The following is a 59,471-nucleotide window of genomic DNA, read 5'->3' on the forward strand; positions in this document are numbered from 1 at the left end:
ATGGCCTGGTCTTGTCCGCCGTCGGGTGTATCCCCGCCGCGTCCACGGCGAACCCCAGGAACTCCACTCGCGGGACACCTAACAAACATTTCTCCTTTTTGACTCTCAGCCCCGCCGCTTGGAACCGTCTGAGGACCTCGCGCAGGCGGCAGCAGAACTCTCCTTCATTGGGGGCGGCGATTAAAACGTCGTCAAAGAAGGGTTGAACTCCGGGGATCCCTTTAAGGAGAGAGTCCATTATGCTCTGGAATATCCCCGGAGCCACACTGACCCCGAACTGCAGCCGTTTAACCCTGAACGCGCCCCTGTGGGTCACAATCGTCTGCGCCTCCGCTGTCTTAGCGTCGACCGGCAGTTGCTGGTATGCTTGTGCTAAGTCCAGCTTCCCAAAAACCTTCGCCCCGGCTAGCGCTGCTAGGACGTGGCTGACCACCGGGACTGGGTAGGGGTTGTCTTGTAGCGCCTTATTGATCGTGCACTTGTAGTCAGCGCAGATCCTCACCTCCCCATTGGGTTTGACGGGCGTTACTATGGGGGTTTCCCATTCCGCGTATGTTACCGGTTCTAGGACGCCCTGGGCCGTTAGGCGGTCCAGTTCTGCCTCTATTTTCGGCTTAAGGGCGAACGGGACGCGCCTCGCTTTAAGCCTTATGGGCCTGACCATTGGGTCAATCGGTAGGGTGATGGGCGGACCCTTATAGCTCCCCAACGACCCGTCAAAGACCTCGGGGAACTCCCGGCAGACCCCGTCGAAATTGCTTGCCTGCAAGTGGTCCACCCCCACCAGCTGGATCCCCAGGGGATTGAACCAAGCCAACCCTAGAAGTGTGGTCAGTTGGCGCTTGACCACTAGGATGTCCAGGGGCCCCCTGAAACCCCTTCTTTCCACATGCACCCGGGCCCACCCCACGATGTGTACTGGGTTCTTCTGAAAGTCCCTCAGTACGAAGTCCGCTGGCCTCGTTTGAAGGCGGCGGCGGGGGCATAGTTTCTTGAGGGTTTCCTCCGAAATGATAGAGATGGAGGAACCCGAGTCCACTTCCATGGTGCAGGGGGCGCCCTCGATTAGGACCGACATTTTGACCTTGTCTGGGGCCGAGAGGGGCAAGTTCAATACCTGCAGAGTGGTGGATGCCGTCGTGTGGGTGTCCAGGGAGTCGTGATGCGCTGATGGTTGTCGGCGGCTGTTCTTGGCCCGGCAAGCCCGAGCGATGTGGCCCGTCTTTCCGCAGCTGCGGCAGTCCAGGTTGCGGTACGGGCAGTCCCGGCGCTCGTGGGGGTCGCCGCAGCTGGCGCACCTGGGACCGGTGGTGGCGGTGGCCCTCTCCGTCGCTCGCTGTCTAGCGGGGGCCCTTGTGTCCGTTCTTTGGGGCCGTCGGAGTTGGAACGCTTCTTCCTCTGTTCGGTCTTCTGGCTCCGTTTCTCCTTGGTGGACTGCTTCACCTCGTGGCTGGCCGAACGCCTTGGTGGCCCTCTCGAAGGCCGTCGCCTCGTTGAAGGCTTGTTGTAGCGTTAGCTCCTCCTTCGCGAAGAGTTTCTGCTGCAATCGCTCGTCGCGGAGGCCCCAGACGAAACGGTCCCGCAGGGCTTCGTCCCTTTTATCAAAGTTGCAATTTCCGGCGATCTGCCGAAGGGCCGCCAGGTAGACCGCCGCTGTCTCCCCCGACTTTTGGTCCCTCTTGTGGAAGAGGAATCGGCGGGCGACGATGGACGGTTGGGGTGAGAAGTGGCCCGTGAGGAGCCTCACGACTTCCCGGTAGGTCCTCTCCGTCAGCTTAGCTGGAGCGGAGAGACCTCGTGCGATCTCGAAGGTCTCTTCGCCACAGACGCTCAGCAGGACGTCTCTCTTTCTTTCGTCATCGTCGATCAGGTTCGCCCGCAGGTAGCACTCGACCCTTTCGGTGTAGGTCTCCCATCTCTCGGGGTGCTCCGGGTTGAATTCCGCAAGATGGCCCGTCGTTACACTCGAGTTCGCCATGGTGGCGGCGGGCTGCCCGATCCTGCGGTCTCTCGCCGTCCTCGTCTCCTGCCGGACCTATCTAGATCCCACCTTCGTCGCCAGTGTAATGTACTGGGAGACGAGACGTGGTTAAGGCATTGGTCTTTAATCGCTGGTACATTACAGAACTCGGGAACACGCGGCCGGGTCCGCTAATATATACATGCACCCCGGATCAACCCCCCTGCTGGCCAGCCCAATCCTGGCCAGTTAAACTTCCCGCGCTTGGTCCTGATTGGCGGTGACTATTCCCGCGCTGCGCCAGGTAACCCGAGGACGTCCCGGCTTGCGCGGCGCGGGTGCAGAGTCCGATACTCTACAAAAGGAAAGGAAAGGAAAGGAAAGGAAAGGAAAGGAAAGGAAAGGAAAGGAAAGGAAAGGAAAGGAAAGGAAAGGAAAGGAAAGGAAAGGAAAGGAAAGGAAAGGAAAGGAAAGGAAAGGAAAGGAAAGGAAAGGAAAGGAAAGGAAAGGAAAGGACTCCTGTGCAAGCACCAGTCATTTCCAACTCTGGGGTGACGTTGCTTTCACAACGTTTTCAGGGCAGACTTTTTACAGGGTGGTTTGCCATTGCCTTCCCCACTCCTCTACACTTTCTCCCCAGCAAGCTGTGTACTCATTTTACTGACCTTGGACGGATGGAAGGCTGAGTCAACCTCGAACCAGCTACCTGAAAACCCAGCTTCCACCAGGGATCGAACTCAGGTCGTGAGCAGAGATGAGGCAGGTTTGCCAAAGACTGGCCCAAAGTTACCTTGTGAACGTCATGCCTCAATATAGATTTGAGTTGAAACATCCTGATCCTAGTCCCACTCTGCTGCATTATCCCCCTGCCCTGATTCCAGACCTGAATTTCCATTTACAAAAATTTGAACCATGGAAGTTTTGGATTAGATCTCAAACTCCATATTAAGCCACACCCCTGATGCCAAGCCAGCCAGAACTGTGTTCCTGTGCATTCCTGCTAACCACCCCCCCCCCCCCTAATTAAGACCACCACAACCCACTTACTTCCAGGGGTTTTTTAAACCGTAGGTTATCCCTAGAATTGTATGTGTTTGTAACATTTAAATAGACTCAAGAAATCTGCTAAAATATATTAACAAAAACAAAGAGGAACAAAATTATACAGTCTCCAGCTCAAAACCACCCATATAGCCCTATTAGGGTTCTTTGACAGCCAGCCTGGTATAGAGTCAGGCTAGGATCTGGGAGTCCCTAGGTTCAATTCCCTGCTCTCCCATGGAAATTTGCAGGGTGACTTTGAGCCAGCCACATACTCTCAGCCTAACCTACCTCTCAGGGTTGTTGTGAGGATGAAATGAATGAGAGGAGAACAGGGTAAGCCACTCTGGGTCCCCATCGGGGAAAAAGAAGGAACATAAATGAAGTAAATAACTACAACCAGGGCTTTTTTAAAAAGCAGAAATGCAGTTCCAGCTGGCTTGGTGTCCGGGGGTGTGGCCTAATATGCAAATGAGTTTCTGCTGGGCTTTTTCTGCAAAAAGCCCTGTGCCCAACAAGGATGACATCAGGGGTGTGGCCTAATATGTAAATAAATTCCTACCAAAAAAGCCCTGACTACAACAATAATGAAAACGGCAATAATAAGTATAATGTCTAACGTACCTGCAACGTATGTAGCAGCTGCCCCAACTTTTCTCGGGCAATGCCATACTGCTCTGAGTGCACGGCTTGCAAGACCTCCTTGCGAGCTTGCAATAGCCAGGCATTTGCAGAGTGGATGAGCTCTGAATCGAAGTGCAGCACAGGGTCGTCCCGTGTAGTGTTCAGGAAGTCCATGGCGGCATTGGCATTGGCCACCTGAGCAATGGCCCCACGAAAACGCTTGGCTGATACCTTCGGACCAAAGAAAGCTGCAAAGATGTCATCAGCCAGGAGTGTTCTGTTCTAGGTGAGAGAGGGGAGGGGGCAAAAGGTAAGGAGAGCGCAGTGTTCTTAGGTATAGCGGTGGCTACAAACAACAGGCCCTGACCTGGATGGCTCAGGCTAATCTGATCCCATCAGAAATCAAAGCTAAGCAGGGTTGACCCCCAAGATTTTGACTGCCTAGGGGCCTCTACAGGGTTTTATCCGGCGCTACTTAGGAAGGGTTTCAAGATCAGCTCCAGCTTTGAGATTCCTTGGTCCTCTTAGTTTTGGGAATCCCTTCTCTGCCTAGGAAGTGGAAGCACAGGCAAAACCAGCGAAAGTGGAATGCTGTGGTCCCATATTAAGTTAAGGTTTGCCATAGAACCCCTCCGCAATGTTGGGGTGTGTGTATTTTTGTATTATTTGTGTGTGTGTGCACGCACATGCCTGTACCTAGAAGTCACATCCCCTTCCCCTCCAGGAACATCCACCAGTCCCCCCCCCGCCCCCGCCAGTGCAGAGGTAGGACCTGGAAAACCTGTCCTCTATCAACATTTCCCATTTTCCAGGATCCCATTCTTGATTACCTTTTAAGAAACCAAGACCCATTTCCTCTCACCTTGAAGTCTTCCTCTCGGATGTGCTTCCCCTTGGGATGAGGCATCTCCATGAAAAGCCGCAAGGTGACGCTGAGAATGGCATCTTCAGTCATGTCTTGGTGTGTAATGGAGCCCCACGCAAAAGCCATGGCCCGAGACCAGAAGTTGGGGAAGAATCCATGAACTCTTTGCAGCGGCAAATGCAACAGCATCAGAGTCCAAAAGAGGCCCCAGAAGCTGCCCAGGGTATGGTCCATACTGGATACATTTATCTGCACAGAGACAAAGTAGGAATTGGAACTGGCAGCCACTGACTGTTCCGCAGTGCTTTAGCACAGACCTCTGTCAAAGACCAGTTGGCTCCACTCCAAGGTCTTCTGGCACAGGTCTACCTTATCCATGCCCATCAGGCACAACAAACATCCAAGCACAGAAAGAACAGTATGATCAGTGGTATATTCTTGCATTGACCTCATTTAATGCCTATCCCAGCACTGGGGGAAAGAACAAACTACTGGGATACAAACACGGCTTTTTTTTTTTTTGTAGAAAAAGCCCTCCATTAAATCATTTGCATATTAGGCCACACCCCCTGATGTCACCATTTTTCACACAGGGCTTTTTCATAGAAAAAGTCCAGCAGGCCATTGTTCCCTCTAAGCTGAGTTAGCATGAGCTAGCTCACAGATTTTTAGCCTCCAGCTCATACATTTTTGTCTTACCTCAGGGAAAATGGCCCCAAAGCAAATTAATTTATGTGGTAGCTCACAACTTTAATGCCAACAGCTCACAACTTTAATGCCAGTAGCTCACATTGTAGAATTTTTGCTCACAAGACTCTGCAGCTTAGAGGGAACACAGGCAGGAACTCATTTGCATATTAGGCCACACACCCTGACACCAAACCAGCCGGAACTGTGTTCCTGCTAAAAAGAAAAGCCCTGGATGCAAGAGGAACATGGTAACCATCTCTTTCTAATATCTGATGACATTGCCTCCCCCATGTGAAAAAGACAAGTGACTTGGGGGAAAAAATGTTCTCTTGAGACAAGGGTTGTAGTGTCTGTCATGGATCTTTTCACACAAGATCTCCTTTTCAGTGTCAGATGAGGCAGGCTAGCTACTGAACAGCTGAGGATTCATGCAGCCCCTCATAATAACACTGGGCTTGCCTATCTCTTTCACTGGGTGGTCTCTTTCCTTTCCCTCCTCACAAACCCTGCACGTTGACAGTTGAGCTCTGCCCTTGGCAGTTTCTTAGAACTTGGCTGATGAAGCAGGCAGCTTGGCCAGAAAGATAACAGCTCCAACATAAACAGACGCCAAACTGAAAAACTGAACAGATAATGTGTATTGAGGAAAGCGTGTGGATTGGCCCTTGCACTGTTTCCCTGAGAATATGCTCCAGAATGCCCTGAAACTGTGCATTTCAAGTGGCATCAAGTTGCAGTCTACTAATGGCAACCTTTCACTCTTGTTTTCAAGGCAAGAGACTAACAGAAGTGGTTTGCCATTGCTTGCTTCTGCATAGTGACCCTGGAATTCCTTGGTGGTCTCTCATCCAAATACTTACCAGGTCTGGCCCTGCTTAGCTTCCAAGGTCTGACAAGACTGAGCTGGCCTGGGCCATCCAGGACAGGGCCCTGCAACTCTAGGGGGGTGTTGAGGTACGCTTTCCCTTCATGCCAGCAAGCAGCGGCAGGTGGAGTCTGAATTCTTGCTGTCCTTCAGGCATGACAGACAAGCTTTGAAATGTGCCTCAAAGACTGCTGTCCAGCTACAGTCAAGCCAGCATGCTCAGTTTTCATTAACACTTCTGAACACGTAGTCAGGAGAACATAAGAACTGGCTCCCTGGGTAAGATCCAAGCCTGTTTTCTCTACCACTCGGTTTCCAACGGCAACCAAAGCAAAGCCGCGAAGGACTCCCAAGCTCAGAATGATGCTGACGGCTTTCCTCTGTTGGTCTCCATTATGTTCGGACTAAGGGGCCCCCTTCCCTTCAGCTTCCAAATCCCATCAATTAGCCCCTCAGAGAAACCGCCAAATTGGAAACTGGCTCAGCTGACAACTGTTTCCTCAAGGAACCTCTTTGTATTGAACTTTTAAAAAAAAAATCTAGTCCCAAATGGCAAGGTTCCCATGAGTCAGTTGGGGAGTCACATTTTTGGCTGAAAAAGACAATAAAATGACAGATTTCTTGTGCAGGGATATACTGCCTTTGTACACGGAGGTTCCATTCAGCGAAGTTTTAAGAGACTGTCTAAACCTTTTTTGTAGTCTTTTAAACTAACAGCTATCTTCAGATCACACAATAAGACATTCTTTAATTAGGTACTGTGGGAAGAAGTGTTCCTATGCATGACAGGTGTGTCACTAGCTGGTCCCCTCCTTTCTGAACTTCAGTTTCATCAATATCACCAGGTAACCCCAAAGTTCTAGTACTACAACTGCAAGAGAAAAGCTTCTCTCCATAGAATCGCAACACTTTTCTTCATCCTTTCCTTCATCCAGGAAGGTGCTGTGATACAAAACTAGGGAACCATACGAATATACGACGGTGAGAGAAAAGCTTCTTTCCACAGAATTTCAGCACTCCTCTTATCCACGCTCTAATACAAGACATGGGGACAATAATATAAAGGGGCGAGAGGGCTACTGTCCTCTGGTTCTGTACTAGAACTCCTTCCCATTAGGAAAGGCTAAACTAGAGGTTAAAAAAACCCAATTGTATAACAACAGAAAAAGCTACACTGTTTGCTCTTGAAGCAGGGAAACGGTGTCAATCTTATCTAGAAACCTACACAGTAAATTGCTGTAGTGATAAAAAGTTCAATAGCTATATTGTATTTGTTTCTTTTTCTACTGGTGCTTTACTATGAGCAATGTGTTGGTCTAGCCATTTATTTACTCTGCACCTGAAACTCTATGTTAGGACCAAGACAAAATATTCACTTAAGATTAAAGAGGCACACACTGTGTATGTTTGGTGCAAGCTACACACATGGACAAAGTTACAGGAACAAGGACATTCTTATATACCTTATGCCATACAAGAGTCACTTATTTAGTTACATTATTTATAGTCAACTTTTCTCACAGGGACTCAAGACGGATCAGCAAAATAAGTGCATTAGGATTGTAGAAGTCTGGAAACACCAGAAAGAATAGATGCATAGCATAAATTCTGACATAATACATTAAGTGGTGCAAAAATTATATAACACGAACCTGCTTACAATAAGCTATAATTATTTGTCCAAGTAAGCTTGAGTACCACAGTCTCTATTTATCCAAGTAAATTTGAGTACCATTTTGTACAGAGTAACCCGATTACCTGCACAAAAGAGCCCATTACTCCTCATAGCTTTCAATAGTCACACGGAAACAGTAATGCATATATTTTGGTTACATTATTTCAAACACACACACACACATTGACTAACCATACAGTCCAGAAAATTGTGTTTCTATTTAGGGCATTGTTCTAAATGTCTAGATGGACTATATGGAGAGAGTGCCTGGAACTGTGCACTAAAAGCTTTTTTCTAACCACTGTACGCCTCGACATCTTTTAGGAAATCAAGCTATGTTATGCCACAGCACAATCTGTGTGAACACTAATCCTACATAGAGCCTCACAAGATGCAAGTTTACTTCGGAGCAAGTCCTATAATCATTCAATGGGGCTTATTCCTTTATTATTTATTTATTCATAAATATGTGTGCAGTGAAAACATCATCAGCCTCACAGGAGTATACAGAATTGTATGCACATGATCACACCAGCTTAATTAATGGGGCTGTCAGTGCTGCCTCATGTTTTATGATTAATCAGTGAAGAGGTTTAAAAGAACCCTCATTTCAGGGCCAGCTAACTGTGCTTTTCTGATTAAATATGTCTGTCAACCACTAGACCTATTTTATTCAGGTAGCTGTGTTTGTCTGAAGCAACAGAACGAAGTTTGAGTCCAGTACCACTTTTAAGACCAACAAAGTTTAATTAGAAACTTTTGTGTGCATCCAAGGAAGTGTGCATGCACATGAAAGCTTATACCCAGAATCAAACTCTGTTGGTCTTAAAGGTGCCACTGGACTAAACTGTACTCTAGACCTAGTCGGATTAACATAAGACCTATTTTATGTTAATCCGACTTCACTTATCAGTCAGCAGTTGAAATAAGTCCTCACTCACTCCCAGTGGATTGGTTATTCTTTTGATTCAGCATTATTTAAAAGCAGCCTCTTTTTTGTAACATTCTCACCCCTCCTGAGCTTGGCAGCTTTGAATATCAATACAACTCTGAGCCACTGCACACAAAGCTGAGGGGCACAGAAAAAGTATATCATGACTAAAATGACTGCTGAGTTATTGTTATTCTTGTTATTTATGTATTTACCTTTTGACCAAAATAACTACTATGAAAATATGTATTTCTTTACTTTTAATAACATAATTTTATATTCTTGCCTGGGGCACATAAGACTCTGCTGAGAGGCATCTAGAAAGTAACCAAACACAACATCTTACTGCATGTCTCCTGACAGCAGCTTGCAGACTCGAATCTGTGCTTCACACTTTATTTCCACCCCCCCCCCACACACACTCAAAACCCCAACCAGAATGCCAGCTCTCCTCTGCCCACTCTTGACGCTCCCATGAGAGCTGCAATTACGTCTCCAAAAAGGGGACCAGGGGCTGAAATATTTGTCAAAGCCTGTGAGTTGTGTCATCCTGAAGAGACAATAGATAATCTGGAGCACAGGCATGGAAAACTCCATGCAAGCTGGACAGGTGCAAGAGCAGGCAGTGGCTTTCTGCAACAGTAGGGGATTTCAACAGGTGCCACTTTCTGGCTCCCCTAAGGTGAATGCTGCACCTGCTACGATTTCCTCCTTCCTCCCTACAACTCTCCACGTGTGGTTTTCCTTTCCGTCTTAGCCTCCAAGCCCACCAAGACTTCATGCCCTCAGCTAACAAATGAGAATCCACCTTCCTGAAAACACTGACAAATCCAGGGGTGGGGGCCGCTCAAGGGAAACTGGATGGCAAATGCACCAACGAATTCTCCATATGGTTGCACCTCCGGCTTATGTTATAAAATAAAGGAGGAGGGGAAAAGACAAGCAGAAAGGACACACGCACCATATCCAAAATTCCAAGGGGGTGGTGGCGGGTTAGAGTCAAGCTTAGACCCCAAGAGCAAAACAAGGTTCAAGCCTCGCTGCTGTGCAGGTGCAGTTCGCCCGCTTTAAGAAACACAGCTGGACGCCGCTCTGTATCCTTACCCCCCTCCCCCGCGCCCTAAAAGATGTCCCCTCGCTGGCACCTACCGGGCAGCAGAGATCAGCGATCCTTCTTCACCTTGAGCGGCGGCGGTGGCACCCCCCAGAGCCCTTGGCCAGGGGCCCGCCCCCAACCTATTTACTGGCCCCCGAGGCCCCGCCCCTCCGCCCGGGCCCACGCAGCGCCCCTGTTGCCAGCCCCTATTAATAACAGGCTACTAGCGGGTGACGGTCCAAGAGCCATCCGGGGCCACCGCTGCAGTCACGGCGATAATTATAGCCGCACGTGAAGGGAGGCGCGGCGGGCGGATGAGCTGCTGCTGGAGCAGGGAAAGGGAGGGCGGGGCAGCCGCCCCTGTTGCCAACCGGGCCCTCCGAGTGGCTGCTGCCGAGACTGCAGTTCAAGCGGCCGGGGTGATGGTGGCCAGTGTTCCCTCTAAGCTGACTTAGTGGGAGCTAGCTCACAGATTTCTAGCCTCCGACTCACACATTTTTGTCTTAGCTCAGGAGAAATGGCCTCAGAGCACAATAATTTATGCAGTAGCTCACAACTTTAATGCCACTAGCTCACAAAGTAGTAGATTTTTGCTTGCAAGACTCTGCAGCTTAGAGGTGGTGGTGGTGGGTGTTGTTGCTGACCTCCGGCCCTCAGCAGCGACCTGCCCTAGCCTGTGGCACAAAAATCCCCATCACCGTGGTTTCCTGCCAAGGAAAAAAAAGATGATGATGATGATGATGATGATGATGATGATGATGATGATGATGATGATGATGATGATGATGATATTGGATTTATATCCCGCCCTCCACTCCGAAGAGTCTCAGAGCGGCTCACAATCTCCTTTACCTTCCTCCCCCACAACAGACACCCTGTGAGGTGGGTGGGGCTGAGAGGGCTCTCACAGTAGCTGCCCTTTCAAGGACAACTTCTGCCAGATATATGGCTGACCCAAGGCCATTCCAGCAGGTGCAAGTGGAGGAGTGGGGAATCAAACCCGGTTCTCCCAGATAAGAGTCCGCACACTTAACCACTACACCAAACTGGCTACACCTGCTGTGATTCTGTTAAGATAGGCTGCCCTATCAGCACAGAAACAAGGCCAATTCAAAAAGAAATAGAAGCTGGCAGTGACAACCTTCCCCAGGGAGTCCCCATCACTTAGGGATGCCAGCTTCCAGGTGGGACCTGGAGATCCTCTGGAATTATAGCTCATCTCCAGATTACAGAGATCAGTTCCTCTGGAAAAAATGGATGCTTTGGAGGGTGGACTCTCTGGCATTATACCCCACTGAGGCCCTGTCCTTCCCAGCCTCCATCCCCAAATCTCCAAGAGTTCCTAACCCAAATTTTGAATTGGAGACAAAATCTTAGATTTTCTCACCCTACAAGATTTATTTGATTCTAGATTTGTGACAGGCTGGTTTCCAGTTACAGAATATTTAGTGTCAAAAGAATATAGAGAATATAGTAATATGTTGGAAGTTATTAACAGGCTTTAAGAGGCAATATTTGTTTTAAGTTTTTAAAAAAGAAAATACAGACCAACTCATTTAGGTTGGTAATGCATGTGTGTGTATTTTCCTAAATGTAATTTGTTTCCTAATTTTTTCTTTCTACTGACTTACTATTGGATACTTATTAATATTTAATTATACACACACACACACTTTTTTTAAAAAAGAGTTTCCTAACCTGGATCTGACAACCTTACACCCTCATCCTCCATCAGCACCGGGGGGGGGGGGGGATACCTGGCAACGCTCACTCTATCCCATCCTCTGCTCTCCATCCTATGGATAATGGAGTGGGCCTGCTCTCTTCCTGAGGAGTTCAGGGCCCTTTTTCATACACACACACCTCAAGAACACATTTTGAGAGGGGGGGGGGGGGGTTGGGGGAAAGGGAGGGATTTCAGTCCAATATATTGCCATGGAGTCCACCTTCCAAAGAGAGCCAGTTTGGTGTAGTGGTTAAGTGCATGGACTCTTATCTGAAAGAACTGAGTTTGAAGAAGAAGAAGATATTGGATTTATATCCCGCCCTCCACTCTGAAGAGTCTCAGAGCGACTCACAATTTCCTTTACTTTCCTCCCCCACAACAGACACCCTGTGAGGTGAGTGGGGTGGAGAGGGCTCTCATAGCAGCTACCCTTTCAAGGACAACCTCTGCCAGAGCTATGGCTGACCCAAGGCCATTCTAGCAGGTGCAAGTGGAGGAGTGGGGAATCAAACCCGGTTCTCCCGGATAAGAATCCGCACACTTAACCACTAGACCAAACTGGCTCTCCAGTTTGATTTCCCAGTCCTCCACTTGTAGCTGCTGGAATGGCCTTGGGTCAGCCATAGCTCTCGCAAGAGTTGTCCTTGTAAGTACAGCTTCTGTGAGAGCTCCCTCAGCCCCACCCACCTCACAGGATGTCTGTTGTGGGGGGAGAAGATATAGGAGATTGTAAGCCGCTCTAAGGCTCTGATTCAGAGAAAAGGGTGGGGTATAAATCTATGATTGTCTTCTTCAATTTCCTCCAGATGAACTAATCTCTGTTGCTTGGAGATCAGTTGTAATAGGAGATCTCCAGCCATCACCTGGAGGTTGGCCAATCATAGACAGGCAAGCCTTGTATGTTCTTAGATCCTTTGGATAAGGATATTAAAATGTTTCCATCAACTTGACTATGAGACATGGGATAGAGTCTCACACTCACCGCAAGGTTGGGAGCCATGTTTCAACTGCAGAGCTTCTGCTTTGCACGCAGAAGGTCCCAAGATCAGCCCCAGTTAAAAGGACAAGACAGGAGGTGATGTGAAAGACCTCAGCCTGAGATCTCAGCCAGCCTCTGCCAATCTGAGTAGACAATACTGACCTTGACAGACCAAAGATCCAATTCCATATAAGGCAAATTCATGTGTCATGCCACAGAAAAGGGAAATATTTCCCAGAAGCAGCGCATGTGCTTTGCATATTCTGTGTCTCCAACCACATTTAACATCCAAGACAGTGCAGTAGCCAGAATTCTGGTCAAGGTAGAACTGGGGTTCACCCTTCCCCGACAATCACGAAATGCACTTGGGTGACCTTAAGCCAGTCATTTGCTCTCAGTTGGCCCTACCTCCCAAGCATTTTTACAGAGCAAGGGGGTGGGGTGGGGTGCAATACACTATCTTTTTAAATGATAAAAATGTAATAGATTGATCTCAGGTACCAGCTCTTCCAACCAAAAGTTAGAAAAAAAATTTCAGATTCCCAGCAAGGAAAAACGTTGCTTTCATTGACTATCTCAAAACAGCTGCTAAATGGTGGGGACCCTAGCTCAGTGGTAGACCATCAGAAGGGGCTGCAGCTGTGAACGGGCACCCATTTGGCACGCAGAGGGTCCCAGGTTCAATCCCTGGCATCTTCAGTTACAAGGATCCGGTAGTAGGTGATGTGAAAGACCTCTCCACCTGAGGCCCTGGAGAGCTGCTGCCTGTCTGTGTAGACCACACTTCAATGGTCCCATGGTCTGTTTCAGTAGAAGGCAGTTTCATGTGTTCAAGACAACAGGAGCAAAGCAGCAATAGGCTGAAGTTACGCTCTCTGGAGACAGAATATGATCGCATCTAGAAAGGCACAAATGGAAATGGAAATGCTCCCGCATTATCTCAGCTATTCATCTGCAGTGCGACTCAATCCACAGGAGAAAAACAGTAGTCCTTTGGGGGGGGGGGAGAGATTCTTCCATATTAAGCTAAGTGGATTCTTGGCACAGAAAGCAGTCCTGAGTCATGGCAGGAGATTGCTGAATACCTTGATTGAGTTATAGAGGTGGGTGGGTAGCTAGGATTCCTGGGTTCTTTTTGGGTGGGAAGAGAACAGAAGATCTAGCAGCAAGGACTTCCAGGCTCCCCAGCAAAACAGCTTTAAATTTAGCAGTGAGCTAGAAAACTGGGTGGGGGTGGGGTAGGCAAGACCTCTGTCTATCTGCCAGCGATGATTCAGACTTCTAACTCAGCCATCCCTTTAATAGCAGATGGATCCACAGCAATCAGCAAGAGATAATGTTTATCTCCGTAGTGCTGCAGAATTCCTGCCTAACGCAGCTACTATTAAAGGCGCAACTACAGAGGAAGGCTGAAAAGTTGGCAGCCTTCGAGAGGCTGCAGGGTGCAGTGGTCGGAGTGTCAAGACAGAACTGGGAAACTCTGTGGAGGCCTCAGATAGTCATTCTCTCTCAGCCTAAAAGCCCTGTAAGCTCTCGGAGAATTGGCTACAACAGGAGGGTGTGGCCTAATATGCAAAGAAGTTCCTGCTAGGGGAGGGATGGTGGCTCAGTGGTAGAGCATCTGCTTGGTAAGCAGAAGGTCCCAGGTTCAATCTCTGGCATCTCCAAAGAAGGGTCCAGGCAAATAGGTGTGAAAAACCTCAGCTTGAGACCCTGGAGAGCCGCTGCCAGTCTGAGTAGACAATACTGACTTTGATGGACCAAGGGTCTGATTCAGAATAAGGCAGCTTCATATGTCCATATGTCATATGTCCAAAAAAGCCCTGTCTACCTCACAAGGCTGTTCCTGGGAGGATAAAATGGAACCCCTCCGAGTCCATTTCTGAGGACCAGCCAGAAATGGACACCAAACAGCAACCACAAAAGAATCCAGAGCCTTGGTTGAAGTTACTGGGGGAGGGGGATGTATTAAAAAGGCTTTCAGCTATTTAGAGTGCTGTAGTTGACACAGCAACAAGAGAGGTGATTAACTACCAAGATTTTTGAGGACTAGGAATTCCAAGGTGGATAAGCTGATCACGTCTCCAGTACAGGATGGGGACAGGAGCCAACTTTTGGTCAGAATTCAGGAACACCATACAGTGTTAGGACATATATAGAGCTTTTCATCTTCCTATGGTTGCTTAGTCCACCTTGGGGAAGTGAGGGTTGGGGAGCCATGTTTTAAAGATTTCACCATTGATTCCAAACCCAGAGAAAGTGTCCTGTCACACCAATCATTAGCACAAGCACTACATGGGGAGGGAAGAAGTTCTACAAGTGAACATGCTCCTAGGTCCTAGATTGTCTCCTGAGACCTCAACTAGACCAATATAAATAAAGCTTAGGGCGGTGAGTATATTGTAATTCTGCAAGAGAGGAAGAAAATCACAGAAGTCAGATCCTTGAGAATCTTAATTTTCATTGAAAGAAAAAAAAATTCTAGTCCTTATGACTGAATTCAACAACAACAACAACAAAATTTTATTTGTATCCCGCCCTCCCCGCCGGAGCAGGCTCAGGGCGGCTAACAGCATCATTCAGGTTTCAGTTATACAAAGGTGAATAAAATTACATTTAAACATTATAAACATTTCAGTTAAAATTCTGGTTAAGTTTAAAAATTAAGTTAAAATTAAATTGATAAAGTGCTAATGCTATGTTGGTTTTATGTTTTTTATGATGGCGGTTTTCATTAGCAGTTTCCTTTTTCATCAGCAAAAGCCAGTCGGAAGAGGAAGGTCTTGCAGGCCCTGCGGAATTGTTCTAGATCCCGCAGGGCCCGCATTTCCTCTGGAAGTTGGTTCCATAGGCTCGGGGCTATAGAGGAGAAGGCCCAGTTACGGGTGCTTTGCAGCTTCACCTCTCTCGGTCCAGTGGTAGTCAACAAGTTTTTTCCGGCTGACCTCAGTGCTCTCTGGGGCTCATATGGGGAGAGACGGTCCCTAAGGTAGACAGGTCCTCGACCATATAGGGCTTTAAAGGTAATGACCAGCACTTTGTAACGGACCCGGTATATAACTGGCAGCCAGTGCAGTTCGCTGTATGTGCTCCCATTTAGGAAGCCCCAACAACAGTCTAGCCGCTGCATTCTGCACCAGCTGCAGTTTCCGGGTTCGATACAGAGGCAGCCACATGTAGAGGGCATTACAGTAATTCAGTCTCGAGGTGACCGTTGCGTGAAGCACCGTTGCCAGATCTTGGCGCTCTAGGAAGGGAGCCAACTGCTTTGCCTGCCGTAGATGGAAAAAGGCTGACTTGGCAGTGGCTGCAATCTGGGCCTCCATTGATAATGAAGGCTCCAGTAGAACTCCCAGGCTCCTAACCCGGTGCGCCGCTTTCAGTGGCGCCCCGTCGAAGACCGGGAGAGGTATTTCCCCTTCCCGAGCGCCCCGACCTAGACAAAGGACTTCTGTCTTCGCTGGATTCAATTTCAGCCCGCTCCTCCTCAACCAAGTTGCCATATCCGGTCTAAGTTCTCTGGGACGCAGTCAGGCCAGCCGTCCATCAGCAGATAGAGTTGGGTGTCATCTGCATATTGATGGCACCCAAGTCCATGTCTCCTGGCAATCTGGGCAAGGGGGCGCATATAGATATTGAATAGCATCGGTGAGAGAACTGCCCCCTGAGGCACTCCACAATCCAGTGTGCGCCTCTGGGACCGCTCGCCCCCAATTGCCACCCTTTGTCCCCGATCTTCAAGGAGAAGAGCCATTGTAGGGCAGACCCCCTCACCCCTACATCGGCGAGGCGGCGCGTCAGTAGCCGATGGTCGACCGTGTCGAACGCAGCTGACAGGTCCAACAACATCAGCACCGCCACACCGCCCCGATCCAGATGCCGTTGGAGATCGTCCACCAGGGCGACCAGTACTGTCTCCGTCCCATAACCCGGGCGAAAGCCGGACTGGCAAGGGTCTAGGATGGAAGCATCATCCAGAAAGCTCTGCAACTGTGACGCCACTGCCCTCTCTATTATTTTACCTAAAAACGGTAAATTAGAGACTGGTCGGTAATTAGCCAATTCGGCCAGGTCTGCTGTACTTTTTTTCAAGAGGGGACGGACCAAAGCCTTTTTTAGAGATGATGGAAAGCGCATCTCCAAGAGGGATCTGTTTATGATGTCCCGTAGAGGACATTCAAGCTCCCTCAGGCAGGATTTAATTAGCCAGGAGGGGCATGGGTCCAAATCACAAGTTGTAGGGCGTGCAGAGGAGAGGATTCTATCAACTTCCTCCAGGGTGAGCGGGTCGAAATGATCCAGAATCAAATCGGAAGACAGGCATGGGGCCTTGGGCTCATGTACTGTGTCCAAGGTGATGGGCAGATCCTGGCGGAGAGACGTGATTTTGTCTGCAAAAAATTTCGCGAAAGCCTCACAGCCTATGTCTAATTCTCTAACATTTGGTCTGCCCTGGGGCAGTGTAGTTAAATGTCCAATTATTTTAAACAATTGTGCCGGGCGCGAATTTGCAGATGCAATCTTGGCCGCGAAGTACTTCTTCTTCGCGGCCTTGACTGCCATCTCATACGACCTCATAAACGTTCTGTAGGATGTTCTTGCTGCTTCGCCACGAGTGCACCGCCACTGCCTCTCTAGTCGTCGGAGTCCTTGTTTCAACCGGCGTAGCTCCAAGGTGTACCAAGGAGCCAGCTTTGAACGAGGACGCAGAGGACGTCGGGGTGCGATCTCGTTGATTGCCCCGGATAGCCGATCTTGCCAAGCATCAACCAGGGCATCAAGGGAATCGCAAGGGGGCCAAGGATCCCGGAGAGCCGTTTGAAACCGTTCCGGGTCCATCAGGCTCCGCGGGCGAGCCAGAATAGGCTCTCCGCTCTTACAGGGTTGTGGTAGCGTCTCCATACGGGCCTTGAGGGCCAAGTGATCCGACCATGGTATCGCTTCCGTTGCGATTTCGTTCACTTGAATCCCGGCTGCAAAGATCAGATCTAGTGTGTGCCCAGCCTGATGCGTGGGGGTCGTAACAAATTGGGAGAGTCCCAGTGTCGCCATGGAAGACACTAGGTCCATCGCCTGAGTGGAAGCTGCGTCATAGGCGTGGACATTCAGATGTTTGCTCCATGCTTCTTCCCATGTCTAGCAGTGGAAGAATGTGATTTTAAACAAAGCAAAACAGCTCTTTTGAGAGCCAGTTTGGTGTAGTGGTTAAGTGCATGGATTCTAATCGGGGAGAACCAGGTTTGATTCCCCACTCCTCCGCATGCAGCTTGGGTCAGTCACAAGTTTCCTCAGAGCTGTTCTCTCAAGAGCAGTTCTTGTAGCACTCTCTCAGCCCCACCTACCTCACAGGGTGTCTATTGTGTGGAGGGGAAGGGAAGGAGATTGTAAACCACTCCGAGTGAACGGTGGGGTATAAATCCAATCTCTTATTTTCGATTCAAGTCCAGGAGCACCTCAGAGACCAACAAGATTTCTGAGGTATAAGCTTTTGAGAATCAAGGCTTCCTCTGTCAGGTATCTGATGATGGGGAGCTTTGACTCGGGAAAGCTCACACCTCAGAAATCTGATTGGTCTCTGAGGGGCTCCTCAAACTGAGCTGTTCTACTGCAGACTGGCATGGCTGCCCTCTGAAATGAAACAGCAAAATAACGGCAGAACTATGGAAGGAGAAGCTATTCAAATTTACTTAGTTTATAACAGTGCAGAAGCACTTTTTTTCTCCCCTCAGTGCAGAATTTGGAACATCCGAGTGGAGTTTCCCTCCTTCCACTCAATGCAGACTCAAAGCAGCTTACAAGACAGAAAAAGGACAACAGAAAGGCATCAGTTCTACAAAAAAAAAATTACATTCAAATGACTAAACAAAAAAATACCTGCCATTAATCAACCAATCCACCAGGTGGGAAAGGACAGCAGACCCCTTGATGAAAGCAGCGTCTCCCCAAATGAGGCATGCAAGCCACCATTCCCTTCCTTCCTCTTTTATCTTTCCAGCGGCTTTGAGGAAAGGGCAGAGCAGGCTCAAATCCTCACTCAGATGTGTAATCTGTTGGGTAAACTTGGACCAGTCGCTTTCTCTGTGCCTAACCTACCTTGCAAGGTAGTTGTGAGGGCAAAATGGAGGAGGGGAGAACCATGTGCGTTCCCCTTTCCAAGTCCTTTAGAGGAAGGATGTGATATATAGGTAAGTACCTTGCTTGATTTCATTACTCAAGCCTGAGTTGCCCCTGAATATGTGGAGCTGACTCCACTGAAAAGCACTTCTTTGAAGATGAGCTGCAGTCTTGTATATACATGAGTCCCCTGTGATGAGGTACGCCAAGACAATGAATATGGACCCAAAGGATTATGCATTCCCCACTGTCCACCTCCCCTCATCCACACAATAATGAGACTTCAGAGTTCTAACTGAGCAAAATATTTTAATGTCTCTGCAGAAAATAGAATAAATCAAGAAATACCTCAACTAAAGAAACAGGCTTTCTCTTTGGTTCCCTCCCCCCTCCCCCCACCCTCAGGGTGCTCAACAACCTAGTAGATCCTTCCTTTGGTTTTTCAGATCATCTTCTTGAAATTCTCAATGGCTTCTTCTGCCTTCTGCAGTTCAGTCTCACTTTGTTTCAACTGGGAAAAGAATAAGATTTGGGTTGGTAAGCAGAGCTTCTGTACTGACTGTAAGTCCCTAAGTGTGGGCCATGAGAAGCCTGATACCAGGCCTGTCAAACATCCATTACCTGGCCCTTGTGACATGGAAGTGATTTTGAGTTTTAACAGTGGTGACTGTTACCTTAGCAGCATCTGCCTCCTGGACTTTGGGGGGCACCTTAGCAGCGTAGCCTGGGCTGTCCATGCGCTCCCGTAACCGAAGAATTTGCTTCTGCAACTCGTCTTTCTTGCCTGCCAGTTTGGAGACTTCCTTCTCAGCATCAATCAAGCCCTAATGAGGGAGGGTGTGTGGAAAGATCACAGCACATTAATGGATCTACGCTTTTTTCATGGATCTATTTTTTTACACAAAATTCCAGTCCCAAAGGCTCTTAGCATTCACATCCCTCTCTCATGTTTAAATACCTGCATTAAGCCTTTGGGACTGGAATTTTGTGTAAAATTAAGTGTAGATCCACATAAAATTATTCTTGCGGGTATGATTTTTATGTACATTCTGAAGAGTTTAGATTATTTTGCAGCACGTTTATACTTTCTCGTTTCATACCAGCTGCAAATAAAATTTTTGCAATAAGCAAAACGTTGAGGATCGAAACCGCTTGTCTACAACCAGGAGGCATGTCCATCTGCTTGACTGAAGTATACTGCTGTTTTCATTTGTACTTGTGAAATGACTAACCTGTTAATGAATGTTATCGGTACCTATAGGACTGTCTAGTGCTTAAGGACCTTTAAACCGTGGAAACAACAGAAGCGTTCCAGCAGTTTAGTTTCAACACGGTGAAGTCAACGGGGTTTGTCATTCAGTTTCAGTATCTCCACGAGGAGGAAGAAGATATGTACAGTATATGGGACTGCTCTTATAATTTCATACTGATGTTATAATAAATAATCATACTTAAGAAGTGAATAAGGTTTGCCTTATATGAATAGGGTAGTTCAGTGGTTTTCCTTTGTAGTTTCAGTTACAAGACCAGCTTGAGGAAGACAATGTGGTGACAGAGAAAGGAAAACAGCATGGCTGTGCTACAACCCCAGCTTGGAAGGAAAGCCAGTCTCCTCCCATGATTAGTAGATCTTACTGGTTCCTAACTACTGGCATGTCACTGAATATGTGCTTTTAGTCACCTTGAGCAGAAGGTGGACTGTGCATTTGTCTGATGCGATGGCTACTGCACAGCCAGGAGGAGGTGCATGCCCAGGGTCAAGAACCAGCACTTGATTGGAAGAGGAGAGGATGCGGATGTAATCGGAGCAGCAAGCGACAGTCTCAGCGGTGTCCGAGTCCAGGCACTGCAAGTAACCTACAGAGTGGAAGAAAAGAGGAACTTTAATCCTGTGAATTTAGGGGGAGGTATTTGTGAGTTTCCTGCATTGTGCAGGGGGTTGGACTAGATGACCCTGGAGGTCCCAACCCTATGATTCTATGAATTTACTTCAGGTGGGCTGAGTTCAGGACCATTCAGGCCTATCAAAATACCATCTTGAATCATTCGATTTCAGTGTCACTTTGAGATGGCAAAGCTAAAATAATCCTCAGTGACCAGTCAGCTGCTACAGACTTCCCTGCCTCTGAAGACCTGCCAAAGCTGGAGACAAATTGTTTCAAGGTATCCTGCGGTGGAAAGTGCCATCTAGTCATAGCTGATCATGGGGTTTCAAGGAAAAAGACGTTCAGAGGTGGTTTGCCATTGCCTGCCTCCACGTCATGATCCTAGTATTCCTTGGAGGTCTCCCATCTAAATATTAGCCAAGACTGACTCTGCTTAGCTTCCAAGAGATGACAAGATCAAGCTAGCCTAGTTTACCAGAACAATGTATTTCTCCCCACTGCCCCCGTGACAACAAAATTCTACTTGGTTGCCCGCTTCTTGGTTTCTCTCTCAAGTTTAAGTTTCTTGTTTTAGCACACAAAATGTGTAAACTGGAATTGGGGACATAATTTAGAAAGCAAGCTTCTAGACATGGAGATTATGCAGATGGCCCCAAAAGTATGCAGGACTGAATGGGATTTCAAGTGTTTGAAGGTCAAAAATTACCTCTGTTCTATTACTTAATAGTTCAGTATATTTTATCACCACCACCCCACACACACACAAAGAAGCCAAAAAGGTATATTTGATCCTCCCCATTTATCAGGAGCTGGTATAACAAAAAGAATGAGGAATTCTAAAAAAACCTTACTAGGTGACTGTAGGCAAGTCTCAGGCTCCATCTGGGATAGGGGGATAATAATACTGGCCTACTGTACAGGGTTGTTTTAAGGGCTAAGCACCACATCAGTTCCCTTTAGAATCCTACATAGTTCTTTGTCCATTCCCCAAACTAGCTGCAGCGAAATTAAGTCTTGCACAAACAATACACCCTCTAAGCTCCAGAGTCTTGTGAGCAAAAATTCTACTTCGTGAGCTACTTCCATTAAAGTTGTGAGCTACTCTGGGGCCATTCTTCCTGACCTAAGACAAAACTGTGTGAGCTGGAGGCTAAAAAACTGAGCTAGCTCACACACTGTGCACAACAACACCTGCACATATATTATGGAGTTCACCAAATTCAGTTTATCACAGCTTACTCAGTTCCACATTTGTATTTCTATTTTGCTATGTGTAGATGTTCAGACTAAGTTTTACTGACGGGTTGTAACTTTATTATGCTGTTCAATGTTCCAGTTCTGTATACTTAGACAAATGTATTTGTTTCTATTGAAAAACTGTAATACTATTTAATTAAATAATTAGCACGAAATACCAGGTATCTAGAGAGTCAAGCAAAAAGACCAACTTAAACAAATAAACATATGTGTGTGTGGCAGGGAAGACTATTACGGAGTTAACTTTGCATGTTTAAAAAAATCACATTTTTGCCCCAAATGAATCTTTATATTACAAGATTGGCAATGCAGTCTGATTTGGCATCTCTGGGGGGGAAACAGATGTTTTATATTGCATATTGCACGTACAATTTTTTAAAAATTTAAAAAATGATTGACAGCTCATTCAAAATCAGATTCTGAAATAAAAAATGTTAATTTGTTGTTTTAAAGCAGCTCCCTTCCCCCTAATTTCATCATTTCTGCTCTACCCATTAAGGAAAAAAAATACCTGTTCCTGGAGGGCCAGCTGCAATAGTCTGCTGCAGCAAAATAAAACAGGTTATCTTGCAAACTACAAAATGCTTATGCTAAAATAAAAACCCATTAGTCTTTAAGGTGCCCCAGGGATGCAGTTTAAGAAAAATCACAGAGCAGCACGGGTGAGAGAAGAGTGACTCTTGAATCAAGGAAGTTCACTCCACATCCCACCCTCCACCATGAAGCTCAACAGAGTGAGACCTTGAGCAAGGCATTCTCTACCAAGATCTTTTCAAAAAGAGGTTTTCTCAAGATTTGGGTGCTGAACAGCAGCAGTTTCTCTGTTTCCCATTTGATATCTTTCCGTGACTACTTCATCATTCGGCCACACTTGCTCAATTTGTATCAAATGCGGTGTGAGAAAGCACACAAACGAGGAGGAAAACACAGGAAAGCAACAAATAGAGAACAAGGATGTGAGGAAGTTCAGCAGCCAAACCATGAGAAAACCTCCCACAACATAAAAATTAACTGAAAAAAATTCAGCTGACACCAACAAATTACTTTGTTCAAGGGCTGACCAGTGTTTCAGATTGAGATGGTTAGATAGCTACATTTCTGTTATCTACAAAGATCAATGTTCTCTCTCTCCCATTCTTCTCACACTTTGTACTCACAGTCTGCTTTGGTCTTGGTGAGGTTATAATCTGCTCTGAGGGAACGCACAGCCCTCACAATGCTCAGCATAAAGTCAACGATGCGCTCCAAGCCCTCGTTCCTCCAGCGATACTAAGAAAGGACAGGAAAAGGATTTGTGATGGCTTGGTTTAACGATATTCTGGGTACAACAATTCACAGATGAAGTCAACACATTGTATGAGTACCCTGAACAGTGATATTCTTCCCCTGACAATAAATCTGTGGACATGTTCTCCAAATATCAGGTGGGCACATAATTTAAATTGAGTCATCAATGTTAGTAACATAAAATGTAATGAATGTTAGTAAAATACACTAATAAACTTCTAGAACTTAAAAAATTGCTGTTTGTGTTCACACTGACTTAAAACAGACCTCCCAGAGTCTGCCTTCATAGGGCTCCCCCTGCCCCGCCCCTGCCTCACAATGACATTTCTGGCTACAAGCCTGGGAGTTTCTTTGCTGATACCTGCTTTGTGGTAGGGTAAGGGGTGACACAGAGACTGGGGGGGTCGGAGGCAGGACATCGTCGAGGCAACCGCTGGAACAGCTCCTCCGTGACAAAAGGCATGAAGGGGCTGAGGAGACGTAGACCAGCATCCAAGCAGGTGTAAAGAACATTCCGGGCTGTCTTGATTTCAGCTTCATCCTGACCAGCGAAGACAGGCTTCAGGCACTCCTAGGTGAGAAATTAAACATGGTATAAGGAAATCAAGTGCCTTCTTTTGAACGCCTTAATGCAGGGTTTCGCACTCATTTGTTATGAGGGCTGGATCTGACATGAGACCATGTGTGTCATAAATGCCAGGTAGCAGAGATATAAACTTTATAAAGGACACAGACAAACACAATTAAGGATTTAAAAAAAAGACTTTTAAAAAACATGTTTAAAGTATTAGCACTCTTGCAATATTGTGGTCAGCATCAAAGCAAGTTCTCCCTCTCCTCCCCCACCTTCCTCCCCAATAGAGGAGCCTCAGGCAATAGGGAAAATAGAGGCTTTGCTCTGTAGCTTCTGTGCAATTGAGAAATCCTGGCAAAGCAAGCTGTGATACAGGGAAGAAGAAGGAAGCAGACTTGCTCGCGGGCCTGATAGGACCCCTCTGGGGGCCTGACCCAGCCCACTGGCTGCATGTTTGATACCTCTGCCTTAAACGAATGCCTAGGTCCACTTAAAAGGCCTCTTACATGTTATCTTCTTATATTTGCAGCTCTGTTTTTCTCCAGGAAGGGTTTTAACCATAAAATTCCACATGACTTATGTCAAGGTGTGAGAACACAACCTGTCAATGGCTACCTAGAGAGCTCCACAACTGAACAGGAACCCTGAGTGTAGGTTGCTGCATCAAAAACAAAACACCAGCCAGCTTTACTTAACCAGCATTGTGTAGTGGTTAAGAATCTCTGGCTTGCTTCTGGAAGATTTGATGCTCTAACCTTTAATAGGAAGTTGCTGGGTTGCGTTGGGCCAGTCACACCCTCTCAGCAAAATCTGTGACCACAGGGTCATTGTGAAAATAAAAAGGAGAACAATGTAAGCTGCTTTGGATCCCCATTGGGGGAAAAAGTTGTATATATGTATCGCAGGGGTGGAATTCTAGCAGGAGCTCCTTTGCCTATTACACACCCCTGTTGTAGCCAATCCTTCAAGAGCTAACAAAAATGAGTCTTGTAAGCTCTTGGAGGATTGGCTACATCAGGGGTGTGTGGCCTAATATACAAAGGAGCTTCTGCTAGAATTCCAACCGTTATGTATGTGAATAAAAGTGCATCACTGTGATTAGGGAGGGGGCCGTGGTTCATTGGAGAAAGCATCGGCTTGGCATGCAGAGGATCCCAAGTTCAACCCCTGGCATCTCCAATTGAAAGGGGGAGGTATCAGATGACATGAACGACCTTGGCCTGAGACCCTGCTGCAAGTCTGAGTAGACAGTACTGACCTTGATGGGTGATTGGTCTGATTGAGCATAATCTGCTCTTTTTAATGAATAAAATGTGGGATGGGATGCACCCCACCCCCCAAGATTCCACTCACCAGGTAGACGTCACAAAGCTCATAGAGCCAGAAGTTATAGATCGCTGTAGTGATGCCCGGGAAGTCGTAGGCTTGGAATCCAGTGTTGCACAGCTCCACGGCGTGGCACAGCCGACTCAAGATCCACAGGTCAATGAGGCCTTCCTTCAATTCAAACTGCAGGAAGCCAAGGGGGAGGGGATGGAAATGCATCTGTGAACCCACCTACCTTTGCACCCCTGCTTAAAGAAACAGAAATCTAATTGAGAGAGATCTTGGAAAGGCTCTGACTAGTGCAATTTAGACTGTGATTTTTGTTCTGCAATTAATAAAATTATTTTAAAACAACAACAACAATGCTTTCAGCACCACTGGGCTGCAATAACACATTTCCTGAGAATGAGGAAGTATTTCTGGTGGTGCTGATGGGTTTAACAGGCCTGTGGCCAACAGGGAGGCCAGGGAGAAAGAAGAGTCCATATTCCACGGCTTGTCCACATTACACCGTTTGGTGTAATGGTTAAGTGCACGTACTCTTATCTAGGAGAAACAGGTTTGATTCCCCACTGTTCCAAATGCAGCTGCTGGAATGGCCTTGGGTCAGCCATAGCTCTCATAGGTGTCCTCATGGCTGTATGTCAAAATGCCATTTCTAAGACACAAGCTAGATTTTTGGTTCATGCAACTACGGCAGCAAGAATTATATATGCTAGGTACTGGAAGACACCACAAATACCTAAGAAAGAAGAATTTGTGCAAAAAGTGTTGGAAATAGCTGAAATGGACTTTCTCTCAATCAAATTGTTTGCAACAAAGTTAAATCAATGTAAAGAGGTTTGGCAGCCCATACATGATTGGCTGAACATGCAGAAATAGTAGTAATAAAGGAGAGGGGTGATGGAAGAGAAGTTTTAATAGAACTTAGAAGAAGAACCAGAGCAAAGTTCTCTTCCCCCAAAATGTTCGTTTATTTGTATTTTTCATTTATTGTTTTTGTTTTTGCATTGTTATAACATTTGTGTTATTGTGTTGTTGTTTTTATGTTGTTTATTATGTAAAAATAAAAATATTATGTATAAAAAAAGGGCAGCTGCTATAAGAGCTCTCAGGCCCACCCACCTCACAGGGTGTCTGTTGTGGGGCAGGAAGATAAAGGAGATTGTGAGTCACTCTGAGACTCTGAGATTCGGAGTGGAGGGTCGGCTATAAATCCAATAGCATCATCATTTTATCTTGTGCAAAACTTATCAGAATACAAAGGAGCTGTGGAGGGGGAAAGTAAAATGAGGTCAAGAACTGGTAGGAAATGTTCTCACCTGCGGGATGGGCTGTGGCTGGAATCCATCCCCAAGGCCACGGATGGCAAATTTGGTGGCGTTCCACAGCTTGTTGCAGAAATGGCGGTAGCCCAAGATCCGGTTCACATCCAGGTTTATATCCCGGCCTGAGGACAGGTCGGAAGGAAGAGGAATGTCAAACACAAGCAATGGAAGAAAGAAGATCAGGGAATGTGGGCCTACCTCTCACAGGGAAAGTTACCTTGAGATGTGTATGCGCAGAGAGCAAACCGAAGTGCATCTGTGCCACATTCTGGGATCCCACTGGGGTAGTCAGATTTCTGTAGAGCAACCAGAGATACGATCAACCCCACCTTTCTCTCCTAGCTACTTGGGTGCTAAAACCTAACTGTGCCTCCCCCCCCCCCTTGAAAACATGCAAAAACTCTTCAAACAGTTATGAGAAACCAGAAGAGGTTATGTGGCTTGCCTCAAGCCATCTGGTAAGTGAATGGCTGATTAAAACTGCATCCTGTTTCTCCTCTCAACCCGGGAAACGGTCTGAGGGTGCACCATGAAGTTCTAGACCAAAGCAAAGCAACTGTGGCTCTGTGCGCTGCTTGGATAGGAGGCCAGGTGGGAGTGATATGTAAGCCACCAGTGAGCTCTTCAGAGGTGGTGAGGTGTAGCTGTCTAAACAAAGTAACTGGGAGGAAAGGCCTGTGATGGGGTACACTCATGTAGCAGCAGAGAAGACTGCAGATTTATACGCCCTTCTCTCAGAGTGGTTTACAATCTCTTATATCTTCTCCCCCCACAACAGACACTCTGTGAGGTGGGTAGGGCTGAGAGGGCTCTCACAGCAGCTGCCCTTTCAAGGACAACGCCTGCGATAGCTATGGCTAACCCAGGGCCATTCCAGCAGGTGCAAGTGGAGGAGTGGGGAATCAAACCCGGTTCTCCCAGATAAGAGTCCGCCCACTTAACCACTACACCAAACTAGCTCTTAGAATTAGGAGTGTGCTGGGAAGCCAAAAGTGTCTAGCCAGAAAGGATGCTGCCCATTTTATCTCTGTGTGATTCCCTTTTATAGAGTTCCCAGGGTGTTTTTTTCAGCAGGAATGCAGTTCTGGCTGGTTTGGCATCAGGGGTGTGGCCTAATAATGCAAATGAGCTCCTGATGGGCTTTTTTTGGTAGAAACAATGGTGACATTGGGGGTGTGGCCTAGTATGAAAATGAGTTCCTGCTCGGCTTTTTCTACAAAAAAAAGCCCTGGTTGCCAACTCCAGGTTGGGAAATTCCTGAGGATATGGGAGTGCAGGCTGGAGGGGAGGGACCTCACCAGAGTATAGTACATAGAGTTCACCTTCTAAAAGTTACATTTTCTCCAGAGGAACTCATCTCTGTATTATGGAGATCAGTTGTAATTCTGGGAGATCTCCAGGTGAATCACTACTGTGATGGCTTGTTCTGCTGTTTATCTACAGCAGGTATCAAAGTCTTCTAAAACATTTCCCAGCCTCAGAAGAGTGTACCTCTTACGTCTCAAAATATATCCAAAACATGAGGCATGCTCAAAGCAGAGATTTATGCATATGTAGGATGAGGCCCTCTGAGGCCCAATAATTTTCGCTCTTATACACCTAAGCGTTTTGTGGTTTTTTTGTGAGACAAAGGAAAGAAAAAGAATATATGGGCTATCCCTCATAAATTAGCTAAAATCAATCAAAGGGTTACAGGTGACTGTTGGATTTGTGGATTTGCTGAAGCAAGCTTTATACATATGAGAGATGCAGTAGAGCTCTTATACACTTTGGAAAATGATTTCTAGAGCTATCTCTTGAGAAAAAAGGCAGAGTTCTCTTTTTCCCCTAAATGCTTCTTGATGAATCATGTAGATTTACTTCCCAGAGATACTGAAGAATTCATTTTAAATGCCATAACCTTGGCAAGATTAGTTTTTACTGGGAAAGGAACGTAACTCCAAATAAAAAGGAGTGGTTGGAGAAGCCGAAGGAATGTGTATAGTCAAGTAAACTAACCTGTATGTTATATGATAAAATGTTACATGAGTTTACTAAATGGAATGTTATTCTGACTAGGATGGTGAACTGAAATTAATAATGTCTACATGATTTGTTTATCGAATTGAAGATTAATTTGTAAAGTTGCATATCCAATTTTCATTTTTCTGAAGATATACTGTGTGTGTATGTGGATGGAGAGAGAGGGACAAACAGACAGAATACCTGAGCTATTAGAACTGTGGCACAACAACCCAATTAAGTGGGCACCCACACACACACACCAGGGTATCGTCAGGCCTATACTAAAGTCTTCAGAGCCTTGAACTAAAATCAGATACAGAGTCGGCTGTAGGGAGGGGCTATAACTCAGTGGAAGAGCTTCTGCTTGGCATACAGAAGGCACAAAATCACAGAATTGGAAAGAGCCATATGGGCCATCTAGTCCAGCCCCCTGATCAGTGCAGGATCAGCCTAGAGCATCCCTGACAAGAGTTTCTCCAGCTGCTGCTTAAATACTGCCAATGAGAGGGAGCTCACCACCTCCCTAGGGAGCTGATTCCACTGTTGATCAACTCTCACCATTAAAAAAAGTTTCCCCTAATATCCAGCCAGGATCCTCCCACCCTTAATTTAAACCCATTATTGCAAGTCCACTCCTCCGCTGCCAACAGGAAAAGCAGGTTCCCAAGGTCTGATCCCCAGCATCTCCAATTAAAAGGATCAACTGGTAGTTGGCATTGAAAACTTCTCAGAGACCATGGAGAGCCCCTGAACTCAGAGTTGACAATACAGACCCTGATGGAGTAATGGTCTGATTCTGTATAAGGCAGCTCTGTATGGTCATGTGACAGTACAGCAACTACAGTGCTGGACTAGAGTTGGGGAGACCTAGGTTCAAATCCCTACGTTTGCCACGTGACCTTGTGCTAGTCAAAGTTTCTCTGTCCCACCTTCCCTCACAGGATTACTGGGAGGATAAAATGGTGAAGAGAGAACCATGTACCCCGAGCTACTTGGAGGAATAACAGGATTAAAAAAAAATCCACTGATCAGACAAACAGGTATCAACATTTTAAAAAGATTCTAACAGTCCCAGATTATCCAGTCCACCAGTTAAGATCCTCTTCCTGAGCCCTGCGTTTGTAACATGAGGACCTCTGAATTTAGGGAACCTTCGCATTTAGGTTGAAGAGTCTTCACAACATAAGTTAGCTAGAGCTTAGCTCACTAATTTAAAAATTTAGTCGCTGCTCAAGATCCTCTGATCAGAGGAGCTCTAGAGGAAAATAAGTAGAAAAGCTCTCAGGCTAAAGCTAAGAAGAAGGAAGACTTATATTTGTAAAAAGGAGATGAACATGTGAAGCTGCCTTATACTGAATCAGACCCTCGGTCCATCAAAGTCAGTATTGTCTACTCAGACTGGCAGCGGCTGTCCAGGGTCTCAAGTTGAGGTTTTTCACGCTTATTTGCCTGGACCCTTTTTAGTTGGAGATGCCAGGGATTGAACCTGGGACCGTCTGCTTACCAAGCAGATGCTCTACCACTGAGCCAATGTCCCTCTCCTAAATCCACATCTACATGCTGAGATCTACAAGCTGAGATGATTTGCTAAGCTGAGGCTGAACTGGACACAGCCAGTCACTGACTCTCCTGCATAAGCTTGGGGAAGGAAGAGACAGGTTAAGCAATTTGTGGCTACTGTGGCCAGAGTTCAGAAGTTCAGTCTTGGGAGCCTGTCTGTATAAGTGTCTGGATAATTAGGGAACAGCATACACAAAGCGATAGTTAGGACAGAAACTGTGGTATGAAGAAACAAGTGAAGATAGTCTGGAGGAAGATGGGAGGTAGTTCTAGAGGTACTTAGGTAGTTCTAGACAGAGGTCGTTTTGTAGAAAAATAGGTGGTGGAGCTCATTAGCATAACATAAGCATATGCCACCCCTCCCCCAGCCAAAAGCAACCCGATGCGAGAAAGGAGAGCCCTGGGCGAGCGAGGCCTGCTTAGGCTGGCTAGAGATCCAAGCAGCCCAAGCAGGCCTCGCTCACCTGGGACTCTTCTGGGCCACCACCCGCATTCAAAAGGCCAGCTAGCCACCTGCCACCCAAATTCACATAAGAAGTGGAGAAAGGGTGGCGTGGGCTTCTCCAGGGGTTAATGAGGGCTGCTGGGGGTGTAGCAGAGCTCCTGGTGGCTGGCTGGCTGCCCACTCTCCTAATCCAGGGATTGTTATGCAGCTGCACCTACTATTCAATGGACAAGGTAGGTGGAAAGGAAGAGGGGGAACTCTCAGAAAAATTCAGGAGCTGTGCTCCTGTGAGCTCCTGCTGAATCTGAGGCCTGGCTCTAGATCTTGCTTAAGCTTTATGTGTGGACGTGAACATGAGATGGTCTTTGTAACACGCACAGAGAAGATAGTTCCAGGAGGATGGTGTAATGGAACTTTCGATCTGTGCACCAAAAAGCAATAGGAACGGTTGTTGTTCTTTTTTTTTTACAATATGGACCATCAGACTAAGGGAAGCTCAAAACAATCCAGATAGCAAAAAGCTCAAAGAGCAAGACACCAACCCAAGAAACCTTGCTAGTTTCTATGCTGTCAGATTCCAATGCTAGAGCAAATGTGGGCACGATGGACAGAGGGTGTTTACTTTCTTCCTGCCATCCTGAGGAAGACTGCCTGGCAGACTTAATTCCCATGGGTGAGGTGATGTGACACCTTTAATATGCTTGTAACTATTTAGCATTGTTACTGTAGTGTGGCTGCTTAATAAGCCATAGTGATTTGTAAATCTAACCAGATCTGTGCATGGCTGGTCTTGCTCTTGCTAGAAACCAAAAAGAGGCTGTGCCACTGTAACCTGCATAGCAGAGGTAAGCACTGTGTAATGTGGGCCTTTCTGTGCAAAAGGTGACATGGGTGGTGACCAGAGGAATGTCTTTTTCAGTGGCGGCCCCTCACCTTTGGAATGCTAGTCAACTGGTTTTATGAAAGTCATCTCAAGGCTGCTGGATACTGTTTTATGGCTTGCTTTTACAAATGATAATTCTTACATTGTTTTTAGAACTTTGTTGTGTGGTTTTTATTTCAAGCAGGTCTCTGGAGAGGCAGCCTAGAAAAGTTTGAAACAAAAAAAGCGACTAACCTGTCCTTGTTTTGCTCGCTCTATTTCTGAAGCATCCAAATTGCTGTCTAGCAGCTGAGCGTGCAAACCCTGTGGAGACAGAGAAAAAGGGGGTCTTTCATGGAACAGAGCCAGGATCTGCTACATAAGGAAATCCTGAAGAAAGTGGTCTCTCCCTCATCCCTTCTGCTTCCGTAAGGCCAAATAAAACCCTGAGAAGTCCAGAGAAGCTTCTGCTTAAGCAAAAAATTCTTCCCAAATAACTGTGGGAATACAGTGATTTGAGCCTTTTGCAGTCCAATCCAGCAAACTTTCCTGACAGGATCAAACTAAAAAGGTTCAACCCCTACAGCATTTGGTCATCAAGGACAGTATTTACCCAGTTTGGAGGATAAATCCTCCCCAGAAAAACTTTGGGCCTGACATTACTCACTCACACACACTCTCTCTCTCCCTCCTTCCCCTCTTTCCCCCAAGAGCCCTCCCAGTACTAAATGAGATGGCCAGAAAACTCTGTGGTGTTCTCTTTTAGTGCTGAGGAGAATGTCAAAAAGTTGTGAGGGAAACCCCAAGAGCAGCAATGAATTTTGGCTGGGACAGCCTTTGGCACTGCCCAGGATGTCGTCACGTCTGTCGTGGCACTGGTTGCAGACCTCCTTGTCGGAACTTTCCGGAACCATGAAACAAGAAGTTACCTCCAGCGTAATGCCAGTGATCACATCCAATGGATCTATGACATTTCCCAGTGATTTACTCATCTTCCTGCCGTGGGCATCTCGGACAACAGCGTGAAGGTAAACCTGGAAGGAAGACCACAGAAAGAGGATAAATAAGGGAAGTGGTATGGAGAGGCCCATGAACTGTACCTACTTAGCTTAGGTACCATAACAGAGCCGCTCTCTCACCTCTCTGAATGGCAGCTTCCCAGTAAGCTTAAGGCCCAACATGACCATGCGGGCCACCCAGAAGAAGAGAATATCATGCCCAGTCTCCAGGAGAGTGCCAGGGTAAAAAACCTGAAGATCTTCACTCTAGAAGAGAAGAAAAAAAGGAACTATAGGAAAGCTGAAAGAGACCTGGGGTACAGCAAACACCAGCAACATGCCCCTCATTGCCCATCCCCTCCTCCTCGGCTTGACAGCCTGACTTACAGGGTTTGGCCATCCAAAGATGGAGAAAGGAAACAGACCAGAGGAGAACCAGGTGTCCAGGACATCTTCGTCTGAAAACAGGACACAGGAATCAGTGGTTAAAAGGACAGAAAGGAAATGCTTCAATTCTCATGCAGTTTGTTCAGAGAAAGAACGGAATTCCTAAATGGCTATCACTGGCAACTAGCTATGAATGGCTATCTATTCTCTTTACTACCAGAGGTAACATGCCTCTTTTTACCAGTTGTTGGGGAGCACAGGTGGAAGCCTGCTGTTGCAGTCATCCTACACGTAGGCTACCTAGAGGCAGCTGGCTAGCCACTGTGCTGGACTTGAAGGGCCTTTCTGTCTGAGCCAGCATGGCTCTACTATATTCTTACCTAGAGGAGAGGATACACTACAGCATTTGAGGAGAGCAGGACATAGAGCCTGAGGAGGAGCTGCAGATCACTGCCAGAGCATCTACTTCATTTGCAGGTCTCAGGTTCAATCCCTGGTATCTCCAGGCATAAGGATCAGGATTGAAAAAGCTCTCAACCCGGGACCCTAGAGATCTGCTGCCAGTCAGTGCAGGCAATATTGACCTTGATGGACGAGTGTTCTGATTCAGTACAGGGAAGCTTTGTGCGTTCAACAAGAGCTGTAACCTCCTTGTTAATTCCCTTCCTGCAGACGCCAGTCCTCTGTACCTTGCCGGAGTGAGATCTTATCCGGGGTCACCTTGAAGACTTTGGCAGCTTTCTCTTTTGCTTCTTGTTCACTTCGGCCACTCACCCAGTACTTGCCATCAATATCCTGAGAAGACAAAAAGCTATTTGTGACATCTAACTGTGCGCTATCGTGGAGTTGGGTCAGAGTATCCCATTTGTCAACTAATGTTTTTGTGGATTAACTGACTGAAAGGCAGAAGACTGGCTTTGTTACATTTAAATAAATCTGCTGGCCTGGCCATCACAACTCCAACGATGGCGCTTTTCTGTGGATATTAAACACAAGGGTATCATTCCTCTGGCTAACCGAGAGCTAACTGAGGGGTTAGAGTCAGTGCAAAAAATGCCACTTGCACTAATGCTCTTGTGTGAACAGAAATGCAAGAAAATGTTTCTGGTAGCCACTTGAGCTAAGCATTTTTAGAAAATGGGGATGGCCTTGTGGGGCTTTTATCCAACATGGCTTCTGACTTCCCAATCAGCTTTAAAAAAAAACATTGCCTTGGCAGCATCTGCCAGCCCAGCACACGGATCTTCCTTGTGACTGAAGGTAACCATGGCAGCCACCTTCTGGCTGGCTCCACCTTCTGCAGCAGCTATTTTGTGACTGCACCCACCACGCTGCATCAGAATTCCAAAGGTCCCTGCGGACTCAAAAAAGTTGGAGACCCTTGGGATATTCCATTCACTTGCAGCTTTTATTGTGTGTCAACCCGAGCCTGTCATACTTAATTTAGAAATTTAAAAGCAGCAGCAGTTGCACACTCAATTCCATGTGCATCCTCTCCTCCTAACTATCCTGTCTTGAGCCAGAGGCCCTGGGAGCTCATGAAGGAAGCTGCATATCTGCTTGTATCTTCCAGATATTTCCTCCCACCATCACACAACACAATGGCTTGGTAGTTTATCTTACCTCCCCTGGCGGGACTGAGGGATCATCAATTGTCACGAAATATGCTGGGATACGATGGCCCCACCATAGCTGTCGAGAAATGCACCAATCCCTGTAGTTGAAGGATAAACAGACAAATTAAAGGGGAAAAATAGTACATTAACAACATTTATACCACACCTTTCTGCTCTCATTATGAAGTTTCTGGAGAGTTTGAAGGATTACATACATAAATATCCAGAATACACTACAAATCCCTCCTTCAAGGAAATAAAAATATATGGAGGGGAGGGAGGCAGAGGAAAGAATGAAAGAATTACTACGAGTAGGGATGGGCGTGAACTGGCTGATGAACTAAAGTTTGGCCACTTTGTAGTTGGCGAAGCAATGTTCATGAACTGAAGAACCATCATAAACATTCATGAATTTTGATGCAGTTTGTGATAGTTTCTTAAATTCTTGCTTTCTGCTCTTCATGAAAAACATTAATGGTGAGCAGAAATGGCTTGGGGCCATTTAAACCCCTGCTTTCTGCTCCCTGTAGCTTTTTGCAGGGAGCAGGAAGCAGTGGTTTAAATGCCCTCCCCCTGCTTTCTGATCTCCATGAAAAAGCCAAAGAGAGCCAAAAGCAGAGGTTTAAACTTTAAATAAGAACATAAGAGAAGCCATGTTGGATCAGGCCAATGGCTCATCCAGTCCAACACTCTGTGTCACACAGTGGCCAAAAAAATTTATATATATACACACATATATATACACACACTGTGGCTAATAGCCACTGATGGACCTCTGCTGCATATTTTTATCTAACCCCCTCTTGAAGCTGGCTATGCTTGTAGCCGCCACCACCTCCTGTGGCAGTGAATTCCACATGTTAATCACCCTTTGGGTGAAGAAGTACTTCCTTTTATCTGTTTTAACCTGACTGATCAGCAATTTCATCAAATGCCCACGAGTTCTTGTATTGTGAGAAAGGGAGAAAAGTACTACTTTCTCTACTTTCTCCATCCCATGCATTATCTTGTAAACCTTTATCATGTCACCCCGCAGTCGACGTTTCTCCAAGCTAAAGAGCCCCAAGCGTTTTAACCTTTCTTCATAGAGAAAGTGTTCCAACCCTTTAATCATTCTAGTTGCCCTGTTCTGCACTTTTTCCAATGCTATAATATCCTTTTTGAGGTGCGGTGACCAGAACTGTACACAGTATTCCAAATGAGACCGCACCATTGATTTATACAGGGGCATTATGATACTGGCTGATTTGTTTTCAATTCCCTTCCTAATAACTCCCAGCATGGCGTTGGCCTTTTTTATTGCAATCGCACACTGTTTTGACATTTTCAGTGAGTTATCTACCACGACACCAAGATCTCTCTCTTGGTCAGTCTCTGACAGTTCACACCCCATCAACTTGTATTTGTAGCTGGGATTCTTGGCCCCAATGTGCATTACTTTGCACTTGGCCACATTAGTTTTTAATTCGTCTATCAGTTGTAGGACCTCCTCTCTTGTCACCTCAATCTGACTCAGGTCTTTCAACACCCCTTCCAAAATTAGTGGTTCTGGAGCAGGCAAACACTTTTGCGTGAAGACGGAGGCAAAAAATGCATTCAGCTTCTCAGCCATTTCCCTATCCTCCTTCAGTAATCCTTTTACCCCTTGGTCATCCAAGGGCCCCACTGCCTCCCTGGCTGGTTTCCTGCTTCTAATATATTTGAAGAAATTTTTATTGTTGGTCTTTATGTTTTTTGCAATATGCTCCTCATAGTCCCTTTTTGCCTGCCTGATCACAGTCTTGCATTTGATTTGCCATAGCCTGTGTTCCCTTTTATTAATCTCACTTGGACTAGCTTTCCACTGCTTAAAGGAGTCCTTCTTACTTTTTACAGTTTTCATTACTTTGTTTGTTAACCATGCAGGCCTTTTCTTTTACCTGTTTGTGCCTTTCTAACTTGTGGTATATATTTTATCTGAGCTTCTAGGATTGTAGTTTTAAATAGCCTCCAAGCTTCCCCAAGGGTTTTGACTGTATTTACCTTTCCTTTCAGTTTCCTCTTCACATGCCTCCTCATCTCAGAGAATTTACCCCTTTTAAAGTTAAATGTGGTTGTGGTGGTCTTTTGGGGCAACTCTCTATTTATACAAATGGTGAAATCAATAACGTTATGGTCACTGCTCCCAAGCAGTGCGATCACTTTTACATCTCTCACCAAGTCTTGGGCATTACTTAAGACCAAATCCAGGATCGCCCCACCCCTGGTAGGTTCTGAAACCATCTGCTCCATAGCACATTCTAGTTGCCCTTTTCTGGACTTTCTCCAAAGGATATTATAGCATTGGGGAAAGTCCAGAAAAGGGCAACTAGAATGATTAAAGGGCTGGAACACTTTCCCTATGAAGAAAGGTTGAAACGCTTGGGACTCTTTAGCTTGGAGAAACGTCGACTGTGGGGTGATATGATAGAGGTTTACAAGTTAATGCATGGGATGGAGAAAGTAGAGAAAGAAGTACTTTTCTCCCTTTCTCACAATACAAGAACTCGTGGGCATTCGATGAAATTGCTGAGCAGACAGGTTAAAACGGATAAAAGGAAGTACTTCTTCACCCAAAGGGTGATTAACATGTGGAATTCACTGCCACAGGAGTGGCATATATATATAAAAATTTTTTGCCACTGTGTGACACAGAGTGTTGGACTGGATGGGCCATTGGCCTGATCTAACATGGCTTCTCTTATGTTCTTATGTTCACAGTCATTAAGAGCATCAAGAAACTCAATCTCTTTCTCTCGAATGGCTCATGAACCAATACAAGCTGGGTTGGCTTGTGAACCAACCTCCCAGTTCGAACGGGTTCAGCCATAAGCCACAAACTGAACCCAAAAAAATGCAGTTAGTGCCTTTCCCTAGCTATGAGTATTCCATTACCTAGACCAAAAATCAGGTTTCATCACTCTGATTCATTCAGGCTCAGAATTGCATAAAATATATTCATTGCAGCAATAGCTGGGAAGTTCCTGGCGGAAAAAGGGAGGGAAATTTTGCTCACTCATACCTTTAATGCCAGTAGCTCACAATGTAGAATTTTTGCTCACAAGACTCCACAGGTTAGAGGGATCTAACCTGTCTTCCATCTTTCAGTGATGGGGCAGACAAATGTATGGAGGCCCAAAGGGTCTGATTTTCTTGCCTCCGTCCACTCCACCCAGTTTCCAAAAGGATGCTTAGTATAGCCATCATTCTTAAAAATCGGGCAACAACTTCACCTGATATTATCCATCCAGTTGAACCAGGTTTTGAGGTGGAAATCCGGCACAATGCGGAGGTCACCTCGGCGAACTGCCTCAGCAGCCCCTCGGGCCATCGTGTCACAGCGCACATACCACTGGGGCTTCAGGAGTGGCTCCACCACATCTTTGGAGCGACTATAGTGATTGGGGGAGGGGAGGAGAAAAAAAATGGAATTAGCCATAGGCTCAAGAATATTCCTGATCCAGCAGCTCACATAATGACTTTCTATTAATCATTCATTTCACCAAACAAAGTGTCCTGGATATCTCCCACATACCAATATATTCTTCCACCTGTCCCCCCCCTTCCCTCAGATGGAACACTCTTTTTTCTTCAGGTTCTCTCTCAGGAAGCTAAACCCACTCTTTGATATCACCCCTCTTTAGCCTTGTATCCCACTATCATTCTTCAGATTCTCCATGTTTCGTGTTACAGACAACCTTGTCAACAATTAGTTATAGTTATAGTTTATTAGATTTATATCCCGCCCTCCTCACCAAAACAGGCTCATGGTGGCTCGCAATTCATAATAATAAAAACAACATCAATATAAAAACATTAACCTAAAAAGTAACAATCAGGTGCCAAGTACAATAAATAAATAGGTGCCATTCAGTCTTAATAGACATCGTTCATATCTAGTGGCCTTGACAATGCTATAGCAAGTTTGATGGTACAATCACTTCATTTAATTCCAGTTAATAGTTAACAGTCAAACACAAGATGGTCTTGCAGGCTTTGTGGAACTAGGCCCCCAAACCTGTCACCCTGGTTCAGTCTTTTCCTGCCATATAAAAAAGCTGTTTTAATGGAGAATTAGCAGTTCTGCTTGTTTCATTCATTGTTTGCATCAAAAGCTCCCATTTAAAAAAAAACACCTTAAGATCAAAGAGAGAAACGCTACCCTTGGTCCTCTAAGGATCCTCAGCTGCCCGAGTTTCTCCTCACCCCACTCTGGCCCCCAAATCTGCATTCCAAAGTGACGCAAATCTTGGCAGCACCAGACTAAAAGCTTAGATTCCTGGATATTTTAATAAGCTTTGGTAAAGGAGCTTAAAGTGAGAAAGCAGCAGAGCTGTCTTCTCTCAACGCTGAGCAAATGTGAACAGAACTGGGAGAAAGGCCCAGCCTCCTGAATAACTACAGCAAGGACTTATTAATGCTTATTTCATATAAACTAAGAGTTCAGACAGTTTAAGACTAAGGATATGGGCTGTTTTTCTAACACAGGAATTACATAATCTCCTCACTCCACCCCAACCATGCCACAGAACATGTTATAAATCTAACAACTGACCTCTGAAGCAATTTAATATGCCCCCAGCATCCCTACTACATTTTAGCTAAGGTGCAGTTAATGAGGAAGGGGGAGTTTCAGAGGGCAGCCATTTTGGTCCGCAGTAGAAGAGCTAGATTCAAGTCCAGTAGCTCCTTAGAGATCATTGTGATTATCAGAGTACCAGCTTTTGAGGGTCAAAACTCCATTTGTTAAATATGGTTCCCTCGCCTTTTCCCTCAAAAGCTGAAAAACAAAATGCTTCACGGCACTTTTGTCTCTCTTTAGATTTTTTATGTAGTGACCTAGCTTTGTCCAATTACTCATAAGAACATAAGAGAAGCCATGTTGGATCAGATCAATGGTCCATCCAGTCCAACACGCAGCGTCACACAGTGGCCAAAACCCAGCTGCCATCAGGAGGTCCACCAGCAGGGTCAGAACTCCAGCAGCCTTTCCATTGTTGCCCCTCCAGCCACCAAGAATATGAAGCAGAACTGCTCCAGACATAGGATTCCATCCATACCTTGTGGTTAACAGCCACTGATGGGCCTCTGCTCCATATGTTTACCCAGTTTCCTTGTGAAGCTATCTATGCTTGTAGCTACCACCTCCTATTGCACAATTCATCATCATAAAGCTATTACTGCTAGGCAGCAGCCAATTTATTTTATAGACTAATCATTCATTAAAAAGTTACTGGAGATGGCAAAAGCCACTTTCAGCCTCAGGTCTCTTATTCAAGAATGCAGAAATTGGCCATTCCAGACTACATTATTCCTATACTGCACAATCTCTCCTCACCTGCATATTGGAACCACCATGGGGTTGTCTTTTACTTCCCTAAAATGTCTCTTTTCTTTCAGAGCTTCCAGCACGGCTCGACGGGCATCAAACCGCTTCATGCCCTGGTGGGAGGAGCAGGAGAGGAAGTGAGAATTAGATAACTGCATGGCTCAAATGCATAAATGGGTCACCTAAACCCAGCACCTCAGGTATAAGCCCCAATGTCACACACTCCTATTCAATATTCCCTCTAAGCTGTGGAAACTTGTGAGCAAAAATTCTGCTTCATGAGCTACTGGCATTAAAGTTGTGAGCTACAGCATAAATTAGTTTGCTCTAGGGCCATTTCTCCTGAGCTAAGACAAAAATGTGTGAGCCAGAGACTAAAAAACTGTAAGTCAGCTCACATTAACTCAGCTTAGAAGGAACACTGCTCCTAATTATGTAAAGTCAAGCTAACGTCATCATTAGCAGGGCCTAGACCTAAAGGGATCCTCTGAGTTCTGCCCCTGTACCCTGCCCATCCTGATAGATACCAAGAAAGGAGGGGGCACGTTGACAAGATAGCCGTTCTCATCAATGATGGTGACGAATTCGAGTCCGTGACGCAGGCCGACCTCATAGTCGTTTGGATCGTGAGCTGGAGTGATCTTGACAGCACCTGAGAGGGAAAGCAGAGAACAAAGGTTTCCACAAGGGTGACGGCCCACATGGATCAGGAAGGATCTCCTCTGTTGCAACAGGGTCTTTGAGTTTATTCCCTAACTCCCCCTTTTGTAACTGAAGTGGTGATGCAAGGCTGGATTTATGCTCCTTCTACCCTTCCATCAGAAAACTCTGCTAGAATAGCAGACCTCTGACACAGTGGTGCTCAGGGGTGGAATTCTAGCAGGAGCTCCTTTGCATATTAGGCCCCACCCCTGATGTAGTCAGTCCTCCGAAAGCTTACAAGGCTCTTTTTTGTAAGCTCTTGGAGGATTGGCTACATTGGGGGGGTGGGGCCTAATATGCAAAGGAACTCCTGCTAGAATTCCACCCCTGGTGGTGCTTCTCCAAAAACAAGGGCAAGTGACATAGACCTCTCAAACCTATAATGAGAAGCAGGGCTTTTTTTGAGCAGGAACACACAAGATCATAGTTCTGGCTGGCTTGGCTTGGCATTAGGGTGTGTGGCCTAATATGCAAATGAGTTCCTGCTGGTATTTTTCCACAAAAAAGCCCTGTGTGGAACAATGGTGATGTCAGTGGCAGCGTTCCCTCTAAACTGAGTTAGTGTGAGCTAGTAGCCTCTGGCTCACATATTTTTGTCTTGGCTCAGGAAAAATGGCCCCGGAGCAAACTAATTTATGCAGTAGCTCACAACTTTAATGCCAGTAGCTCACAAAGACTCCACAGCTTAGAGGGAGTATTGGTCAGGGGGTGTGGTCTCAGGGGTTTTTTTTATAGCAGGAACTCCTTTGCATATTAGACCACACACCCCTGATGTAGCCAATCCTCCTGGAGCTTACAGTAGGCCCTGTAATAAAAGGCCTGTAAGCTCTTGAACGATTGGCTACATCACGAGTGTGTGGCCTAATATGCAAATGAGTTCCTGCTGGGCTTTTTTCTACAAAACATGAACCCATAAAGCTGCCTTATATGGAATCAGACCATTGGTCCACTGAGGTCAGAATTTTCTACTAAGACTGGCAGCAGCTCTGCAGGTACTCATACAGAGATCTTTGACATTACCAGCTGCCTGGTCCTTTTACCCAGAGCTGCCAGGGATTGAACCTGGGACCTTCTGGATGCCAAGAAGATGCTCTACCACTAAGCCACAGTGCCCCTCCCCTAACACACATGTACACAAACACAAGATTGCCCAGGAACATGTCTTCATGTTCAGTGACCTCAAGGCACCCTCCCTAGTAGGAGGTAAAAACAACTCATTCAGAGTTGTTGTTTGGCAATTAGGGATTAAAACATGTGTGCCCTACTCTCTCTCAGCCCCACACATACCAGTTCCGAATTCCATATCCACAAAGTCATCACAAACAATAGGCAAGAGCCGTCCGGTAAAGGGGTGAAGGACCCTCTGGCCATGCAGATGCTGTGAACAAAATCAGGAAGATGAGAAGTCTGAAGCATTCACAGTAGCTATTTTTCCAGACTCTTAATATGCTCTAGTTGACTGTGCTCCATGCTCCCCATCAGAAAATGCCTCCCATTTCTCCTCCCCGCCAATCGTAAAAAAGCACCCTATTCTGAGGGTCTTGAATCTCAATCATGCCTTTTTGTCACTATCAGTTCTGTCCTTCTGATGTTTTCCCACCTATCTTAAGTGGCCCATTAATTCCACTGGGTGAAACAAACTGGGGTTCATTCAACATCCTCCAAGGAACTTCTGCCAATCTAAAGAACCTACAATGGAAGGAGCCTCTGAAGTTAAAGGAGGGCTCCTCTGGCTGGAGGAAGGCTTCAGACTTTGCTCAGTGGACTGGCAGGACCCACCCTGATATTAGTTCTCCCACACATGCCTTTCTATCAATGCCCATTTCCTAGGCAATTGTAAGAAGTTATCTCTAATCACTCTGAGCATGGTAACCCCCCCTCCAATCTGGGAACTGGAGAGGAGAACGGGGAGCAGGAATAGCAAGGAAACCAGTTTAAACCGAGACTACCCACATGCTTGATACTGCCAAGGAGCACATGAGTTCCCTGCTTTTGACGGCCTTCCAACCTGAGAGGTGATATGATCACCACCTTCAAGTACTTGAAGGGCTGTCATATTGAGGATGTGGCCCCAGAAGTTAGGACCAGAACCAATGGGTTAAAATTAAATCAGAGGAGTTTCCGGTTCGACATTAGGAAGAACTTCCTGACTATTAAAGCGGTTCCTCAGTGGAACAGGCTTCCTTGGGAGGCGGTGGGCTCTCCCTCCTTGGAGGTTTTTAAACAGAGGCTAGATGTCCATCTGACAGCAATGCTGATCCTGTGAATTTAGGGGGAGGAATTTGTGAATTTCCTGCATTGTGCGGGGAGTTGGACTAGACGATCCTGGAGGCACCTTCCAACTCCATTATTCTATGATTCTATTATTCTAACCCAAACCACCATCTCCTTTCCATTTGTTATTAGGGTTCTCTACCCGATACCGGGGATCCTCAGGATGAACCGCAACTGCAGTATCCCCCAGCATGGTCTCAATACGGGTCGTAGCCACCACCACTTCGTCATCTAGAAAGGAAAAGAGGGTTCTTTTTCAGCCAGTTACTCCCAGGAAAGAGCCAGCAAATAATTTGCAAGGAAGGCTCCAAACTCTGATCCTTGCCCAGCCAGCCAAGCCCAGTTTCAAACCTGAGCCCTCAATCTTGTATGCAAAGGACACCAGCACCCCAAATTCAACCTTCTCTTTGTAGCCGGGTACAGGCAGGAGCGTTCGGCCTGTCAGCTCCTTCTTATCCACCTGGAAAGAGAAGAAAGATAAAGAGGTTTCAAACGTCTGACTTGCTTCTAGCTTCCTGCTGGAGCGACACACAGCTCCTATCTGTTCCCAGATGCCCAAGTCACCTCTATGTCAGAGATGGCCGAGTTGAGGGTGCAGGACCAGTTGACGAGGCGCTTGCTGCGGTAAATTACCCCTTCCTCGTGCAGCCGGATAAAAGCCTCTTGGACAGCGTTAGAGAGTTTCTGGGGGAGACAGAAGAGCAGCACTGAGCAACACTACTCGATAGCTTTTGCCATCTGCAATTAAAACCCCCACACATATATTTCAATGGGAACCGGGGTTCCCTTTCTCGGGGCTATTACTACAGGGCTACTGTAAGCTCTTGGAGGATGGGCTACATCAGGGATGTGTGGCCTAATATGCAAAGGAGTTCCTGTTACAAAAAAAACCCCTGGTCCCCACCAATAGCTCAGAAGGCATAACCAACAAGGTTCAGTTTCATAAATAGTTGCTAATGCATTTCAATATTTTTGATAGGGGGAAAAACCCCTTTCACCATTCAGTAGACTCCAGGTTGCATATGTCTTCCTAGACTGGCCTCCCTCCACAGATAAAGATTTGCTAACTGTATTTTCCTAGTGGAAGTTGCCCTATCTGCAGAACATTAATTCCCCATGTTAACATACGCACACATCTTCTTTCTCCACCCATCTTACCGGGTCCATGGTGAAACAAGCTCTATCCCAGTCCATCGAAGCACCAAGCTTCTTCAGCTGGTGGTAGATGCGATCACCTTTTCTACAGTTAAGGAGGCAAGGGGAAAAATATGCTAGCAGCAGACTCACTACAGCACTCTATGACATATAACAGTCCATATGCAGTGCTCAGAACAGGTGTTTACAAGATCACTCACTCATTTTTCCACTTCCAGACCGCCTCAATGAATGCCTCACGTCCGAGATCGTGCCGCTTCTTGCCTTGCTCCTTCCACAGCTTCTTCTCCACCACCACCTGAGTGGCGATGCCTGCGTGGTCACAGCCAGGGTTCCACAGGGTGGTCTCTCCTCGCATCCGGTGCCTGCAAGATTCCAGGCATTTCCCATATGCCAGTTAATTTTGCTCCATGCTTTTGAATGCATAAAACACATTGTCTCTTTGCAATGTGATTAAAAGAAAAAAAAGGAAATAAAGGAAACCGGTAGGCTCTCGGGAAACTGAATTCTGCACCCAGCATTGTTCTTCTGGAAGTTTTCTGCATGCCTACAGGATACCATCATAAATGTGGCCTTTGAACCATAACTCCCAGTATTATTATGTTAAGGCCAAGGGCTGTTTTGCAGAAAAATAGGTGGCGGGGCTCATTAGCATTAGCTCAATAGCTTATGCTGCACCCCACCCCCCACAGTCAAAAGCAACCCAATGCAAGAAAGGAGAGCCCCGGGCAAGTGAGGACTTCTTGGGTTGGCTAGAGATCCAGCCAGCCCAAGCAGGCCTCACTTACCTGGGGCTCTCCTGGGCTCCCCCCCCCCACCAGTCAATAGGCTAGCAAGCCATTCACTGCCCAAATTCACATAAGAAGTGAAGAAAGGTTGTTGTGGCCTTCTCCAGGGTTGCTGGGGGCGTGGCAAAGCACCTGGTGGCTGGCTGACTGCTCTCCTAATCCAGGGATTGTTTTGCAGCTGCACCTACTATTAAATGGACAAGGTAGATGGGGAGGAGGAGGGGGAACCCTCAGAAAGTTTCAGGAGCTGTGCTCCTGTGAGCTGCTGCTGAATCTGAGGCCTGGTTAAGGCTGAAATGGGGTGGGGGGGAGATATATTTTGAACTGATCATTTGGGCAGAACAAAGACCAAGTGGAGCAAAGAAAACAAACAAAAAAAAATCACATTATGGGTAGTGGAAGAGAGAGCCAATGTGGTGAGTCCACATTGACAAAGCAGCCCAGGAAGGGCTAGGAAGTCCAGCAGAAGAACAAGAGTCTATGGTCAAAGCGCTGATAAGCTCCTCACCATCGCGTCAAGGAGTCCTGGATGGCACTGGTGAGAGCATGCCCGAGATGAAGAGACCCTGTGACGTTGGGTGGAGGGATACACATCATGAAGATGCCTTTGGGGTTCGACTCAGACACACTGTGATGCTGGTGAGAGGAGAGAAGAGACACTGTGAGGAAAGCGAGTGGTTTCAAGGGTGCCATTACACTTCCTTTGTCTTGAGATTAGAGGAAATTCTGTCATGTTGGGAAAGGTATCCCGTGAGGATACACAAGCAACCCAAGGAGGAAAAGGAGAGTTGGATTTATACCGCACACTTCACAGTCTCAGAACAGCTTCCAATCTCCTTCCTTTCCTCTCCCCACAAGATGATGATATTGGATTTATATCCCGCCCTCCACTCCAAATTTCAGAGTCTCAGAGAAGCTCACAATCTCCTTTATCTTCCTCCCCACAACAGACACCCTGTGAGCAGTGTTCCCTTTAAGCTGAGTTAGTGTGAGCTAGCTCACAATTCTTTAGCATCCAGCTCAGGAAACTAGAGCAAACTAATTTATGCGGCAGCTCACAACTTTAATGCCAGTGGCCCACAAAGTTTTTGCTCACAAGACTCTACAGTTTAGAGGGAACATTGCCTGTGAGGTGGGTGGGGCTGAAAGAGCTCTCCCACAAGCTGCCCTTTCAAGGACAACTCTTGTGAGAGGTATGGCTGACCCAAGGCCATTCTAGCAGGTGCAAATGGAGGAGTGGGGAATCAAACCCGGTTCTCCCAGATAAGACTCTAAGCACTTAACCGCTACACCAAACTGGCTCTCAACAAATAAGAGGTAGGTGGGGCTGAGAGAGCTCTGGGAAAACTCTGGCTGACTCAAGGTCACCCAGCTGGATGTGTGTGAAGGAGTGGGGAATCAAACGTAGTTCTCCAGATTAGGGTCCGTCGCTCTTAACCACTACACCAAACTGACCCAACCCTCTCACTGGCCCGCACTCACTCCATATTCCGGTTTGAAAAAACCCTGGCTCTCCCACCACTGGTACCAGGCAGCCTCAACATACTGTGGGCTGTAGGAGTCAGGCATTGGACTTGTGACATCTAGAAGGAAAAAGCAGAAGGGCTTGTGAGCAAGGGAAGAAGCCTGATGAAGCAAAAAGCTTGGGCGGGGAGCACATGTGCAATAAGAAGGGGGACTCAAGCAGAGAATACATTTAGCACACACAGAGCCCAGGCTCAACCTTGGGCAACTCCAGTTGACAAGGGGTATCACAGAAGGCAAGGTGGGAAAAGATTATCTGCCCGCTGAAGCAAACAAGACTGGGCTAGACTGTGGCATGCCAAATGCACACAGTAAGAACATAAGAGAAGCCATGTTGGATCAGGCCAATGGCCCATCCAGTCCAACACTCTGTGTCACACAGTGGCCAAAAAATGTGTGTATATATATACATGTGTGTTTGTAATAGCCACTGATGGACCTCTGCTCCATATTTTTATCTAACCCCCTCTTGAAGCTGGCTATGCTTGTAGCTGCCACCACATCCTATGGCAGTGAATTCCACATGTTAATCACCCTTTGGGTGAAGAAGTACCTCCTTTTATCTGTTCTAACCCCACTGCTCAGTAAATTCATTGAATGCCCACGAGTTCTCGTATTGTGAGAAAGAGAGAAAAGTACTTCTTTCTCTACCTTCTCCATCCCATGCATAATTTTGTAGACCTCAATCATGTCACCCCGAAGTCGACGTTTCTCCAAGCTAAAGAGCCCCAAGTGTTTTAACCTTTCTTCATAGGAAAAGTGTTCCAACCCTTTAATCATTCTAGTTGCCCTTTTTTGCACTTTTTCCAATGCTATAATATCCTTTTTGAGGTGTGGTGACCAGAACTGTACACAGTATTCCAAATGAGACCGCACCATCGATTTATACAGGGGCATTATGATACTGGCTGATTTGTTTTCAATTCCCTTCCTAATAACTCCCAGCATGGCGTTGGCCTTTTTTTATTGCAATCACACACTGTCTTGACATTTTCAGTGAGTTATCTACCACGACCCCAAGATCTCTCTCTTGGTCAGTCTCTGCCAGTTCACACCCCATCAACTTGTATTTGCAGCTGGAATTCTTGGCCTCAATGTGCATTACTTTGCACTTGGCCACACTGAACTGCATCTGCCACGTTGACGCCCACTCACACAGCCTCAACAGATCCCTTTGGAGTGCCTCACAATCCTCTCTGGTAATCACCACCCTGAACAATTTAGTGTCATCTGCAAACTTGGCCACTTCACTGCTTAAAGTACTCAAAGGCCCCATTAGCCTCACCCCAGAAAGGAAGGGATGTGAACGCTTTCAATAGTATGCAATTGTACACAGATCAAGATGGGCAGCTGCGTTGGTCTGTCTGTGGCAATAGAAAAGAGCAAAAATCCAGTAGCACCTGGAAGGCTAACAAAATTCATGAGTCACACCTGAAAGTATCTGACGAAGACCTCAGTGGCTCACAAAAGCTCCTCCCTGCCACAAATTTTGTTAGTCTTGAAGGTGCTACTGGACTCTTGCTCTTCTCTACAATTGTACATGCACATCCTTATATTAATCAGTACTAAGCAGCTTTTTCTGTCTTTGTTAAGTGGGGTAAACCACCATGTAAAACAAAGGGTTAGCTACCACCTTAAATGGCTTCCAAAGGGAACCAGAGACATTTACATGGGACAGATCAGCTATTACCTATAAGAGTTTAGCTGAACCTCCATATTCTAAAGCAGTGTAACTATGAATGTTATTTGGAGGCCGCAGCATGGGAAGGCGGCAGCATTCAAGCCCTGTTTATGGGTTTCCCAGAGGAATTTACTTGACCACTCTGGGAAACAGGGATGCCTTTTCTCTGATCCAGAACCACATATCTTCTGTTCCTCTGAGCTCCAGCCCATCCCACCCACCCACATCCAAGGAGTCTCTTCCTTCACCATCTATACCTTTTTTCTCCTCGGGCCCAGTTGGGATGTCGTAGGTGATAACTCCGAGATCCTTTTTCTCCTTCTTTTCAGCTTTGGGCTTCTTCTGCAAAGATCCAATACAGAGGGCAGGTAAGGAGAGAAAGATAACTGGCTTCAAATGCAGTCAATCCCTGTCCCCTCCTTTCCTGAAACCAGGCAAATCCATTCTGCCATTCTAAATCCTAGCCCACCCTTCATCCTCTAAACCACAACTCAGTATTCAGAGTGATGCTGGCCAGTGCACCTGAAGATGAAAACTTGGCACCTCAGAAAGCAGTGAGGCAAGAATCATTCCTAGCGTGCTAGCTTTCCACATGTGTGTGTGGAGGAGGTCTGTTTTAGGGGAATGCTGCAAGAAAGCAACCTGAGCCCCATCCACCCACCTCCATCCTGAAGTCATACAATTCTGTTCTTTTCTGAATCTGACACAATTCTGACCTCCCCCTGTTGCTGGCTCTTTTCCTTCTTCTGCTGAAACTTCTCCAGTTTCTCTTTCTTCTTGGCCTCCTTCTTCAGCTGTGATGCGCTTTTGGGTGGGGGCTCTGTTTGCTGCCTCTGCTCTGACACTTCTGCTGTGAGACATGCTGTAGGATCTGGAGAGGGAGAAAGAGAGTGTGTGCAGAGACCAATGAGGCCATTCAGCTGTATTCGTACAGTTTGTTGAATCACCACAGGAACTGAAAGGACTGAAAGGAAAAGAAGATGTTCTCCCAACAGCCAGATCCACAAAGAGGCCAGTCAAGAAGTTCCCAACCACCTGTGCCCAGCCTCTCCTCCCACTCATCTGCATCCTCCACAGTCTTGACTCTGCTTCACCATCTCCTTCAGTTGTCTTTGTATGTAAGCCATAGCAGTTAATCTCTTCAGCTCTCTCACTCCCCCAGGCTTCTTTTTAAAAAGGCACGATATGTCACACACAGCTGACAGGGCTTCCCAAGGTCTCCCACAGTTCCTTCTTCTCACCAGAGTTCAGTCACCATTTTGGTTGCCCTGGCAACAGGTAACTACAATAAAAATGGCAGCCAAACTCTAGCATGAATTAATCTAGCATGTGTTCAGAAAGCTCCATAGAAATCCTACTTCTTTCCTAGGGCTGTCACATGATTCCAGACCAAGTTCATTCCTGAGGTTTAATCAATTAAGCCTACATGCACGTAATACTGAAGGAAGGGATGGAACACATACTTGATTCTTATGTACATAGTAGTCAATTGCATCTTTGTAAAGGAATTCCCTCCCTGTGAGAGAAAGAAAGCAGAAACCCTCTTCTAACAGAATACCTGTCAACTATGAATATTTGTATTAAATTAACAATTTTAAAAATATCTGATTAAGTGGAAAGTCTTTTAAAATTAGTTCACAAGTTAAAATAAGCAGGTAGAGGGGGGACATGATTGCTCTCTTTAAGTATTTGAAGGGCTGTCACTTAGAAGAGGGCAGGGAGCTCTTCCTGTTGGCAGCAGAGAATAGGACTCGCAATAACAGGTTTAAGTTAAGGGCGGGAAGGTACCGGCTGAATAATAGGAAAAACTTTTTTTACCGTAAGAGTTGTTCAATAGGGAAATCAGCTACCATGGGAGGTGGTGAGCTCCCCCTCACTGGCAGTCTTTAAGCAGCAGCTGGACAAACATTTGTCAGGGATGTTCTGCATTGCGTAAGGGGTTGAATTGGATGGCCCGTATGGTCTGTTCCAACTCTGTGATTATATGATTCTATAAAACTTAGCAGACATATTCCTTACAATTTCTTTATCTCCTACCAAACTCAAGAGAACAGTGGCAAGGGGTATGAATTAAACGACAGATGCATCTTACCTTTGAGCTCTAAGTTCAGGGCTCCCCCACCAGGCAACTGGTCACACAGCTTCATTGGACCAAGAACACCTTTGAATTCCGGCTGGTTGATGCATGTCAAGAACCAACGAGTGACATTGGTGTAGGAAGTGCGAAGACCTTGATCCAGGACCTAGAAGAAGGGGGAAAGAGAGAGGAAAAAGCATGATAACTTGGGATGAGTAGAGTGAAGGACTAAAAAGGGGGAAGTGCAAGATGGAATGAGGTGAGGGGAGCAAAGTGAGGCATATTTTTGCTAATAAATAAAACTTTTCAATTTCCCCCCCTTCCCTCCCTCATAATGTTAAAACACAGTTACCCACCAGTTTCTGCAACTCACAAGTCACTTCTAGAACAAAGCAGTCTGGAAAGAGGGCCAGTCCAGGAAATTATATGCACATGCCTACTGAGGGTTGCGCTGTAAGGAGACTCACATATTTATAGGGCAGCAACAGACAGCAGGCTACTGTCACATCAGCCAAGGTCACAGCCTCCCCAACCAGGTACGTCCGCAGCTTCAAGTGACCATCCAACACCTCAAGGAGCTTCTGGAGTTCTGCCACAGCACGATCTAACACCTGGGCAAAAGGAGAGAGAACATGCATACTTCAGTGAACATAGGAGGGTGTAATTCTGTTTGCAATGATTAAGAAGATATTGAATCACATATCCCTTCCCACTGTTCTCTTGAGTGGATCAGACCAGTGGTTCATCTAGTCCAGCAGGCTGTCTCATGCAGCAGCCAACTAATTGCTCTGGAGGGACAACTAACAGGGCACAGAGGCCAAGGCCTTCCCCTGATGTTGCCTCTTGGATTTTGAGGTTGGCTGCCTCTGAATGTGGAGATTCCCTTTAGCCACCAAGGCTAGAAGCCACTGTCCTCCATGCTTATTCCTAGCTTCCTCTCATGTAACCGATTAACCCCCACATCCTTTCTGAAGACCACAGGAATCAGCCTTTACAGTTTTGATACTGTAGAAAACAGCAACAGCCCAGTAGCACCTTAAAGACTAAAAAAAATTGTGGCAGGAGAGGAGCTTTTGTGAGACACTGGTCACTTCTTCAGAGGTTTTGGTACTTAAATTTTGCAGCAGGGCAATTCACCCTGCCCCACTTCCACAGTCCTCATAATATATGAAGGAGCCATTTTCTCTGACTGGGGCAACAAGTGTATTTTCCAACTTTGGTATGTGTGACAGGAAATTCAGATTTCTTGTGACTATTCATGCCTAACAAAGCTGTAAAATTCGCACGTTGTGTCTCTCCACAGTGATACCATATATTAGGAGGATCCCAGGTAGCACCATTTCCCCTTAGATGTGGCTTGAGTGCCAACACTGTAACGACTGAAATCAATCACATTTTTATCCTGCCTTTCCTTCAAAGATCTGAGGTGGAATATATACTACTTCCTTTTTCCTTCCAAAGGTAAGTCCAAGATCATCCAGAGAACTTAGCTTATGGCTGGAGGTTGAAACCCAACTCTGTCTTTAGATTAACACTCTAACCAGTACACCACTTTACCCTAGCTTAATACAACATAGTTCATACAGGAGTTCAGAGTCATGTAGAGTTAGAATAGGATGCAGAATGGTATCATAAACTGATCTTGTCATATCTTGGAAACTAAGCAGGGTTGGCACTTAGGTGGGGGATCACCAAGGAAGGCTCTGAAGAGGCAAGCAATGGCAAACCACTTCTGGTTCTCGCTTACCTTAAAAGCACCTTGTTAGCATTGCCATAAGTTGGTTGTAACTTTTTATTTTGTATTTCTGAGTGCGTGTGTGTATTCACGTGTGCACCTGGAAGTCGTGGCAGCCTCTGGTTACTGACCCCCTACTGGGGACATGTTCAGAGGTGGCTGAATAAAGCCTGCCCCCTCCCCCCAACTGCTGGTATTCCTTGGTGGTCTCCCATCCAAGTGCTTGCCAGAGCCGGCCATGCTTAGCTTCCGATCTAACAAGACTGGCCTTGTCTGGGCTATCCAGTTGTAACTTGATAGAAGAAGAAGATATTGGATTTATATCCCGCCCTCCACTCCGAAGAGTCTCAGAGCGGCTCACAATCTCCTTTACCTTCCTCCCCCACAACAGACACCCTGTGAGGTGGGTGGGGCAGGAGAGGGCTCTCACAGCAGCTGCCCTTTCAAGGACAAGCTCTGTGATAGCTATGGCTGACCCAAGGCCATGCTAGCAGGTGCAAGTGGAGGAGTGGGGAATCAAACCCGGTTCTCCCAGATAAGAGTCCGCACACTTAACCACTACACCAAACTAGCACATACATATAGTTAGGATACTGAATTAGCAGCTTCCCCTTCCCCCTATGTCACAGTGCTTTTTTTGTAGCAGGAACTCCTTAGCATATTAGGTTACACACCCCTGATGTAGCCAATCCTCCAAGAGCTTACAGGGCTCTTAGTACAGGGCCTACTGTAAGCTCCGGGAGGACTGGCTACATCAGGGGTGTGTGGCCTAATATGCAAAGGAGTTCCTGCTGCAAAAAAAGCCCTGGTCACAGGGGTTATTGCGAAGAGAAAATAGAACAGGGAAAAACCATATACGTCTCCCAGCACTCCTAAGAGGAAGAATAGGCCAAAATAAATGAAGACTCTCTCACAGCAATCTTCTACAGCAATTATCACCAACTGGGGATGGAGAACTGAATCTGAGAAACATTCCACCCAAGGGCTCTTCGGGGTCTCAGGCACACGTTCACTACACCTAACTACAATATAACACAGTAAAGAATACTACTACTACCCCCAGTTATCTGCTTCTTACCTGTTTATTTTGCTTGGATATCCCCAACACAGAGAAGGCCGCTGTGCAGGCCGCAGGGGCAATTTCTAAGTCTGCGTAATGGATCCACTGCTGTACCAAAGCACTTGCATTTGGGCCCTGCCCTCTCATGTTATCCGGGGATAGCAGGTAAGAAACGGCTGCTGGGCCAGACACGAAGACACCAGCCTGGGTTTCCAGAGCGGGAAGTTTTGGCAGAGAGAAGGACGGGTTCCCCAGCTCTCTGTCAGGAGGCAATTCGACCACCTTGGGCTCCTGTCGGCCATACTGGGCTGCAATGAGCACACGGAGATTCTGGAAGTTATCCGGATGCGGGGAAAGATAGACAGTGGGCATGGTGAGGAGGCAGTATGACCTGGAAATGGAAAAACAAAAGAACTGAGAGAAGGACTAATGCACGTAGTACAGTCATAACCTGCAGGCTGATACAGATTGGTCTCTACACATACTGAACTATGCTATCACCATTCTAACACATTTTTTCCTATGCTGCTTGTGACAGCTTGAAGAAACCCCACTGCATCCAGACAGATCCTGCATATCGACACCTCTCCATGTGGCAACATCTGCCACATGAATTGAGTCTAAGGAGTCTTCACTGGCTCTAAACTCTATACTTTTAGGAGTCACCCCCTGGAATAACAAAGCACACCCCCTGAAATGGTATGCTCATCTCAATTGGTAACCCCTATGTGTATATTGTTGCCAAAATTGTTGCACAATTATAAAAGCATGTAAAAGGGACAGATGGGGGGGGGGTCACACAAAAAGACAATTCCAGCTCAGCGATGACCCTGTGCCCAAAGCACCCACAGTAAGGGGGGCAAGGAGACTGACTATTGTTAGTTTGACAGATACTATGTTCCAGATGCAGATGAGTTCCAGAGGGGTAGTCAAGGTAGCATATTTGCAACAAACAAAGCCCCCTTTAAAGGTCTGCTGTTGCACTTTGGGTTTTTTTATGTGTTTTTAATTCTCATAGTACAAGACTTTCCAACCATCAGCCATTCTATGACAGCCATCCTCTGATATGAGCCGTTGTATGACAGCCATCAACTAGAGGATGGCGCTATGTTCAAAACATCATAAAAGCTACTTGTTAAGCTGGAACACAAAACACTGAGCAGAAAGTATGTCAGCGGAATTGGCCTCTGCAAACATAGGAGCTGCTCTCATAACTGTAGTTATGATGTTTAAATTTTGATGTCATTTATTTTAATGTTGTTTTAATGCTGTAAGCTGCCCTGAGCCCACTTGTGGGATAGGGCGGGGTATAACTTGAAAAATTAAATTAAATTTAAATAAGAACCCTGGAACCCTGCTGCCTCAGACTATGGGGCCAGCTAGTAATACAGTAAGTTAGTAATACAGCTAGAATTACAGTAATAACAAAATAAAAACACAATTTGGTTTTTCACAGTACTCAGAAGCAAGACAGGTAGAAACAGATTCCTCCACATCCATCAGCTGTCAGCATTCAAAGGTATATTGCCTCTGAACATGGAAGGTTCATTTTATTATCATGGTTGATATCTGTCGGTAGACTTATTCTCCATGAATTTGTCTTCCCATTTTTAAAAAGATACTTAAACGAGCAGAGATCATCACATCCACTAACAGCGATGTCCACTGATTCATTATTCACAACCTGAATTGATTGCTCATCATTTTTCACTACAAGATCCTGAGTTCTAGCATCACATCAGAAGGAGAAAAAGTGTCTGTTCATTTTCCCCTACACCTTGCGCAGTTTTTAGACCACTTGGGAGGAAGCCAGTGACTCATGAACTAAATAATCCCAGCCTTTTAGGCTAGTGCAGGCTCCACACAGCCATAAAGCACATAAAGGTGTCGCTTAAATGATGCAATATGCAGCAACTCTTCAGTAACTCATTGGTTTCCCTCTTAGAATGAAATGTAAAGACAAGACACAAAAGGCTGTTTTCTTCCCTCAACCCATCACCACGCATGCACACACATATATATATGACTGAATACGAAAGTGCTTTGCTGCCTCTCTGGAACATTTACATCCTGCCATACAGTGAAGGCATGTTTTATTTGAAAAGAATGCAGGAAGCTCACCCTCCTGCTCCCTCCCCTGCCCTACAACCTCAGACCCCACTCCCTATTCTAGCAAAGCCAAAAATCTGCCTTTCATCAGAGGTTCCCTTCTCTAAATTATTATTACTTCTGCTCCTCACCCAGAAAACCCAGGAGGCCTGGCTCTTTGATCTAAATATCCCAGCTTTCTCCCAGGCAATAGAATGGGAGAAGGTTCTAAAACAGAAGGTGAGAAGGAGATTATTCAAAACACGCTGACATTACCATTTTTTAAATACCATGCACTATAACACTTTCTAACAGAAATACAAGGATGCTTTAAAAATCTCCTCCATATATCTTCCAACACCCCTTACCCCTCCCCGGAGATCGTCAGTCCTCTGTAGGGGGGTGGCTAGCATCCCCTTAGAAATCATCCCTTTAGCGCAGACATGAAATCTCAGTAAGCAAATCAGTTTGCAGTTTACTAAGGGAGGAAGTGAAGAACAAATCGTTTAAAGCTGAAGGCTGCCGTTTTATTGAACAGTCATAAAGAAGAAGAAATGAGTGGATTAAAGCCTGAGGAGCTGGTGGTGGGTGGGATTCGGGGGGAGGGGCTTCATGGAAGATACAGGATGAATACAGTCTACAGACGAGGTAAGAGGCAATGGTGAGGATTGGGTATTTAGGAAGCTATTTCCTGGGGGAAGAATAGGGAGTTTGCCCAGTGGAGCCCAGAAACTGCTAGAAACTGGGAGTGACTCGAACACGAAATGAAGAATCCTGGGTTCTCTGGAAGGAAATGGAGATCATGTGGATTTGGGGGCAGGAGATCAGGAGCCCGGATTCCTGGATCCTCTGGAAGAAAAGCAGAGAGCTAGATAGGAAGAAAAACCGAGAAACGGGTGGATTGTCTGGAAAGGAGAGAGGATTCCATGGGGCTGGGTGCTGGGGCTGGGCTGGAGCCTAGGAGCCAGGACTCCCGGTTCTTGGGAGCGAGGTCCCCCCTTACCTGCACCGCCAGCCGGTAGCAGCTGCTTCTACACGTGCTACTTTCACTTAGCAGAGGTCCCTATAGGCGTCTACGGCACCGCCTGCATCGCCTGAATGCTGAGCCATCAGCCTGTGGTTTGTGCGCATTTCTTGGCTGACAGTTCTGCGCTGCGGAGACCCAAGAGTTCTCCGTCTTTTACTCAGCGCCGCTGCCTCGTCTCATGGTTTTACGTACAGTAATGACAAGGGATAAAAGTTTCTAGGCACACGTGCAGAACGCTTCCCGCCACCATCACCCTGTAACTTGCAGATAGACTCAGCCGTGCTAGTCTAAAGCAGAAGAACAAAGTTTGATTGAATCCAGTGGCCCCTTTAAGACCAACAAAGTTTAATCATGGGTATAAGCTTTCTTGTGCATGCACTCTTCTTCAGATATACTGTGCAGGGGTGTCGACCTCATTTGTTATGAGGGCTGGATCTGACATAAATGAGTCCATGCTGGACCGGGCCATGTGTGCCATAAAATGCAATGCCAGGTAGCAGGTAGATAAACTTTATAAAGGACACAAACACAAAGCTTTTTTAAAACAAAAACCTTAAAATAAAACATGCTTAAAACAGTAACACTCATTGGTCTTAAAGGTGCTGCTTTCTTTGTTTTTCTCCCATGTGAGCCAGGGAACTGGCAAAAGAAGCTCTGGCTCTTTCCTTCCTTCCCCAGGGAACCAGGATGGGGAGGAGCCTCCGCCAATAGAAGGAAGAGAGGCCTGGCTCAGTAGCTCTGCTGTGTGATTGAGAGAGCCTGGTAAAGCAAGCTATCCTTCCTCCCCTTCCTCTCTAAGGGAGGAGCCTCAACCAATGGAGAACATAGAGGCTTTGCTCTATAGCTGCTGTGCGATTAAGCAAACTTGACAAAGTAAGTGTAATGCAGAAGGAAGCAAGAGAGTGGAAGAAGGAAGGCCCCCTGTTGCTCGGGGGGGGGGGGGGGCTGATAGGAACTTTCCAGGGGCCTGATTCAGCTCCTGGGCCACATGTTTGACATCCCTGAGATATAGGATCCATGTAGATCTGACTTTTCCTTTCCCCCCCTGCACACGAAAGCTTCCCCCAGCATTAAACTTTGTTGGTCTTAAACGTGCCACTGGATTCAGATCCTGTAACCTGCAGTTTGCTTGCTCTGAGTTTGAGTCCCAGTGTCAGGGGCTTCATGGGCAAAGGGGATCTGACCCTTTTCCCCTTGGAGCCCAGTCTGATGTTCCTCCTGCACTGCACTCGAGCCAGCATGGGCTGTTTTTTATGCTCAGCTTCAATGTGCTGAAAGTTATCGTGTGAAGGGAAGCCCTTTCTGCCTCATTAGCTCTGCCTCTGCGTTGCGACCCGGCGGTTACAGAACTGGACAGCTCTAAAACTGGAGCTCAGCAAGAGGAACCAGCTACAGACATCTTGAGGACGAAGGGAGGAAGATAAAGGTGATCGAGTCCCAAGCTTTATTTCCATCTTACTCTACATTCTCTATCAATGTATATTTATATATCTTTAAAAGATCCCTAAGATCTCGTCTGTGACACGGCATTTAAATGCGGGCAAATTGCGGAGTCAGAAACCTTTTTTTAAGGGATCATTCATCCCCAAATATAAAGCGGAAAACTTAATTTGGCGTCTGTCTTAGAACCTCTTTGCAGTATGATAAAGTAATACGACATTTGTAGAAAGGCAGTTCCTACGACACCCCTGAACTGACTGCAGTGGGACCTCGCCAATTCATAGAGCTAGATAGAAACTAGAGCGACAGGCCTTTCTTCTGCGGCATTGGTCCTTCCCCGCTATGGCCGCTCTATCTCCTGAGCTCTGTGGTTAGATCCAAGCGGGCAGCCGTGTTGGTCTGAAGCAGTTAACAAAGCAAGAGTCAAGTTCATCTTTAAAACCAACCAATTTTTATTTAGAACGTAAGCTTTCGTGTGCTCTTAAGCACACTTCAGCATTCCTCGTCTGACGTGTGCTTAAGAACACACGAAAGCTTACGTTCTAAATAAAAATTGGTTGGTCTTAAAGGTAACACTCGACTCGTGCTTTGTTCAACTCTGTGGTTAAGCAGTCATGGCTACGGTGGGATTTTGGACCGGAAGTGCCGATAAAGGCGGTTGTGTGTCACTCTAGCGTTTTTCTATCTGTGGACGTAGCGTCCTTTGGCTATTATAGAGCGCACAAGATGAAGCGGCTGGAGAAGTGCCGGTGGCCAGAAGTAAAGGCTCACGGAGGGGAAGACGAGCGCCTCCTATCGATGGAAAGAACTCCGTGCATGTCAGATGTTTTTCCTACTTGCGGGATCAAAGAAAGTGGAGAAGATCCTGCCCAGCGGAGCGATGAGTCTTCTTTATCTTGGTACCTTCTTTGTATTTTGTCTGTTGCTTTTCCAGCCAAGCTACATAAGGTGCTTTCCAGCGCTGCTGTCCAAAGGGTCATTCTCAGGAAGCGCACGAAAGGAGGTGGCCGCTGCATTCGGTCGGTTGTGGGAAAACGGTGTTTTATACCCCATTTTTCATTACCCAAGGAGTTTGAACAGAAAATCAGCAGTGAGACTCAACACAGCAGTGACTCTAGGCTTGCCAATCCCCAGGTCCCAGCGGGGGTTCTTCAGCTTTCCCAGGCTCCTTCCGGCACCCAGTCAGCTGGCCGGTGGGGGGAAGCCCCGCCCCCAGAGGTCCATGTGCTTTTTCACCTCCGGAGGCTTCAGTCTCCGATTGAAAGGCTTCATCTTGGGATGGGGTGTCTGTGTTACTTTGAAGAAGTTGGCAGCAATTTGTGAGTAGCGAGGCCAATCCCTTGCTCCAGAGTCGCCAGAAACGGGGGGAGGAGGGGAGGTAAACGTCTGCTGAGCACTTAATTATTCCCAATGTGGAGATCGATTCTCATAGGGTATAATGGGGAATTGATCTGGAGGTTTCGGGGTCTCTGGGGGAACTATTTTTTGAGATAGAGGCACCAAATTTTCCGTATAGTATCTAGTGCCTCTCCCCAAAGTACCCCCCAAGTTTCAAAACAATTGGACCAGGGGGTCCAATTCTATGAGCCCCAAAAGAAGGTGCCCCTATCCATTATTTCCTATGGAAGGAAGACATTTAAAAAGGTGTGCTGTCCCTTTAAATGTGATGGCCAGAACTCCCTTGGAGTTCAGTTATGCTTGTCACACCCTTGTTCCTGGCTCCGCCCCAATGTCTCCTGGCTCCACCCCCAAAGTCCCCAGATATTTCTTGAATTGGACTTGGCAACCCTAAGTAACTCTGAAGTCAGCTCTCTGGGTAAGGAAGAACTCTTTGTGCCTTGATAATGATGGCGGGTTTTTGAATCCTGAGGGTGAGGTTCAGCTTCAGGATCCTTCAATTGCTGATGCCCCAAGTATAGGGGCTGCTCTTCTGATCTCTGGTGTACAATTGGGGAAGCAGAAGCCTCCACCCTCTCTGCCACATTTTTCTGTACTAATAGCAAAGAAAATAGTTGCCTAATATCTTTACTAATGTAGTCCCCAAATGGTGAGCAGATTGATAGGAGAGAGACAGGCGAACGATGAGCCAGCATAATGCCATAAAATATGTGGGAAGGAGGCTGAAATTAAGGAAAGGACTAGGCTACTCTATACAGAAGTGAGGAGCCATCAGTCCAATCCGATGTTGGTTACTCCACTCAAAGCCCATTGATATTAGTTCTGCATGCAATGAATACATAAAGCTGCCTTCTACTGAATCAGGCCTTTTTAGCCATCAGGGTAAACATTGTCTATTCAAACTGGCAGGAGCACTCCAGTGTCTCAGGCAAAAGTCCTTCACAACACCTACTCCCTAGTCCTTTAACTGAAGAAGCCAGGGATTGAACTGGGACCTTCTGCATACCAAACAGATGTTCTGCCAGTAAGTCACAGCCTCTGATTGCATCAAAGAAGTCTTACAACTTTGGGGTGGAAAG

General features: G+C 46.4%; 2 protein-coding genes across 2 annotated transcripts; both read right to left on the minus strand.

Annotated features, from left to right (window-relative positions):
* Positions 1-3,625: 3,625 nt before the first annotated feature.
* Positions 3,626-9,818, minus strand: LOC132591041 (von Willebrand factor A domain-containing protein 7-like; the record flags this gene model as incomplete). The annotated part of the gene is made up of 3 exons (XM_060263915.1): positions 9,801-9,818; positions 4,488-4,739; positions 3,626-3,907 (listed from the first exon to the last, which is right to left on the minus strand). Coding segments are annotated over exons 2-3 (519 nt in total), but the record flags the coding sequence as incomplete, so codon positions are not given.
* A 9,040-nt stretch (positions 9,819-18,858) lies between these two features.
* On the minus strand, positions 18,859-55,585 carry LOC132591042 (valine--tRNA ligase-like). Its single transcript, XM_060263916.1, has 31 exons — positions 55,531-55,585; positions 52,458-52,830; positions 50,112-50,255; positions 49,660-49,810; positions 48,275-48,438; positions 47,825-47,909; positions 45,845-45,945; positions 44,871-44,998; positions 43,775-43,939; positions 43,578-43,659; positions 42,984-43,103; positions 42,771-42,879; positions 42,562-42,650; positions 41,433-41,523; positions 39,971-40,095; positions 39,453-39,556; positions 37,348-37,506; positions 34,104-34,194; positions 33,170-33,275; positions 32,481-32,551; positions 32,235-32,360; positions 32,025-32,129; positions 31,351-31,419; positions 26,442-26,520; positions 26,219-26,346; positions 24,924-25,079; positions 23,358-23,567; positions 22,867-22,978; positions 20,248-20,423; positions 19,241-19,390; positions 18,859-19,077 (listed from the first exon to the last, which is right to left on the minus strand). The coding sequence occupies exons 2-31, from the start codon at positions 52,809-52,811 to the stop codon at positions 19,009-19,011; spliced, it is 3,819 nt and encodes a 1,272-aa protein (XP_060119899.1). The 5' UTR covers positions 52,812-52,830; positions 55,531-55,585; the 3' UTR covers positions 18,859-19,008.
* Between the last annotated feature and the right edge of the window lie 3,886 nt (positions 55,586-59,471).

This window comes from Heteronotia binoei, unplaced genomic scaffold, assembly GCF_032191835.1.
Source record: "Heteronotia binoei isolate CCM8104 ecotype False Entrance Well unplaced genomic scaffold, APGP_CSIRO_Hbin_v1 ptg001367l, whole genome shotgun sequence".
Classification (NCBI taxonomy): domain Eukaryota; kingdom Metazoa; phylum Chordata; class Lepidosauria; order Squamata; family Gekkonidae; genus Heteronotia; species Heteronotia binoei.

Excerpts from the sequence above, each read along its gene's own strand:
- LOC132591042 (XM_060263916.1), bottom strand. The coding sequence starts at position 52,811 with ATGCCCACTGTCTATCTTTCCCCGCATCCGGATAACTTCCAGAATCTC. Across the intron at positions 37,507-39,452 it reads ATGGTGGTTCCAATATGCAG|TCGCTCCAAAGATGTGGTGG; the intron begins GTGAGGAGAGAT and ends CAATCACTATAG. Across the intron at positions 25,080-26,218 it reads AGCCACAGCCCATCCCGCAG|TTTGAATTGAAGGAAGGCCT; the intron begins GTGAGAACATTT and ends GGCTTCCTGCAG.